Source organism: Rhinopithecus roxellana, chromosome 10, assembly GCF_007565055.1.
Source record: "Rhinopithecus roxellana isolate Shanxi Qingling chromosome 10, ASM756505v1, whole genome shotgun sequence".
NCBI lineage: Eukaryota > Metazoa > Chordata > Mammalia > Primates > Cercopithecidae > Rhinopithecus > Rhinopithecus roxellana.
In genome coordinates this window covers 42,562,035-42,634,123 of record NC_044558.1, presented here as the reverse complement: position 1 = coordinate 42,634,123, position 72,089 = coordinate 42,562,035, and the positions used below count along the sequence as shown (strand labels likewise).

General features: G+C 38.7%; 1 protein-coding gene across 1 annotated transcript; it reads right to left on the bottom strand.

The window, feature by feature from the left end:
• Positions 1–32,000: 32,000 nt before the first annotated feature.
• Positions 32,001–62,955, bottom strand: IL26 (interleukin 26). Its single transcript, XM_030939690.1, has 5 exons — positions 62,733–62,955; positions 62,591–62,647; positions 62,297–62,431; positions 32,685–32,750; positions 32,001–32,598 (listed from the first exon to the last, which is right to left on the bottom strand). Exons 1-5 carry the CDS (start codon positions 62,901–62,903, stop codon positions 32,512–32,514), a joined length of 516 nt encoding a protein of 171 aa, XP_030795550.1. The 5' UTR covers positions 62,904–62,955; the 3' UTR covers positions 32,001–32,511.
• Positions 62,956–72,089: the final 9,134 nt, after the last annotated feature.

Sequence of the window (72,089 nt, the reverse complement as noted above, 5' to 3'; positions counted from 1 at the left end):
GGAGAAGGGGAAGGTAAATTAATGATGGGTATGTGGAAAACTAAGAAAACCAACCAAACAATGCCAATTATTAACTTTGGGAAAAGCAAATATGGTGCATGAAAAAATGTAATATTGTACCACAAATATCATGAACAAGATTTACCTAACCATAGTCATGTCCATTTTACCACCTAAAGTGTAATACAGCTATAATGGGAAGACAGAGGATAAAGGGGCTAAGTGTGTATTTGTATAGGGTAAAGTAAGTCATCGTCATATTACCTGAAATGGGAAAAATTGAATGTAAGAAATATGTAGTTGTGTAAGGTAAGTAGAAGTTGAGCTAAGAAATGAAACTAAAGGAATTAAAAGTGATAGCCTCAGAGAAGTATGTTTCAGAGATGGAACTGCATGAATCAGAGTTACTGGCTTTGTGTTATAACCCTTGTGCAACATCTGGGAGTCCCCAAAGTCACCTTCATTTCTGACACCAACTGAAAGTTTGGAACCAGCCCCAGGCTCAATAATTCACTAGAAGGACTCATAGAACTTAGAAAAACCATTATACTCATGATTATGGTTGATTACAGCAAAAGAATACAGATTAAAATCAGCAGAGGAAAGAGGCCCATAGGGCAGGGCTCAGGAGCACTCCATGCTTAGAGTTTCCAGTCATTCTCTACCAATAGAGAAGTGGACAGTGCTAACTTTTCCCAGCCATGATGTGTGACAGTGTACACAGAGTACTGCAGACTCAGGGAGCTTACCTGAGTCTTGCTGTCCAGAGACTTTATTGAGCTTGGTCACATAAACAAGATTGACACCTGTATGACTGACTTTAGTCTCTAGCCCTTCCAGAGGTCAATTTGATACTGGATGGCCCAATGCTCCCACCATAGATCACATTGTTAGCATAGACTATGCCACAGGGCTTAAGGCCCCTAGGAAACCAAAGGCACTCTTATCAGGCAGAACATTCCAAGGACATGGAGGTTACATGCCCAGTGTTGGAGACAAAGGCCAAAGCTCTCTTTGGATGAAGTTAATCCTGTACTGCATAATATTCCTTTATTTTTTTCCCTTTTAAACTGTTTGTTCTGCTATAACTTTTTTATGATTACCTCATGCTTAGTTGGCAAATAAGAAAATGATGCTGATAAAATGTGGAATTAATTTGGGTTTATACTAGATTTTTCCCAGCATGTTAAGGTTTAAAACAACCAAGGTTCGGCACAGTGGCTCATCCCTGTAATCCCAGCACTTTGGGAGGCCAAAGCGGGTGGATCACCTGAGGTCAGGAGTTTGAGACCAACCTGACCAACATGATGAAACCCCGTCTCTACTGAAAATACAAAATTAGCCAGGCATGGTGGCATATCGCAGCCACTTCAGAGGCTGAGGCAGGAGAATCACTTGAACCCAGGAGGCGGAGGTTGCAGTGAGCTGAGGTTACATCATTGCACTCCAGCCTGGGCAACAAGAGCAAAACTCCATCTCAAAAAAAAAAAAAAAAAAAGACAACCAAGCATATGTCTTCTCACATTTAGGAAAAATCCTTAGCAATATTTGAAGACCTTTTTAAAAAGTCGAAAGTTATAGAAGTGTTTTACTTTAATACCAGTAGTAATTGGTTTAGTGGATTCAAGAATTGCTGAATTTCCACTATCTGGGAAGCAGCAAGTGCAGATGAAGGAACTGCAAAGGCTTTTCCTCCTGTATAAAATAAATGGATTAATGAAAATGGCTGTGCCCCAGATAGAATTTTTAATTGGAACCAAAATGTTCTCTCCCAGAAACACATGTACCCAGGCCCTTTATCTCAAAAGAGGAAGCAGCAGTCCAAATTACCAGGCTGCAAAGGACGAATTCACTGTGGTGATTGGTGGAAATTCCCAAGAGATTTTTAGATGCCTGGTTTTGGTTAGGATTTTTGTTGCTTTTGTTAATGCTTTGATTTTAAAGCTTGAGAAGTATTGAATGGCATGTCCCGACTCTGGTTGTCTCCATAGGCCTTGTTACTTTTAGTCTGAGGTTTTGCAGAACCTATATGTTATAATTTCCCAAATTAGGCGAGGCCAATATTAGTCAAGCAATATGTAAACTAAAGACCCTAACCTTAGTATAAAGACTGCAATAGTCAAAAAAAAAAAAATCTCAATAAATCTGGATTTGGCTCCAGTAAAACAGAGCTTAAGAACAAGTGTTTGTGCAACTAAATATTTCTACCAGTAAAAATAATGGTGCCTCATAGTAACTAACAGCTGCCACAGTGCTTTATATGCACCATCTCATTTAATTATGACAACCATCTAAAGAAGATAAATTTATTTTTGTTTTATTTAGGAGAAAAACGAGGCTCAGAAAATAAGCAACTTATCCAAAGTCACTGGCCTAGTAAGTGACAAAGCTGGGTGTGGCTGAGTTCACTGTTTTTTTTTTTTTTTTTTTTTTTTTGAGACGGAGTCTCGCTCTATTGCCCAGGCTGGAGTGCAGTGGCCGGATCTCAGCTCACTGCAAGCTCCGCCTCCCGGGTTTACGCCATTCTCCTGCCTCAGCCTCCCGAGTAGCTGGGACTACAGGCGCCCGCCACCTCGCCCGGCTACTTTTTTGTATTTTTTAGTAGAGACGGGGTTTCACGGTGTTAGCCAGGATGGTCTCGATCTCCTGACCTCGTGATCCACCCGTCTCGGCCTCCCAAAGTGCTGGGATTACAGGCTTGAGCCACGGCGCCCGGCCGAGTTCACTGTTTATGCTCTTACCACTGGGCTGCAACCAACCTAGCTACTGCTGTCTGATTTGCTCCTGAAAACTTAATGTGCCTGATATTATATCGTTAAAATTCTTTGTGCACATATATGAAAAAACAACTCTGACTAATTTTAGCTGAAAGGTAACATTTAATGAAGGTATACAGAGGAGCTCATGGATGGAAGACACATTTAAGGAACCTCGCTCAGTACAGACAATCTACCAGGCAATCCCAGCAGGTCTCTGCCCCAGAAACTACTCAGCCCTTCTGCAGGGGACCATGCAGGAACAAATTGGTAAATTCCAATGCTTCTGTTCTTGTCTTTGTACCACTCGGCTCCAGAATCAACCCTAGAAAGTGAGTCTAATGAACATGGATGGGTTGCCTGCCTGCTGGCATTAATCCTACAGTGCTGAGTAAAAAAAAACTGGTAGAAGACTTTCTAGGTATCCTTTGGATTTCATGATGGGGTACACAGGCAAACCTATGCCCCAGATTTACCAACCCAACCTGACCAAACATATTGAAGATAATGAGACACCAAAAAAAAAAAAAAAAAAGAGAGAGAGAGAGCAAAACAAAACAAAACAAAAAAAAAAACTAGATTGTGATTAAAATGAGGGCAGATGTTTCGTTGCCAAAAGAAGAAAAAAATGACCTCAACGGGGACTTTCAGAAGCACTCTTGAAATGACAAAACCCTCAGCGAAATTTATGAAATAACTTTCTTTTTAATATTCCATTTCTAGGTCAATCCTTGATCCCGTTAACACTCTAATAAGCAGCAACAAAGAAAGGCATCACTGCACAGACTGTGCAGATACTAAACCAGCTTATGTACATTCTATCTGGGAAGACTTTGGGGACAGTGACTGGCGTGCTGTTCACCAAATTTATTTCTGAGTTCTAGCCCATGGAATGTGAGTGGAAGTGACATGTGCCATCCTCCATGGGCCATCTTCCATATGTCTTCTCTGTTGACCAACTTGATATGCACATACACAGTGACCTCACAGTCCAATTATTGAAGATGGTGAAGATGGTGGAGCCACAGGAAGAAAGGATCCTGGTCCTCCTTAGAGAAGAGAGATCTCCCGTTCTGTTTCATCTATTTTTGACTTTACATGAGCAAAACATAAACTTCTATTAGGTTTAAGCCATTTTACATTTTGGGGGCATTGTATTACTTTAACTAATATAGCTACTGAAACCTCGTATCTTGACTACAACTTTTATGTAAATAAGAAATATGGCCTGTAATCCCAGCTGTTTGGGAAGCTGAGGCAGGAGGATCACTTGAGGCCAGGAGTTAAAGGCTGCAGTGTACTATGGTCAGACCACTGCACTCCAGCTTGGATGACAGAGACCTTGTCTTTAAAAGGAAAAGGAAAATGTGCATTTCATATTTTAGAATAAATTTTTGGCTGGGCACAGTGGCTCATGCCTGTAATCCCAGCAGTCCGGAAGGCTGAGGCAGGAAGATCTCTTGAGGCCAGGAGTTCAAGACCAACCGAGCAACATACTGAGACCTTGTATCAAAAAGCAAAAAAAAAAAAAAATTTTTTTAATTAGCTGGGCATGGTGTGCCATGCCTGTAGTCCCAACTACTCAAGAGACCAAGGTGGGAGGATCACTTGAGCCCAAGAATTCAAGGCTGCATTGAGCTATGATCACGTCATTGCGCTCCAGCCTGGGCAACAGAGTGAGACTCTGTCTCTAAAATATATACGTGTACTACATAGAAAGTAAATTCTTGGCTGGGTGTGGTGGCTCACGCCTGTAATCCCAGCACTTTGGGAGGCAAAGGTGGGGGAATCACAAGGTCAGGAGTCTGAGACCAGCCCGGCCAACATAGTGAAACCCCGTCTCTACTAAAAATACAAAAAATTAGCTGGGCATGGTGGCAGGCACCTGTAATCCCAACTATTCAGGAGGCTGAGGCAAGAGAATCGCTTGAACCTGGGAGGCAGAGGTTGCAGTGAGCCGAGATCGTGGCACCGCACTCCAGCCCAGGTGACAGTGCGAGACGCCCTCTCAAAAAAAAAAAAAAAAAAAGTAGATTCTTAAATTTAGTTTAATGGCTTTAAAGCAAACACTGTCACTGCCTACTCAGACTTATATTGCCCTAAAACCTATTCCTTTCATGTTTATAATACTTCCTTGTTGGAATTGCCTTCTTCAGACTTTTTAAATTTGAAACACCTATAAAGCCACTGTTTATTTGCTATTTTTCAAACTTTAATTTGGGTTTTTGGTTTTGTTTTGTTTTGTTTGCATTCTGATGTTGTTCTTTTTTTCTTTTTTTTTTTTTTTTTAATTTATGTGCCTGCCTGATTATTTTAGCTATAATTTTAGCTATCATTTCCCTAATTCCACAAAGAATTTGTGGTAACTGGCATTTAAAGGTTTTTTTTTTCTAATCTTTTAACTTAGAAAGGCAATGGGTATCATAAAGCTAAGTAAGAAAGCTAAAGTTCTTATCTCTTCTTCAAAGAGGGGAGCTTCTTTTAGATTGCAGCACAGAATTTTTTTTTTTTTTTTTTACTTCAGGCAACTCTAAACATGTGTCGGTTTCTTTGATTAAGATTTGGCATCCCCAACCATTTCATCTGACAAGAACAAGCAAGGGGGAACATAGTCCCTATTTAATAAATGCTGCTGGGAGAATAGGCTAGCCATATGCAGAAAATTGAAACTGGACCCTTTCCTTACACCTTATACAAAAATTAACTCAAGATGGATAAAAGACTTAAATGTGAAACCCAAAACTATAAAAACCCTAGAAGAAAATCTAGGCAATACCATTCAGAAGATAGGCATGGACAAAGATTTTATGACAAAAACACCAAAAGCAATGGCAACATAAGCAAAAATTGACAAATGGGATCTAATTAAAATAAAGAGCTTCTGCACAGCAAAAGAAACTATCATCAGAGTGAACAGACATCCTTTAGAATGGGAGAAAATGTTTGCAATCTAGCCATCTGATAAAGGTCTGATATCCAGAGTCTACAAAGAAGTTAAACAAATTTACAAAAAAAAAAAAAAAAAAACTGGGCAAAGGATATTAACAGACACTTCTCAAAAGAGGACATGCATGCAGTCAACAAACATGAAAAAAAACTCAACATTACTGGTCATTAGAGAAATGCAAATCAAAACAATAATGAGATACCATCTCACACCGGTCAGAATGGTGATTATTAAAAAGTCAAGAAACAATGACGCTGGCGAGGTTGCAGAGAAAAAGGAATGCTTTTAGATGGTTAGGGGGATTATAAATTAGTTCAGCTATTGTGGAAGACCATGTGGCAATTCCTCAAAGATCTAGAAACAGAAATACCATTTGAACCAGCAATTCCATTATTTGGTGTATACCCAAAGGAATATAAATCATTCTGTTATAAAAATACATGCACACATATGTTCACTATAGCACTATTCAAAATAGCGAAGACATGGAATCAATCCACATGCCCATAAATGATTGACTGGATAAAGAAAATGTGGTACAAATATACACCATGGAATACTATGCAGCCATAAAAAAGAATGAGATCATGTCCTTTGGAGGAACATGGATGGAGCTGTAAGCTGTTATCCTCAGCAGACTAACACAGGAACAGAAAACCAAACACCACATGTTCTCACTCACAAGTGGAAGCTGAACAATGAGATCACATGGACACATGGGGGGAACAACACACACTGAGGTCTGTTGGAGAAGTAAGGTGAGGGAGAACATCAGGAAGAATAGCTGATGGATTCTGGGCTTAATATCTAGGTGATGGGTTGATCTGTGCAGCAAATCACCATAGCACACATTTACCTATGTAACAAACCTGTACATCCTGCGCATGTACCCCAGAACTTAAAATAAAAATTGATGGAATAAAAAAGATTTGGCATCCCAAAACTTAATGATATATAACTTGTACTATTTGAAAATTAGAAACATCATTTGCTAATTAGGATCATAGATCATGACTTATATGCTGGTCATATTTATGGTTGCATTTGGAATTCTATTAACCACAAAAAAAAGTATGCCCTGCACTCTGTCTTTTTTTCCTAAAAAGAAAAAATAAAACCAATCACAAGGGGGAAAATCTAAATGATATTTCACCAAGTGCTCAATCTATGCTTCCATTAGGAAAGTGAAAGAACCCAAGAGTGGGAAATATTTCTTGTCACCCCAGGTGAATTTGAAGAAGTATTTTTCTGGTTGGCTTTTTCAGCAAAACTAACAACATACTGTTCTATTGGCCTGTGGTCAGGGGTTTCCCCCAAGGTGCCTTCCATCTCTCGGCAAAGAACAGCAACTTGGTGGGTTATGTTTTCTTCTTAGTCACCTGCTAGGATTTCCCAGGACAAAGGTGTCAAGCCAATTCTGACCTAACTTCCCATGTCCTTCCTGTGGGTCACCCTGAGAAAAAAGGAAATCGCTCTTCTCCCCCACCTGGCGCTGATGTCATTCTTCTCTTCAGCCCAGCGTCTCAATGCACTCAGGGACGCGTCTGCCTCTGCAAAGAGCAAAGGCTTCAAATGATAGCCTTGCATGGTAGCATTCTCTATACAGAGTCAGGAAGCTCTTAGACTTCCTTTTATTTGAAGAACTGCAAGGAAACCACCTGCAGAGCTCCCAGGGCCTCAAGAGTTTGTTTTGCACCTTCGCTCTTCTGAAGTAATCACACCTGCTGCCACAGCTTCAATAGCTGAAGCCAAGGAGTAAAAATTGCACCAACATCTGTAAATCCATATGAAGCTGAGTGCTCTGAATAACCTTACCAGATGTTTTTCTCATAGAAGAAAAAAAGTCCAAGTTACCCTCATATGCTTGTCTTCCTCACTAGGTTTTAAGGTCCTAAAGAGAATACACTGCATCTTAGTCTTCTTCGTCTATCTCAAAGTGCCTGGCTGAGTGCTTTCCATGAAGTATCCAATAATTCTTGACCATCAGGCCTGAGGGGTGGAACCAGCAGGGCCCCTTAGCCAGGGCTGCAAGCCCAAAGAGATCTCTATTCTTTACCTGCAAGTTAGTGCCCAAGCCACACAGGGAGCAGGATGATACCTCATTATACACGCTGATGTTAGTTTTAAACTATGCCTGCCCTCTGTTTTCCTAAGAGCTGTGTTGCTGCCAATCACAAAAGCTGCTGTTCATAGTCATTCACTGTTGGACATTAATGACAAATCACTCTCATGAACTGACATCCATTTAAAGGAATTTTTTAAAAATGTATTTATCTCATAACTGCTCCTGTTTATATAAGGATCCTCTCATCCTTGAGATTATAATGACATCAAATGTTATTCGTTTTCTGCACTATTCGTATAAACAATGTAACTATGCCTAATACTTTCATGATATCATGTCATTACTAATAAATCTCCTTTTTAAAACATCTCTATGATAGTATCATGGTTAACAAACAGCACAGACAAAGGAGCCAGACTGAGTTTGAATCTGGGCTCCATCTTTTACCAGCTGTGTAAACTGTGTAAACTGCGTGAATCTAGGCAAACTCCTTAAAGTCTCTGGACTCTACTTCACAGGGTTCTGTGGGATTCAAATGAGTTAAATGTGCAGCTCTTGAAATAATACTTGGCATATAGCAAGCACAATGTGTGCTCATCATTTTTGTTTCCATTTCATGGGTTTTTTTCCCTTGTAACTTGATTTACAAGAAGTTGTATTTGTACATTTCTTCATTTTTAACGTATTTGTTCAGGTTAAATTGAAATATTTTACATATAGAAACTGAGGTTGGGTTACCTCAGAAACAGAGCTTGAGACAAAGATTTCTTTTTTTTTTTTTTTTTTTTTTTTTTTGGTGGTGATTTTAGGAAGCACCAGTAGGAAAGAGTCAAAGAGATTCAGGGAAGGGAAGGAAGTCAGTTCAGGGTGGTTCCCAAAGGGAGCTACTGTAGTCAACTGGGACTCAGCCCACTATAGACCTCTGGGTGATGGTGTAGCCTATACCCCAAAGTTATCCTGCCCAAGGGATGAAGAAGTTGGGATATCTATCTTGCAACTATCTTTAGCACTGCCTGAGCGCTGCTCCCAGGGCATTGAACCCCTAGCACTTCCAGTCTTCCTCATGTGCAAACAGAAAGAAGCCTTTAGGCCAAGAATAGCGAGCTGTTACAGTCACAGGCAGAGGGTAAGAAGAGAGAGGGAGGCTACTGAGAGGATATTGGCAAGGCAGGTAATATCTGCTATGAGAAGTTATTAATTATTCCCTCATATTTTTTTCGGTTTTTACTACATCCTTTATTTTTCAGCATTAGTGTCAGTATACCAACAAGTTGCATTTGCCAGGACTTTTGTGGTAACAAGTGATGAAAATTCCAGTCACTCTATTTTGATTAAAGAAAGGATCTCACAGACAGGTACTCAAGTGTTGACAGGATTTGTCTCCCTACCTGTCACTTCTGCTTCTCTTGGTTAGACAATGTCAATACTGCCTCCCACAGAGCAGCATTCACCAGCTGGAAGGTATGTTAGCCATTAATATATTTAATTTGAAACACTGCACTAATTCATCAAATACTTGCTGAGCTACATATTTACATCATCAGGGAGATGCAAATCAATACAACAAGATACCCCTACACACCCATTATGAAATGGCAAAAATCTGGAACACTGACAACACCAAATGGTGGCTGAGACATGGAGCAACAGGAACTCTGATTGAAGGTACAGTCACTTTGGAAGACAGTTTTGCGGTTTCTTATAAAACGAACCTTACTCTCACTATACCAGCCACCAATCACAACACTCCTTTGTATTTACCCAAAGGAGTTGAAGTCTTATGTCCACAGAAAAATCTGCACACAAATGTTTATAGTAGTTTTATTCATAGTTACCAAAACTTTGAAGTAACCATGATATCCTTCAGCAGGTGAATGGATTCATAACTGTGGTGTATCCATACAATGGAATGTTTTTCAGCACTAGAAAGAAACGAGCTGTCAAGCAATAAAAAGACATGGAGGAACCTTCAATACATATCGCTAAGTGAAAGAAACCAGTTTGAAGAGACTACACACTGCATGACTCAACCATATGACATTCTGAAAAAGAAAGATCAGTGGTTGCCAGAGGTTGGCAAGAGGAATGAAAAGGTGGCACACAGAGCATTCTTAGGACAATGTGAACACTTTGTGTGGGACTCAGAATGAGAGATACTCGTTCTGCCTTTGTTGAAACCCATAAAAGTTTCAACACTGAGACATGGACTTTGGGTGATGGTGATGCCATTGTAGGTTCATCAGTTATAACAAGTGTGCCTCTCTCATGGGAGATGTTGATTATGGGGAGAGGCTGTATATGTGTAGGGGAGAGGGGGTATATGGAAAATCTCTGCACCCTCCTTTTAGTTTTGCTGTGAACCTAAAAGTGCTCAAAAAAATAAAACCTATTAAAAAAATACTTGTAGATGTGCAAGACATTCTTCTAGGCACTGAAGATACAGCGAGAGTTAACAAAAAAGGGACAAAACTGCTGTCCCCGTGGCCCTTACATTCGAGCAAAAAGATTAACATAAACAAACACATAATTGTGTAATAGAATGTCAGGTTGTGATTATGATTTGAAAAAGGAAAGCAGGAGAATGGAATAGTGCTATTTTAGATGGGGGGTTGGAGAAGGCTTTTCTGAGGAAAGAACATTTGAGCAGAGACCTGACTGAAGGTGGGGAGGGAGTCATGGACACAACTGAGAACCAAGTCCCAGGCAGAGAAGAGCCAAATGGAAAAAGCCAAGACAGGCGCCCCTTCAGTGAGGGCTGAGTCATAGCAGGGGTCGTGTGTCTGGACCTGAGGAGCAGGCAGTGGGGTCGGAAAGATAACCAGGGCCACATCAGGCCCCTGGAAAGCACTTTGGGTTTTATTCTAGAGGAAATGGGGTACTCTCTACTGGGTTTTGAACAAGACAGTGACATGATCTGAGATATGTTTTAATGGGATCACTGTGGCCAGCAAATGGAAATTTGGCTCTAATGGGGCAAGGGTAGAAACTGAGAGGCCAATTAGGAGGCTTCTGTACTCATCCAGGAAAATCCAACTGAGGGGCTCTGACAGCTCATACGAATTCCCACCCAAAAGAGTCAGAAAAAATATGGCAACATGCCTCCTCACAAATCGTGTGTACCATGTAAGCCAGCTTCTATAGGGGAAGGAAAGGTACTGGATGGACAAATAACAGGGCCCATCACATAGTTGTAATTTACAAATTACCTCACAAAAGTGGTTATTTAAAATTTAGACATACTCTGTCAGGATCATATTTCATCATTCATGTATAAATGAAACATGTCATTAGAGCTTTGAAATTTCTATTTTTGAAGGTAGGAATGTAACTTTGTCCTAAAATAAAAACAAAATGAAAATATTTATTTGATGAAAGCTTTATTATCATTTAAATGCACATGCTAAAATTTAATATAACCCAGTATTTAAAAATGTATAGCAATTCTCAGAATCAAACAAACAAAAACTGAGCTTATAATTTTTATTAGTCATACTGAAAAAGAAGCTCAAAATTAGAGTTTTTTCATTGATTACCAACTAGCATGCCAAAACTCAGAGTTGTAAAGCACTCCTGCAGGTAAATACACCTTACTATAGCCTTTATCAAATAAGATGTAATTGTCTCTATATTTATCCATCTTATTCATCCTTCCAACTTCATTTTACACTCCAATTCTATTTGTTTGTGGAACATTAATTGTCTTTTTTTGTTGTTACCAGCCCTAACCTATTGTAAAGATCAATTTGTAACTAATATCCACATTATCATGCAGCTTTCAGTAAAATAAAAATTGTCCAAGTTTTTCAATTCTCACAGTTTTACTACTTCTGTATGCTGATGGCCTCTCCATCTCTACCTCTAGGACAGACCACTCTCCAGAACCTCTGACCCACCCAGCCCACTGCTGTGTAGACAGCTTAGAGCAGACATTATCTTGCTTAAGACTCCTTTGTTTAGAAGAATTACAAACCAACTTAAGCTATCTTAAGAAAAAAAAATTATTTAAGAACACAGGTTTTGCTCAGAGAATCCAGAGCAGGAAGTTCAGCCATGGTTCAAGACCTTTCCCTGTCTCTCTCTGGTTGTGTGCTACGTAGTTGATCATTTCCACTTTCTGTGCACATTTGCCTCATTCTTTCTCTTCCTGCATCTTCCTCTCACAGTTCTGGAGTTTTTACTTGTCCTGTGGTTTCAACGGTCTGAATCATAAATTAGAATTTCCAATAGGAGCTGATTGATTTATCTCGGTTGCCTGTTGTCAGCCTTAAAGAACACACAAGCCATTTTAAGATCTTCCCTATGATGTGTGAAGCCAGAAACTACATTTCCCACAATCTTCTTCCTTGTATATTTCTTGGTTAGAGTTGGGCAATTAAGGCAATTGCAAGAGATTTGGAAGGTGAGATCATTATTCTCTAGAGGCAGGAGCATGAACAGGTGTGAGGTTCAAAGCAGCTTCCTGGCAAACTTTTAAGAATTTCCCACCTCAGTGCTACAGACTGAGAGGGTGCATAGGAGCCTTGCACACAGCTCAGTGCTGTAGGCTGACACTGTTGGTGGCGGTTTGCCTGGCCATAGCACTCTACAATGGTTGAATCAAGCTCTAAATCCCTACATTAAACCTTGCAAGTTAAATAAAATACCTAAAGCAGCTTCTGTTTTCCTGGTCAAACCTTGACTGTTACACCTGAAAAAAAAAACAAGAAAAAAGGCTGCCAGGTGTGAGGTGGCTCTCAAAGCAGCTGTCTTACAGTCACCCTAAACATAATCTAACCACCCTAAGCCTCCTCCTCTTGTGTTTTCTCTCCATGGTGGTGACATCAACTCTATCCAGTCCCCTGAGATGAAACCTCTCCCACATTAGCTCAGTCTCCTCAGTTCTGCCAATTTTATCTCCTAATCTGTCTAATATTTTTAGCTTTCTGTCCATACTTGGAAACAGCCTTATTATCTTTCCTGAACCCTGATAGCTGCCTAACCAGCTCCTGATCTCTGCTTGTAGCTCCCTGAGCATCATTTTTCCAGGGATTCTTTCCCAAAAGAAAACCTGATTAGGGCATGCCTTCCCTCAAATAAGAGTCACTCATCCCTGCAAGTTATTTAACTTGTTGCAGAAGACCATCCCTGGGCTTCTGCCCACCCATCCATCCTCATCTCAGCATTCTCTGATTCCCATTTTAAACTCCAGCATTGCCAGCTGGATTTCAGCACCAAGCTCATGCTGAACCCGCTGTCACCTGATGGACCTGATGATTTCTACTTTTTAAGACTCAGATTGGACATCACTTGTTCCAGGAGGTTTTTTTTTTTTTTTTTAAGATGGAGTCTCTGTTGCCCAGGCTGGAGTGCAGTGGTGTGCAATGGCACAATCTTGGCTCACTGCGACCTCCACCTCTCGAGTTCAAGCAATTCTCCCGCCTCAGCCTCCTGAATAGCTGGGATTACAGTCACGCGCCACCACATAGGGCTAATTTTTGTATTTTTAGTAGAGATGGGCTTTCACCATATTGGCCAGGCTGTTCTTGAACTCCTGACCTCAAGTGATCCACCCGCCTCGGCCTCCCAACATGCTGGGATTCCAGGCGTGAGCCACCACGCCCGGCCTCGAGAAGTTTTGATGATTTACTCAGGTTGAATGCAGTTCTCATCCCCTGTGCTCCCTTAATATATTATATGTAGCTCTGTCACTGTACTGATCATATTTTCTTATAATTTTATTTATGTGTTTGTTTTTTCCACTAAGCTAGGATGTTTTCCAGGACAAGGAATTTTGTTTTACTCATCTTTGTAATTCCAACATTTAGCACAGAGCCTAGCACGTAACAGATGCAATTTATTATAAATGATTAATGAATAAAAATATGAGATTTTTAAGAGGATGAAAACACAAACCACAAACTGAAAGAAAATATCTGCAAAACATATATTCGATGAACAACTGGTCTCCAAAATATACAAAGAACACATAAAGTTCAACAATAAGAAAATAAACAACTTGATTTAAAAACGGACAAAAGATCTGAGCACACACATCACCAAAGAAGATACACAGATCACAAATAAGCATATAAAAAGATGCTAAAAGTCATATATCATTAGGGAATCACAAATTAAAACAACAATGAGATAACCACTAGACACCTATTAGAACGACAAAAATCCAGAACATTGACAACATCAAATGCTGGTCAGGATGTAGAGCAACAGGAATTCTCATTCACTGCTGATGGGAATGCAAAATGGTACAGTCACTTTGGAAGACAGTTTGGTAGTTTCTTACAAAACTAAACATAGTTAGATAACAATGCAGCTATCACACTCGTTGGGATCTAAACAAATATGTTGAAAACATGACCACACAAAAAACTGCACAGGAATGTTTTATTTATAGCAGTTTTATTCATAGTTGCCAAAACTTGGAAGCAACAAAGAAGTCCTTTAATAGGTGAGGGAATAAGTAAATTCTGGTACATCCAGACAATGGAATGTTATGTTGTGATAAAACAGAAATGAGCCATCAAGCCACAAAAAGACATAGAAGAAAATTAAATGCATATTACTAAGTGAAACAAGTCAATCTGGAAGGCTACTCAGGATGGCCTGAGCCCAGGAGGTGGAGACTGCAGTTAGCCATGATCGCGCCCCTGAACTCCAGTCTTGGCAACATAATGAGATGTTGTCTCTATAAGTAATTTATTATGTCAGTAATTGCCATGAAGCCCACGGGAAGGGAGAGAGGGATGAATGGGTGGACCACAGGTGATTTTTAGGACATAAATTCTACTCTGTGTGATACTGTAATAGTGGACACATTTATCAAAACCCATAGAATGTAAACACAAAGAATGAACCCTGATGTAAATGATGAACTTTAGTTAATAACATATCAAAATTGTCTCATCAAGTGTAACAAATGTTACACTGATGGAAGTATAACATCAGTGCTAATTATGCTAATAACAGGGGAAAATAGGTAGGGGGATATGAGAACACTACTCTGCTCAAATTTTCTATAAACCTAAAAGTGCTCAAAAAATAAAAAATAAAGCGCATCTAATATGATTTTACTAGTGCTTCCACAAACCTCTGGCCCTTCCCATTTCTAGTCCCTGCCCTCTCAGGATCCCGCCCACTGGTAAATCTCTAGCCCATTCACTCTTAGCTGTTGCTTCTCCTTACACTTTTCGCCCACCTTTGAAGCACTCCATTTCCTCGTGTTTCTTTTGGCTGAGTTAGTCCACTTCTGGTACATTCCATGCCCTGGATGTTTCCCCATCTGGTGTCTTTCTTTCTCCCAAGGGACACTCTTTTGGGGTGATCAGTAAAAGGATCAAAGCACATGGAACCCAAGCAGCTTATTCATTTTGGGGTGTGGACTTATCACAGATGATAAACCTACATGGTCCAGTCTAGATGAATGGGAATAATACATCTTTATTTTTTACCATCTCACTTGCTTATTCCATAAGTAATTTCCTGAAGGTCTTAATTTTCTGCAAGCCATGCTGGAGGCAGGGGTCATTTAGAAATATGATCTTTATTATATTTGGCTTAAAGCAGAAGGATTTAAAAACATGACCTTTATGTTATTTTTCCAAACTAATAGTGGATGTGGTATCAGGGTAATACATCTATAGGTGAGATTCCAGGGCTGATTTAGTAAATATTAATTTCTAATACTTTGTCATTCCCACTGCATTATTCTCCTATAGCTGTCACAACAAATCAGCACAAACCAGGTAGCTTAAAACGACAGAAATGTGTTCTCTCTCAGTTCTGGAGGCTAGAAGCCTGAAACCAAGGTGTCGGCAACACCATACTCCCATGCTTCCTTCTAGGGAAGAATATTTCCTTACCGATTCTGGCTTCTGCCTATTCTTGGCACTCCTTGACTTGTGGCAGCACAACTCCACTCTCTGCCTCCATCTTCACGTGCCCAACTTCCTTCCATCTATGTGTATTTGTGCCAAATTTCCCCCTTCTTGTAAGGACATCAGTCACTGGATTAGAGTTTACCCTAATGAATTTGGGGAGGACCCTATTCAATCCACTACAACCACCCTTCATGTACACAGAGCTTGTTTCTCTGTCAATTACATATTACAGAGTGAGGATGTTGCCTCTCCTCTAACGAGATATTATAATAACAATTATTGTCAAATTATTTAATGAATGCTTACTATATGACAGTTACATGCACTAACTCATTTAACCCTCTGACAATTCTATGAAATACGTGCTATTTTTATTTCTATTTTGCAGCTGAGCAGCCAGAGAGAGTTTACATAGGGCAAATATCACCATTACCTAGAAAGAACAAAATAAGAGGAATGAGCAGTCCCCTTCTATTTTGGTTACTTAAAAGGGATGGATCTCAAGACAAAGGAAAATGGTTGGGTGCATGAGGGGACAGATGCTGGAACCAGTTCTGAAGAAGTATTCCTGGGGCCAAGAGGATCTGAGAGGTGGCCAGGTGTGAAGACTGAACAAGCTGAGTGTTACGAACAGCAAAGCTGGCCAGGCTGGCCAGGCGTGGGTGGTGCACACCTGTAGTCTCAGCTACCCGGGAGGCTGAAGTGGGAGGAATATGAAGGCCCAGGAGTTCAAATCCAGCCTGGGCAACACAATGAGACCCTGTCTTAAAAAAAAAATCAGCCAGCTGGAAAATAAACTTGGGGCACATTGGGCACCTCCCCATGAGGAAACCAAAATCTCCTGCCTTCGCAAGCTTCAGGAGCCTGTATAAGGACTGAGCCAGCCTCACCCATCACACTGTGTAGGGCCACTCTTCAGCAACAACATCATGTGGCAGTAGAAAACATGGCCATAGAGGATTCCTTTATTGTGCAATTACCTATAAGAAGAAGAAAAGGAAGAAAAGAGGAAGAAGAAGAAGGAGAAGGAGGAGGAGGAGGAAGAGGAAGAGGTCTAAAAAGAAAATGCTTAATTTCTTGCTGAAAGATGAGTGAATTTTGGAGTTCAATGTAACAGCCAATAAATAATATCTCTCTTCTCTTCTTGGTTCTGTGCCCATTGAAAAATAGGACAAAGAGTGAAACAAATGGAAAAGCAAAGTATTGTCCTCTTTCTGATAAAGCAAATAACAGCAAATGTAGCTCAAATTTGTGAGCAAATGAGAGTCTGAAAACTGAACCTCAGAATTTAATACTTACCCAGCTTGTGGTGCTGGACAGCATGGACACCCTCTCCAAGACCCTGGGAGAGCAGGACAGAGCCAGTGCTCCCCACAGTTGGTCACTCCCAGGAGGAAAAGCAGAGAGAAGTGGAAGGGGCTGTTGTACATGTGCCCTGTTTGTCCTCCCAAACACAGAAGGCAGAAGAGTCACTCCACCCGGGGCAGAGTGAACGAGAGGGTGGAGGGAGATCGGGAATGCTGTGCTCATAGATCTCTCCTGACAAGAATGGGGAGAAAAGCTCCACACCAACAAGGAGGTCAAAGCCAGAGAAATAGGGAAGCCATCTCAGGATCTGCACAGTGAGTTTGTAGAGCATAAACTCCACATCAGTTTGTGTGGCTACACATAAAGATAACTCCAAGAAACCACCTTCAGGGAGCCTGCTTGAAGTACTTGGCATGCTGGCTCCTTACATGATTGCACTTAAAATAATATTGTTACCGAAATACATCTACCGATCTTTTTTTTTTTTTTTTTTTTTTTTTTTTTTTTTTTTTGAGTGAATCCTAAGTCATGAGGCAGTAGAGGGTAGCAATTAAAAGCCCAGACAAAAAACTCTGGTTCAAATCCTAGCTCCACCTTCACTAATTGGGTGACAATGGGCAAGTTAATTAGCTTTTCAAGATCTTACTTTTCTCAATTAAAAGTAGGAAAGATAATAGCACCCATTCCATAGAGTTGCTGTAAAGAATAAGTGTTGTTGGGTAGCTCATGCCTGTAATCCTAGCACTTTCGGAGACCAAAGCAGGTGGATCACTTGAGCTCAGGAGTTTGAGACGAGCCTAAGCAATGAAGCAAAACCCTGTCTCTACAAAAAATACAAAAACTAGCCAGATGTGGTGCCTCGCACCTGTAGTCCCAGCTGCTTGTGGGGCTGAAGTGGGAGGATCGCTTGAGCCCAGGAGGTCGAGGCTGCAGTGAGCTGAGATCGCAAGGCTGCACTCCAGTCTGAGTAACAAAGTGAGACCCTGTCTCAAAAAATAAATAAATAAGTAAATAAATAAATAAAGTATTGTTGACGTTTATGAAATACGTAGAACTCCACCAGACATACAGTGAACTAGGATATTGTTGATGATGATAATCATCATTATTGGCACATGCCAGGACTTGATAACTCTAGTTTGTAATGTGAATCCTATTTAAAAGTGTTTCCACTACAACTTAAGAAACTGTCAGTGGGTGCAAAGCTCAGGGTAGACAGTAGAGAGTTGGATTTAGCCATGATTGGAGTTTTTCCAGGAGAATATGATGAAGGAAGACAAGAACAAATGACAGACCAGGGAATTGAGGTGCGATAATGAGGGAAGTTAAGACATAAAATGGAGAGTTATGGTGAAAAGACGCTAAGAATAATGGTTTCTTTCAATTCCATTGGAATTCAATGATAGCTAGAGTGGGTTATAGAAAGAGTAAGCTGAAAAGTCATAGAATAGGAGTCATGTCTTTGAGATAATGTGGGGAATGGGGGCTGTTGCTATTACAATGCAAGTTCTAGGATCCCAATGGGAAGGATTGGCTAAAGGAAGATAAAGGGCAAGATCTGAGTGGAAGGGAGGTCAGGAACGGAGACACCAGCATGCTTGAAGTACCATATGTACACATATTGAAGTGTATGATACCTGGTGGTGTTGGAGAGTATGACAGTGAACAATAGGTAAAATCTTTCTAGAATGAGGAGAAGCACCTGAGGGATCAGTACATGATGACTATGGGAATTAATGGATAATGTAGTCTGATGATAGGATATTTAAAGCAGGAAGACACGAAAAAGTTTTAAAAAGAAGAGAGGGAGAATGGGGTGTGCTTTGATGAAACACAAGAATGGTATTTAAACTACCTCTGCCTACATGCCCAAGGTGCAAGAGAAAAGGGAAAGAAAACAGCTGCATCTAGAGAAATCTGCAAAGGAACCAGGTCTCCAGGGGACAGTCAGGTCAGTTACAGTAAGAAAGCAAAGTGCAGAGAAACTGTTAAAGATACAAGGGATCTTGCTGGTGACTGACAGTGAGTTCAGGGGACACAATGAAAGGGTTTCAGAAGCTGGAGATAGGTGGAAGATGAGGTGAGGGAAAAGGAAGTACAGTGCCATCATGGAAATGAAAGCCTTGGGATGGAGGGGTCACCTGGATGTCCTGGGCTTCTTGGGCCCTCCGTCCTAAATAAGCATAAAGAGCATCATAGGATTATCTTTGGTAGTCTCAAAGCTGAGAGTGATGGGGAGGCTGTGAACATTGAAGATCCCACCAGGGACACAAAGTTACGGGTTCCCTCTTCAATCCTGCCAGTGGTCAACAGGAGATTGAAGGAGCAACGATCTTATTTCCCAGAGGAATAGGAGCTCTGGACTCCTTCAGGAACCACTGGGGAAGAGGATGTCCAAGTCTGTGTGAATACCAACAGATAAGGCCATCGGAAGAAGGGCTCTTAAGAAAGAGAAACTACATACAGAAAGGAAGAAGTGAATATGACCCATGCTCACCCACCAACATGCCTACAGCCAGTAGGAGATATGAGAGCTAGGAGGGAACTTAGGAGCCTCTGAATTGAAAGTATTCATTTCAATGAGGAGAAAACTGAAGTTGAGAGACGTAGAATAAACTTATTGTAAGAAAAACCTATGTAATATATCTCAGAAAGCTCTCCTTCAAAATCATTATCCAAAAAGAAAAGAATGGGCCACTTAAAGTAGTATTGGTTTATTCATTGGGAAATTTGCTTATAGAAAGTAGGCAAAACTTGCTTTGAAATGCTTATCACAATCCACCTAAAATTTCTGTTGGCAGCATCATCATCTGTAGTTGCTTCAGTGGTGACACTAATAAATCCACACTACAGAATAGTAGCAAAGGATTTATTTTTCTTTTACATTTGATATTATGGTCACCAATTGTGAGCTCTGAAGTAAAATATCCTGTTACATGACAAATTTAAAACACTGCATTTTAGAATTTACCTTGACAACACTTTCAGAGAAGATTATTTTAAAAACTACTGAGAAATTAAAAATCGAAGTGAATTACATGCCTGAAAGCTTTCTTTTAAGTGACACTTGAGGAGAAAAATAGGTCATCCAACATTTTTAGACATTGAACTTTACAAGTGTAGAAATGGTCACGGAAAGCCTATATTATTCTGAAATATATTTTGTTTCAGCGATGTTTGTGAAAATTGACCAACTATTTGATAAATCTAGATTTTCTTAAAGGCACTCAACTAAATGCTATTATCTCCTAGGACTTGTCTTGGCCATTTTGATTATCATAACTCTCCAATGTAGGCTTTAGGATTTCCAAATTGATACTTTGAAGCCCAAAATGATTCCCACCATAATTTAGAGTAGCCTTTGAAATAGTTTACAAACAGCATTAATTGATTCCATATCTAGGGGCCTTTTGAGTTGTTTATGACTTATATATATCTACATATGTATTTATAAAATTGTATTTTTAATATAATTTATAACCAGATTTCTCTTACAAAAAAGATTCAAACTATTTTTAAAGTATGATAATCAATTATATCATATAATTTGTGCCACAATTCGTACTGATCTATTGATTCAGAAACCACATTCAAGATAATCCTCTCTACCAAGAATTGGCCCCAGTATAGCAGCAAAGCACCATTAACTATCATTTCCACCGACAGCTGAGGTTGTGGTTTTGCATTCAGCACTTTTTTTCCTTGTGTGGAGTATAGAACAAAAGATGTTACTAATGTAATAATGTGAGTCATCATCCGGATCTGTGGTTACTACTACCATGAAAAGTTTTCTTTCTCAGTAGCAAGGTGTCATTGGTCATTCCCAAGATGTTACACATGAACAGAAAAAAAGTGAATATTGTTGGTGCTTCCATTTTATCTAGGAAATAAAACTGAGTTCCTCATTTGTGGGTAAAGGCAAGTCACTGTGGTGACACGGAGCATTTTTTCAGTAGATGAGGTGAGCAGGAAGCAGCAATCTGAGATGCCTCTTCAGTGCATTTCACATTTAGGACATTCACTTTGTTTCAATAAATACAAATAGCAAACATAAAAATTATTGTCTATATACTTATTAAAATCTTTTCTAATCTCCTGCAAACATACATATCATATCAGCATGTTGCTTCCTTAAATGTTTTTCTTATTCTTTGAAGAGAAATCCAGTAGTTGTTGTTTTTCTTCTTCTTTATTAATGATACACTTTTCTAGCTCTGCTTCATCTCAAGATTATCATTTGTATGAATTGGTGTTTTCCAAACTGTTTTCTAGGTAACAAAGACGCTTGATTTGACTAAGTGTCTACAAGGCCAATGTATTCTTGGAACAAACAATCTTCTAGAAACTCATGTTAAAGAGTTGTTTTAATGTGGAACTTCTCCAACCTGTAACATTCTAAAGGGCATTATAATTCCCCATACAGAAAATATACTTAGCACCATTTTCTTAAATTTGTTAAATAAGAAAATACTTTTGTAAGTTTAAAACAGGAAAACTAATAATATATTGAGGAAATACTATATATTCCGTGCAACAGAGTGAGAAAAGCTGATTTTAGTCACATATTTGTATCTTTCTTAAGGGCGAGTACACCATTACTTTGTGGTTAGTGTTTGCTGTTATGTCCAAGGCATCTATATTTATGATGACCATGGTTTGGTGCCAACTTCAATTATGTGGTCACATTGTCCCTCTGAGCACTTCAGAACTTTTCAGAGTTTGCTGCCCAATTTTTCATTCAGAAAATATATTCACTACATATATGGATAAATAATTTGGTAAATCAAAAGAACATAATCTTCCATAGTTAAGAAGTTGTTTCTGCCATTTGTTAAAAGTAATCAGATAACTAAGAAACTTACCTGAGAGAAAATAAGGCACAACAGGTGACTCAGAGAAGTGTAAAATCTTCTAGATTATGGCTTTGTTTCATGATAATTACGTAAAGGTTACTAAAAATATTTAACATCTCCAAGCCTGTCTCTACATCCACATAAATTACAAAACCAAAATCAATAATCTTTTTACTTTCTACTCCTTCGTCATTATAAGGATCCTTCAGGTCTGTGCAAAAATGTGACCTCATCAGTGAGCTTTTTCTGACCAGCCTTTTTTTTTTTTTGGAAACGGAGTCTTGCTCTGTCATCCAGGCTGTAGTGCAGTGGCATGATCTCTGCTCACTGCAAGCTCTGCCTCCTGGGTTCAAGAGATTCTCCTGTCTCAGCCTCCCGAATAGCTGGGGCTACAGGTGCCCACCACCACTCCCGGCTAATTTTTTTGTATTTTTAGTAGAGACGGGGTTTCACAGTGTTAGCCAGGATGGTCTCGATCTCCTGACCTCGTGATCTGCCTACCTCGGCCTCCCAAAGTACTGGGATTACAGGCGTGAGACACCGCGCCCAGCCCTGACCAGCCCTTTTTTAAGAGCAAACCAGCCCCTGCCCTGAAACCGCCCCCACTCCTGCTTGTTTGTTCTTGTTGTTCTGACATCCTTTATGTTTACTTCTTTATTTGTTTATTTCTGCATCCCCCTATTGAGAATGGTATGTTCACCTGTTTAACATTTAGGACAGAGCCTGACACTTAGTAAGTAAAACAAATAAATCTTCGTTGGCTAAAAGAGTAAAATATGCAGTGTAGTAAAATTTGAAGAAACACTTGGAAAGCTATATCAGAATAAAACAACAGAACCGTAAATCATTTCCACAAAATCAGGTACATAGAGCAAGTTCAGTATGCATTTATAGGCAATCTTTGATCACATTGGGAAATTAACCAAAAGGGACTATTCATTGTGGGCTACAGTGACCATGCAAGACTCAGTAGAGCAGAGGAGATCATGAAGAAAATATATAATTTATCTTGAAATAAAAGAGTAAAGAAGACATAGCAGATGGACAATCTGGCACACAGAAGGACATGAAAGTAGAAATAAGTTTGTCTTGTGTTGGGGGCTTTTTAAAAAATAGACTGATCTTGAAGGAGGCATACATGTCAAAGGGTAATGAGAGATGGATTTTTAAACTTGTTCAGTCATTTATTTGACAAACTCTTGCTGGACACCTACTATATGCTGAATTTTGGGTTAGGACTGATGAGAGTAAAAGGCCAGATAAGGACTCCCTGAATGTCAGGCAAACAAGTTAGAAAATGTTCATGCTTCCTCATGGGATTATTTTAAGGATTAAAAAAACAGTGCACCCAAAATACCCCATGTGCCATTTTGCTCCATGATAATATAATCTGTATCATTACCCAGCTGGTGATTGGTCTGGAAAACAACATGTTAGGCCATGCATTTAACCAAATGGCCACAGTCAATATATTTCTGAGGATCATGCAACATATCAGAATTTAGAAAGCACAGTTGTGGGGAAAGCAGAATAGCAATAAAATAGATTAAGCACCATCAAGAAACAGAGCTATTTTATGTTTTAAGAACAGAAATTTCTAAAAATAAGTTATAAACTCAACCTTTCCAAGAATGGAGCCAGACTCTTAAAAAAAATCTGTTCTGAAACTAATAAAACATACTTCTACTACCTCCTTTAGAGGTTGTTGAGTGGAAAATTACAAGTGGTTAAAAGAAATAAATAGTTATCTATAAGAGTTAACATCTGTTCAGAAATACGGAGAAAAAGCAAACATATGCCATGTTCCTCAAAGCAGTCTTCTGCCACACATTAATAGCAAGAATTGTCCTCAAAACATCTCTTAATATGAGAATTACTACTTTTATCCTCAAATAACTAATTATGCCTCTTTTCATTCTGACAAACTTGACAAAACTTTTGCTGCGTGTAATAAATCATGCTTAATTAATTCATCCACTAGACTCTGTTGAGCCCTATTGTGTTCTAAGCTGTCCTTTAAATGTTGGCATTACAAAGATCAACAAAGTATAAAACCCTGCTCTTAAGGAGCCTTTGATTTGGTGGAAGTGTCAGACAAGGGAGTCAAAGGTTTCAATACAGTGTGACAAGTGGCATTCTGCAAATAGTAACAGGTATCATGGAAGCAAGAAGAATCCAGAGAAGGAATCTCATTTGACTAGGGATGGGAGTGAGAATATGAGAGGTGGCAAAATTGAATAGATGGGTAGGGTCACAGACAATATGCATGAGACCTCTCTTCTCATGAAGCTTACATTTTAGTAGAGTCAAAGAAAGGAAGATAATAAACAAGGAAATCAACAAACGACAATTTCATAGCATGAGGATAATATGAAGGAAATAACCAAGGTGACTTGGAGTTACTAGGAGTAGATGGAGATCCTTCCTCAGCTGGGTGGGGAACATCATGTCAAAGGAAGAGACACTTGAGCTGACACCTAAATGAAAGGAACTGACTGTGGGAAGGCCTTGGGGAGGGTATTCCAGAGGGAGGAGCTAGCAAGTACAAATGCCCAGGGCAGAGCTGAACTTGCACCTTTCAGAAGCAGAAAGGTCAGCTAAGAGACAACGCAGGCCAGGAGACAAGGTCAGAGAGAAAGGCTGGGCAATTAATGTAGGTATTTCTTGGCCAGATAATAAGGTTTATTATCCGTGCAAGAGAAGCCATTAAAAGGCATCAAACAGGAAGGGATATGCTTTGATTTACACTTCTTAAGTTCTTTCTAGAAGCTCAATGAAGCTAGATTTAGGGGCAAGGTATGAGTGGAAACAATGAGACCAGTTAGAAGGAGGACTCTTGCAGTGTCCAGGTGAGACATGGCAGTGACCTGGGCCAGGGTATACCAATGGGGATAGGAGAAGCAGAAGGATTTGATATATATTGGGGAGGTAGAAGCGCAGGAATGTGCTGATGAATTTGGTTCAGGATATGAGGGAAAACAAGAAATCAAAGATGCTCGTAATTGCAAAAATGGCCCTAGCAATTGAGTAGGTGACAACTTATCATCTAATAATAACAACTTATGTGTATAAAGTGTTTATTATATACCAGTCATGGCTCTAACCACTTTACATATATGACCTCATTTAAACCTCACAACAATAGTACCAGATAGGTACTATTCTCATCATCCCTATTGTACAGATAAGGGAAGAGAGGGACGGACAGATTAACCTCACTTGGTTGTTAAGTTACAGTCTCTAAGTGAACCCCCACTTTATCGGCTTCAGAGTCTGTGTGCTTAACCATGATATCTTTACGTCTTATATTAGCAGGCTGTGGAATACTAGAGAATGAACTGATTTTAGAAGGAGAAACAAATTTTCTGGTTTTGACATACTGTTTTTGAGACGTCTTACATGGAAATATCAAGTACATAACTGGATGTGTGAGCATGGAATTCAGGGACTAGGTCAACCCTGGAGACGTTAGCATACTGACAGTATTTAAAGCCATGGGGTTGAATTAGAGTACATGGAGGTTAGAAGAAGCCACGACCTAGTCCTGAGTCCTCCAATCTGTAGTGTTCTGATAGAGAAGAAACTCACTTGCAAGATCAAGAAGCAGTATCTAAGTGAGGTAGAAAGAATCCCAGAGGAGAGTGGATTTTCAGAACTGAATGATTAACATGTTGGCTTGATTCTCAGCCAGTCTCTGCGCTCATGGTGGCAAGATGGCTGCAGTAATTCCAACCAATACTCTTCCAAGCTTATAGTTCATACAAAAGAGAAAGACTCTTTTCCCAGAACTCATTTGCAAATCCTGGAATCCACTCTAATTGGGCCTTGTTGGGTCATAGGCCCATTCCTGAATCTGCACCAATCATTGTGACTAGAGGACCCTAGAGTAGGCTCCCAACCACAACATATGGATGAAAAGCTGGGACTCGACTATCATCTATGCTACCTTGCAGGAAATTATCACCAAATTTTGAAAATGACCAAAAAGTACCAGAGGGACCTAATTTCTTTGAAGAGAATGCTTTCTCAGCAGTTCCAGAAAAAGTCTCAAAAGGTCGTCTTATTTTGCAAAAGTTAATGACACTTGTGGCTGTCCATGTCTAACCCCCAAATATACCTTCTCAGTCTAAGCCACTCTAAGCCTAATCTGAAAGGACTAAATCATAAATGATATGGGTAAATGGAAAATAGAAAACATTAGAGCCTTATTTGAACCAACCTCTTTGAAAATAGTTCTGTTTAAAGTATATATGACCACATGGTTGGGAGCCATTTTACCTACCACTTACAAGAGTCTCTATCCTGTCATAGAGGGTGAGGTTAGGAACCAGCCACGGTTGGAATTTTTAACATCCTTGGCAATGGGGTTCTCTTGGTTCTTTCCCCTTATCTTTGAACACAGATTCCACTCATTTACTCATGCAAGAGAAGTGTATTGAGCACATACTTATGTATGACACTGTTTAGATACTAGACATACAACAGTGAACAAAACATATGAAAATCCCTCCCCTCATGAAATTTAAACTCTAGTAGAAGAAGCCAGGCAATACTAAATGGAAATAATATGTAAGTAGTTTATATAGTATGTTAGAACATGATACATGTTATGGAGAGGGAAAAATGAGATGTGAAATGTCATGGTAAAAGGTTTGCAATTTTAACGAGGATAGCCACATCTCTTAGATACTTTTATCTATCTTTAGGAAGAATTTATTTATACCAACTACCTTTACTTACGAAGCACTTTTTCCTAAAAAGTTAAAAACATAAAACCAGTGGTACACCAAGGTATTTAATGGAGGGGGAAGAGTGGGCTCCAGAAGACACCGGGGCAACATCCCTGGTCCTTAAAGGCCACTGGGAGTTAATGGATTGAAGTTAATTCATGGGAAAGTAGCGCAAGTATTTCTCATCCCAAATCAGTAGGATGATCTGCCCTCTTGTTTTGCAGGAGTGGGAAGCAGAGGGAGTTTGGAGAAGCTTTGAGCAGGTCCTGAATAGGTAAGTGAAGGGCTTGCCTTAACCCTACAGTATTCTCGGTCTCCACGTCTACCTCCCACAACAGGTGCAAATATTTACATTCATGGTGGGTTTCTCCCTCTCCCTTGGATTCCCAAAGCAGCAAGACCTGGTGTGGAGCACTCCCCAGTCTAGGCTGGGGGATGCAAGGAGAAGCCATCCTCACAGCAGTCTCTTCCTGAGAGATGCTAAGGCGGTGGAGAGACTGCACAATGTGCCTTTCCAGGGGGTGTTTCTCTCTATTGATTATTTGAAATGTTAAACTTGATTACATTTTACTTTAATTGTACCATTTGAAATTAGATTCAGGTAAGATTTCAAACTTATTAAATAAATGGCCCATAGGACATTTGGGGGAATATCTCAAAAAAGAAAATGTAAATAGAATCTACATATAAAAGAATGATCACTTTAACAAGCTTTAAGGGGAATGCAAACTAAAACAATGTGATATAATTTGCAGCCGCCAGACTGGCAAAAAATATTCAAATATTGATAATATCTAATTTTAGCAAGAAAGAATGTGGGGAAAAATTAGCAATGAAATAGTTATGAAAGTACTTTGGCAGTATTTGGCATATGTTCTAATCCCACAATCCTGCTCCTAGAAAGCATTTCTGTAAAAATAAGAGCACGGATTAAGACACACATTTACAGCCTGTGCTATATGAACAAAACTGAAATTAGCTGGGACTGAGTAAATAAAATACATTATATATGCAAAATATAGAATTTGTAGATAATATATCATTTTTATTTTTATATAAAAATATATGTTTATATCTGCCCATATGCATATACATGCATGCATACCCAGACCTGTGTATACACACATTTACATACCTGGAAGAATGTTCCTGATGTGTTAAGTGGAAAGAGCTGGTTGAAGGGTAGAATAAATGATATGATAACATGTTTGTTTCTAAAAAAGGGGAAGATACTCCATATGAACATATATTTATACTGTTGTTGGAAAAATGTAAAAAATTATGGAAACATCCCCACAAACTGCCATCATAGGCTCACTTGGGAAAGTAGAGGTGGAAAGGCAGTGAGGTATGATTAGTTTATATAGCTTGGTGTTATTTCAGTTTTACAACAAACATATTACTTTTTGTAATATAGGAAACTATAGGTTTGTAACTAGGAAAATGTATATACATTTCAAGAGGACAGATTTCAGATTAATATGAATAATTTTCTAATAGGCAGGATTATTTGGAGTTAGCGAGGGCTCTTCAAGAGGTCACTAGTCTTTCTTAATTATAAATGGTGAAGCATAAGTTAGATGGGGACAGTGTTAGGAAGGAGATTCTAGTATAAGATGCAAAGTTGGACAATGTAGCCTCATTGGTCTTTTTAAATTATGACATGCCAGGCTTCTATAGAGTCCACATTTCAAGGCATTTCTGTGTTTGGCCAAATGAAATGGTAGACTCTCGTTTCAATGCATTTTTGCATCTTTATTTATTTCAAATTAGTAGGAAATGTTGAAATCTAGAGTCATACTAAACTATCTCTTTAGCTCTGATCCCCCCTCAAGCAGCAAATAAAATTATAATACAATGTGATAAGTGCTATTCTGAAAATGTGCTTTGCAAGGTGCATCTAAGCTATCCTAGGAGTGGAGGGATCAAGGAAGGGTTGCTGGAAGAGGTGACACCTGAGCTGAGTCTTAAAGGATGTTATCTCAAGGCTCACCTCCTCTGCAAAGTACGAACCTCCACCTCACTGCACTTTGTACGTATCTCCACGATCGCTTGCATTGCACTAATTGTCTTCATATGTGTCTTCCTTCCTAGTTTCTAATCGCTGGGGAGAAACTATGAGTTTTATTTATCATTACACCTCAGCCATGACTGCGTGACTAGCAGAACATCCAATAAATTGATTGGTTTTCATTTTAGTTCATAACTCACAGCCATAGTGAAGGACATCCATTCTTATTAATTCTCATGATGAATAGTAATTCACAACACAGTTCTGCATCAGCTTTTGAGTTAGTTGTTGTTGCTGTTGTTGCTGCTGTTGTTTTGAGACAGAGTCTCACTGTCACCCAGGTTTGAGTGCCGTGGCGCGATCTCTGCTCACTGCAACCTCCACCTCCCGGATTCAAGCGAATCTCCTGTCTCAGTCCCAAGTAGCTGGGATTACGGATCCACACCACCAAGCTCGGCTAAGTTTTGTATTTTCAGTAGAGTCAGGGTTTCACTATGTTGGTCAGGCTGGTCTCAAACTCCTGACCTCAGGTGATCGGCCTGCCTCGGCCTCCCAAAGTGCTGGGATTACGGGCATGAACCAATACACCCATCCTATTTTTGAGATTTTCTGCTGCTACTCCAGCTCAACCTGACTGAGCTTTCACTTTTTGTTCCTACCGCTGTGTGTGCATCTGAACAATCCACAAGCCTCACACACTCCTGTAGCTTCCCTGCCTCCCTCGGAGCTGTATGCACCATGACCTCTTGACCGGGGCTGAGGGAGAAGGACAAGGGTCATGCCACTATCCTAGCACCCTCTATCAAGAGCCACAGTCATCAGAACCATGGAGTGACTGACAGGGTGAGTGTGCTTTCATCCCTCCATCTCCGGAAAAAATGACAGGAGCTCTGAAACCATTTTGAAACCTGAACATAGTGGCTTGACTTTTTCTAAACTGGTATCTGTGGGCAGGTTAAAATTATCTGGTTCTAATTTCATATATTTCTAAATTTGAGGCAGAATGAGGCAGTGGAAATTCATTATAATGCAGTGTTTCCCAATGTGTGAGACACGTTCTGCCCAAGGTTTGCAAAGTGATTCTGCGTGTACGCATATAAACGTGTTTTGCTTAGGAATGTATTTGTGTAAGTTATCTATTTTTAGAGTCATATATTTATGCTGTATTTGGGCCAAATAAAATAATGTGTTAATTTAAATTCATTGTTACACAAATAAGAGTATATGCGCATTTGGAGGATTAAAGTCAGGAAACACTGATATATTCCATTCCTCAGGGTTCAGGGCCTGCTCTAGGTGCTGAGGACCCTAGAGAGAATAAAACAGACAAAAGCCCAGCCCTCCAGAGCCAATATTCTGATACAGTAGAGACCATCAAAAAACAAACACAGCATGCCAGCAGGAGAGGAGTGGTTTCGAGAAAAGCGAGGAGGGGTTGGTGGGGGGCTGGGTATCACTGTTCTGTGCAGGTGACCCAGTGATGATGCCACAGAGACCCGAAGGAAATGGGGGCCGGCCTGGTAGTCTCTCAACCCTGCCGAAGGGTTCTTTGCAACACTCCATGCTACTCGCTGGTACTCAAGCTCCTTCTGCTCTACCCTGAGCTAGGCCTGATATAATGGCTGACAGACAAAAGTATCTTTTAAAATTTTTTTTACGTTTTCGTCTTTTCTCTGTGTCCTCACATGGCAGAGAGAAGAAATAAGAGACGGCCAGACAAAACATCTTAATGGGATATTTAGTCTCTTTGTGTCATCCAAGAGGGATCTACCAAAAGGGATCACCTCCTACAAATGTTAAACAGGTTTAGGGTTTGTACAGCAGCTCGTGTGGGTTCAGGGATGTGCAGTCATTTCCCAACGTGTCATCATCCCTGGTTCTGATAAAATCTAGAGTGGGACCTGTAAATCAGAGGGCTTCACCCCTGAGCCCACAGCAACACCACCAAGACACAGGGTCCCCACTGTGCACAAGAATACAGCTTCTCTCTTTTGCTGCCCTTTCAATATACCAGTCCTTACTAAAGCACGCAAAAAGTGTGCTTTTGCCCCAGCATTTGAGAAGTTTGTGAATAGGCACCAGCACTTGGATATTGATTTTTCACCCAGGGGTGACTTTTAAATTCCTCTATTGCTCCTGACTGAGTTTAGCAACCTCTTGACTGTTCTGGAAAACCAAAGAACTTGGGAAACAATCAAACAAACAAATATTAAATTCAATCACCCAGAAACACTGGGGAGGCAAATGCAATTTTACTCCTAAGAATCTAAAGCCCCCATAATAAATACTTCTTTGCTGACTGGCAAATGAATATTTCTCAGCCCTTCTCATGCCTAGAGACACCAAGAAATGGGACAGCTTAAAAATGGTTTGTGACCAAGACTGGGGGCTACTCTGGCCTCTATGGAAGTCCAGCACACTTCAACTCAGCTGCCAGTGGTGCTGAATCCTGGAAAATGCTGAGAACCCTAAAAGTGGATCAAGGAAAGGCTGTCAGTGTATCATCTCCCCCTGTCCTTGGCAAAGCCAGGTAGCAGGTTCCTGATCCCCCAGATTCCAGCTCTTCCAGATGTTTCTCAGGAAAGAAGACTGCCCTGCTGCTGATGGCCCAGGAACCTGCCCGGGAAGCTCAGGGGAAATAGCAAGATGAAGACAGTCCTCCATCTCCCCTCACCAATGCCCTGCAGCTCACCACCCTTTCCTGTCCTGTATACTTGTCCAGGAATGAGATCCCCAGAAGAGATCAGACATGGGACCACAGTGTGCTGATGGGGAAAAGCAGAAAGGGATCACTTTGGAATATGAAATCAATCAAGAGAGGGTAGTTCCTAGTGAACAGCCTAATGACCCCATGACTGAAACGAAGATCTAGGTGCTGGGAAAGCAATGAAGAGAAAAGCTGCCAGAGACACAATCCATGAAGACCTTGGTGAATTCCCACCTATGAATACAAAAGGTGCCAAGTCCCAGAACTGTCAGTGTGCAGGAGGGGCACAGTGAAAGCCTTGTGGAATGAACTGGCTGGTGGCCCAGGATGTGCCATCAGAAACTACTCCTGTTTTCCATGCTATATACCAGTGGCACTGAGCAGAGTCCCTTTAATGCAGAACAATGGTTAGGCCATATTACTCATTTAACTGAAGGGCTAAGTATGTAGGTGGGGTTTTTGGACATTATGAAAAGTTGAGTGTGGTGGAATTTGAGCTGCATTTAGACTTTTATTTGGCTTTTATGAACTTTCCTAACTGTACGGCACCCTGAAGGTGTGTTATCAAGATTCAGCATCATTTGATCTTGGTTCCTTGTGGTGTTAGTGGCTTGAGTTTCCTGCCCAAGGCATTCCTGGTAAATCATTCCAAGCAGTTAGTTACTTTGTATATCTCATTTGCTGTTATCTTGTAGTTATCCCTTGCACTCCATGAAATTCTAGCATGCTGTCATGAAAAGGATACCCAGGAGAAAGAAACACAATTTATTTAATTAGAATCAAAATTTGTTAAGTACTAAGTTCACACTGGGCATAATTAATAATTTTCAAACCCTTAAATAGACATTCATATACATAACATCTATTTAAGTCTCAATAACATTATATTGCATTCCAGAAATCTGTCATTCCCCTTCACCTCCCACATCACCCCCCCCCCCCCCCCCCCGACACACATAAATATTACATGAGTTAATTCAGGTTATATACTTTAAATTAAGTTGACACAATGTACTTGTGAATAACAAAACATGTTCAGAATGGAAACATTATTTGAAAACGCAGAAAATGTGCAAATTAGTGACAACTTATCTCCAAAACTTTATTACACTAAATCCTTCTTGTCTATTCTGAATCACCTAACATGCTGTCAGTATTATGTTAAAAAGGTTTTTAAAGAAACAGACTGTTATAAACATATTTCTAGCAGTTCTCATTGTATTTCAAAATAACTATAAAATCAGTGCACTTGGCTGTGGTTTACTGACTGCTTTCCAAGAATTTTTTAATCCAGGAAAGAAGAATATCCAGTTCACTGATGGCTTTGTAGATTCCTTTGTTTCCAATCTGCAGATAAAGTACAGATATAAGAGAAGAAATTTTTCATATTTTGAAAAACAAAGTGTTTTAATATAAGGATTTGGAATTCTTACCCTATAAAATATTCTTTTCATCCTGGTAATGGATTTCATTTCTCTAGCTGATGAAGCACAGGAAATCTAAGAAATCAACAGTAAGTATAGATAATGTTGTTGAAGAGGCATTAATGATACTCTTTCATTCATTCAACAAATATTCTTGGAGTAGGTATTATATGCTGAGCAATAGATATGCACTGGCAAAATAAATAATGCATGATCTTTTTCCTCACAGAGCTTAAAGTTTCATGGGAAAGCAGATGATAAATCAAACAAAAAATAAAAATTTACAAATTACAATTAAAGCTATGTTAGCAACTCTCGAAGCTCTATGACAGGGATTTATAGGAACCACCTACCTTCGATTGGGTGGTCAAGGAGGGCTCCTTTGAAAAATGACATTTGTATTAGCCCATTTTCACACTGCTATAAATACCTACCTGAGACTGGGTAATTGATAAAGAAAAGAAGTTTAATTGACTCACAGTTCTGCATGGCTAGGGAGGCCTCAGGAAATTTATAATCACGGCAGAAGGTGAAGGGAAACCAAAGTACATCTTACATGGTGGCAGGAGAGCAAGCAAAGGGGGAAGTGCCACACTTTTAAACCATCAGACCTCATGAGAATTCATTTACTGTCATGAGAACAGCACAAGGGAAACTTCCCCCATGATCCAATCGCCTCCCATCAGGTCCCTCCCTCCACATGTGGGGATCACAATTCGAGATGAGATTTGGGTGGGGACGCAGAGCCAAACCATATCAACGTTTAAGTTGAGATATCAGAAATGGGAAGGCACAGGCTATATGAGAAACTGAGGAAAGGAGAGAGGAAGTTGGGGAGGAGACACAAGAGAATAACTCAGGCGGAGGAAAATATGCTCCTCTGAGGCAAGAGAGCTCAGTGCCTTCCAGAAACTGAAAGAAAGCAAGCAAGCATGGCTGGAGCAATTAAGCAAGAGAAATGTGGGAAGCATGAAAGACGTGAGAATGACAAGAAAAAAAATTTACCTTTTAAAAAATCACTCTGCCTGTCACGTACAAAGCACAGAACAATGTTCAGTGTAGACTACAAGGAGAAGGCACCCAGGATATTAATATTAGTTTCTAAATTAGGAGAAGCAGCAGGCTAGTATCTTGAGCAGCTGGCTTGTAGCCTGGCTGGCCAGGGGAAACTACCAGTCCGCTTTGTGCAAGTGAATTCTCAAACCCTGTCTGAACACAGGAATCACCTGGGCATCAAACAGAAGAAAGTTAATATCCTACTCCATTCTCTCACAAATTTCTATAGGACTATTAAAAGAAAAGAAAGGAATCGTGAAAATGCCTAATTTATCTACTTAGTTTTTACTCGTAAAACTTTTAGTACTGGAATAGACCAAGGAGATTGAATAGGCCGATTGTCTGCACTTTGCAGGAAGGGAGGCCAAGGCCCAGGTAGTTAAGTCACTCACCTAACATCCCACAGGAAGTCCTATGCTAGTGACAAAATAGTGTCACTATGTAACAGTTAAAGATAAGAGTTAAAACTCATGAAATGGAAGTGGCTAAATGATAACATTTAGTCTCTAAATGTCCTCCTGACAAAAGAATGTCATATCAATAAAGATAACACTTTGTTCAAATGCTTGAAATGAAAATGGCTAAATAAGAACATCTGTTAAAATGAATGAAACATGGCCGAGGTCAACCAACAGGTCTCTTCAGGGGTGTTAATGTTGACAATGGTTTTATGGCTCTGCCCAAATGGGGATGTTACCTTCAGGTCAGACCCTGGTAGGAGGGAAGAGACTCTTCCCGTGAACGGGGCTTTCATGATTAGGAACAGCAGAGTGCTGTGATCGAGGGGCTGCAGACACAGACACAGACTGCTCAGCTTAAGGCACAGTTTGCAGGATTCACAAACACAGGGTTAGACCTCACTGTGATAGGAGCCCTGACTTCAGAATGTGTATTTACATTCTGAAGTACACTAGGTGTACTAAATACACTAGGTGTATTTCATGTTACATTTGCACTGAACTATACAACATGGGATTCTTTCTCTGGGATGAGTGGAATGTTCTAATCTGTCATTAGTGTGTCTGTGAACACTCAGTAAAACTTCATCCTAATATTTAATGCATAGAATCCTTTTTAAAAGTAGTTCCTCGTGTTTCTAAAATCCTCATGTTTCTAAAATCATGTGTTAGGATTTAAAGATTTAACACTGAAGGTGAGAGACCAAAGAACCAACCACATTCTGGACACTACAGAAGTTAAATAAAACTAAGGCATTCCTGTCAACTGTGTCTTCTGCCCAGAGAACTTGGATGTGCAACGCATCCCACAGCAGGTGGGAACTGCCAGAGAGATTTTGTCCCTCACTCATACCAAAGGCACATGCTACTCTAGGAAGAGTAGTGAGAGTCAAAAAGGAGGAAAACACTATTCAACTAAAAAAGAAAAAAACTAACAGTGCCAGGGTTGCCACTATAACTACACTCTGGTTGAAGGGATACTTCCTGGTGCCTTGAGCACTGTTTACTATGAGTGACCCCTAGTAAAGATCTGACCTACGGAGTTCTCATTTTCTTTACACTGTTGTAAATGTGTCCACAGGTCCAGTAGGATAGCAGATTTTACTGTGGTAATTCAGATTGCTTTGCTTGGAAAGAGGAATTTATTGAAAGAATGATTTCCTTTTCTTTATGTTTTTGAGTCTAGTTGCAGTGACTGAAATTAGAATGTGTGATAAAAGGGTTAGCAGTTTTATCATAAGAATGGCTGAACGATTTGACAAACTCAACAGAAGCTGACATGATCAAGACCAGAGGCAATTTATTGGTAGGGCTAGAATAACTAGAAATCAGCTCAAAGAAAAATGTGAGATAATCATGTCATAGGAAATATTCATTCTTTATTATTAAGTCAACATATATTTACCACATACTTACTATATGCTAAGCATACAGCAATGCCTCTGCCATATAGCACTGATTTACAGTTGACAATGAATGATTTACCGTTGAATAATGCAGGGTAACATTAGGTGCACTGACCACCCCCCCCCCCCCCAGTGAAGTTTAAAACCTGCGTATAACGTTAGACTCCCCTCAAATTAAACTACTAATAGCCTACAGTTGACCGGAAGCCTTAATGATAACATTAATCAATTAACACATATTTTGTGAGAAAGATGATAGATAGATAGATAGATAGATAGATAGATAGATAGATAGATAGATACTTATTTTTATAATGAAATAAGCTGGAGAAAAGACAATGTAACTAAGAAAATCACAAGGAAGAGGAAATATATTTACTATTCACTAAGTGGAAGTGGACCATCATAAATGTCTTCATCCTTGCCATCTTCATGTTGAGCAAACTAAGGAGGAGGAGGAAGAGGAGGGGTTGGTCTTTCTATCGCAGGGATGGCAGAAGTAAAAGAGGTGGAGGAAGTGGAAGGGGAGGCAGGAGAGGCAGGCACACTTGGTGTAACTTTAAAGAAATACATAGTAATTTCTGTCTGACTTTTTTCATTTCTCTAAAAATCTTTCTATACAGTACTAACCCTTCTTCCACCATTTGCTTTAGTTTCAGTCCTTGTGTCATAGAAAGTTCATGCCATAAAAGAGGTTAAAACCACTCTCAAATAATCAGAACCGTTCTGCCAATTGTCTATGCCAGTTTGTTTTCTGTCATTGTTTCTTCTATGTCTTCTTCCTCATCATCTGGCACTGGTTCAGAAACACTCATCTCCATCAAGTCATCTGCTAATTCCTATGGTGCAGTGTCTACTAGCTCTTGAATTTCTCCAAGATCCTTCCTTATCTTGATATCTTCAACCCGCCCCACCCCGCCATCTTTTTGCCATATCCACAATCTATTTTGATGTCTTTGATTGGTTCTGTTGTAAATTCTATGAAGTTATGTACAACATCTGAACACACTTTTCTCCAGCAGGAATTAATTGTTTCAGGCTTGATGAGTTTCATGATTTTTTCTATAGCAATGATAGCATCTTCAGTAGTGTAATCTAAACTTTGATGATGTGCCCTCCATTGGTGTTCTCTTCCATAGTGTTGACAATCCTTTTTGTAGAATACCACATGTAATGAGCCTAAAAGGTCCTTATGACCCCTTGATCTAGAAGCTGAATTAGAGATGTTGTATATGGGGGCAAGTAGATTACTTCAGTGCCTTCTGTGTTGAATTCATGGGGTTCTGGGGTCCAGGAGCATTGCCCAATATATAAAAAAAAAAAAAAAAAACTTTAAAAGGCAGTTGCTTACTGGCAAGGTACTTCCTGACTTCAGGGACAAAGCACCAATGGAACCAATCCATAAAAAAATGTTCTCATTGTCTGGGCCTTCGTGCTGTACAATGGAAAGACTGGCAACTGGTGTTTATCTCTTCCCTTCAAGGCTCAGAGGTTAGCAGCTTTATAAATAAGGGCAGTCCTGATCATAAACCTGACTGCATTTGCACAAAACAGTAAAGTTAGCCTATTCCTTCCTGCCTCAAAATCCTGGTGCTCACTTCTTTACTGATAAATGACTGTAGCATTGTTTTCCAGAATAGGACACTTCCATCTAACATTAAAAAACCTGTTCAGGCAGATATCCTTCCTTCCCAGTGATTATTTTAATGGCATCTGGGAACTTGTCTGCTGCCTCTTGGTTGGTAGAAACTGCTTTTCTTGTTATCTTGATAGTTTTTTAAGCCAAATGTCTTCCTACATTTTTAAACCATCCTTTGCGGGCATTAAATTCTACAGCTGTAGATCCTTCATCTTTCTTTTGCTTTAAACTGTCATATGATGACTTCACTTTTTCTTGAATCGTGTCAGAGTCTATAGTCACGCCTTTCTTTTAGCAGTCCTACACCCACATGAAAGCCGCATTTTCAATAGGAGATTTTTTAAAAGGTGTCTCTGGAAAAGTGCAAGGTTTTCATACCTGCTGGTGAAGCTGTAGTGGCGGATTCAGAAATTTCCTTTTCTTTTTTCACAATAGTCCTTATCCTGGATTTGTCAGGCAACCTCAGCTGCAGACCTCACTCTGTGGTACATATCAAGCAATTCAACTTTTCCTTATAATGTCATGACTTTTCTCTACTTCTTGGGAGCACTTCCAGCATCACCAGTGGCACTTTGTGTGGAATCCATGGTATTATTCAAGATTTATGATATTGCACAAAACACAGTGAAAAATACACAAGAGACCACTTTTTACTGCAATGGGCAATTTACTGTAGTGACAAACTGCTCACATGTGGATAATTAATATCACACAGCATTTTAAGTGGATATTCACAACACTTGAGCTCACTACAATAGCAACAGGAGATGGCTACAGAATTATAGTAGTACAGCGTTACCACAAGTAATTTCGTGCAGCTAATTATCTTCATGTGAGCAGTTTGTCTCTACAGTGCAAATTTACATATAATTTGCACACATTGGTTGGTAGAAGCAGTTTCTACCAACCAAAAGGCAGCAGACAAGTTCCCAGTTGCCAGATGCTTTAATATTGTATCTTTACCTTTGTTTATAAACCAAATGCCTCCATGTATGATCTGTAAGTATTTGTATGTATAGCTTTTGATACATTTTAACTATAATAGATTTGTGGATACTTCATGGTAGCAAATGATAAAATAGACTAGTAACTACACATATTTTATGCATTAATGACATATGTTTTTCTTAATTTTTTCCATATTCTAGGCTAGATGTTTCATCTGCAAGTTTGTCAAATTGTTATAAATCTCCAAAGAACTAATGTATTTATTGAAAAAAATAACCACATGTAAGTTGACCTATGCAGTTCAAACCTATTTATTGAAAACACACACACACACACACACACACACACACATATAAGTTGACCTATGCAGTTCAAACCTATATTTAATGTATAAAATTACCCTGCATGAAAATCACCCCAGGGTACACTTGATGCCTCACAATCAAGAGACAGAGTGATGCACAATGACAATTCTATGCAACAAATAGATGTGATTAAAACAAAAACATGACTGCTCCAGGAGACAGAGGAGAGGCAACCCCTGAAGTCTTCCAGAAGAAAAAAAGTAACTTGTGTCTTGAAAGATGAGTGGAAAAAGCAGTAAGAAGAGATGAGTAGGCAGGGAAGCAAGGTGTTCAAAGGCTGGAGAGTGCAGAGACAATTTAAACACCCTTCAGGTCTCAGCTGAAAACCCCAGACTAAATCCAAGTTATGGCCCCCAACCTCCACCTCTGCTGCAGCACATCCTCCTATGTGCTCTCTTTGCAGGACCAAGCACAACTTGAGACTAGCCAAGATGGGCAGAAAGCATTTTCTTTCTTTCTTTCTTTTTTCTTGAGACGTAGTTTCGCTCTTGTTGCCCATGCTAGAAGTGCTATGGCACAATCTCAGCTCACTGCAACCTTGGATTCAAGCAATACTCCTGCCTCAGCCTCCCAAGTAGCTGGGATTACAGGCACCCACCACCACGCCTGGCTAATTTTGTATTTTAGTAAAGATGGAGTTTCACCATGTTGGCCAGGCTGGTCTTGAACTCCTGACCTCAAGTGATCCACCCGCTTCTGCCTCCCAAAGTGCTGGGATTACAGGTGTGAGCCACCACACTCAGCCAGCATTTTCAATGAGCTCTATGAGGACAGAAATATTGTCTGTCAATTTCTGTTGAGTCCCCTGTATCTGGAATAATGCTCAGCAAATACTAAATAATAAACGTTTGCTGAATAAGTCAATCAACAAATAAAATGCAAGCATCAACTTACTGCCTCAGGGTCCACAAACCCACTTGTTTCTTAAAAATCTGAAGCATGGCCTAGACATTAGTGAGCCTGATAACTCTGTCTAAAACCATCAGATAAACAAGCAATACAATCCTTAGTTTGTTTTTCCAATTTCCTTATGTGTTCAAAAAAATCATACAAATTTGTATTGCACATGATGGCTAAAGCAAAAATGGAAAACCTCCACCGATTGTTGGGGTAATCAGACCTAACTCCAGGTCGTGGGGGCAACGAAGTCCGGCGGAGTCAAAGGAATGAGAAAAGACAGCTTGAGAGAGAAAGTGGGTCCAGGTGACCAACAAGAGTATGGAGCCTGCGAAGGCCCTGAGCTCTGGAATCCCAGACTATTTATTGGTGATCAAACAAAGAAACAGGTGGTGAGAATGTGGGATTGAAAGGGAGCGTTGCATTAAACACATGATTTACAGCTGTGACGGTTTAGCATATGCTCTGCTACTTGAGATAATGGAGAGCAGGTTCTTTTAACTCAAGATACAATTGATCCTGGGAGAGCAAGGAGCAAGGAGCCAGCAAGTCTAGACACATTCCAGAGGCCACGAGGGGTTTTATGCCCTGAGCCCTGGATTCTAGCTAAGCCACAACGGGTTTTATGCCACGGGCTTAGATTATGGTGCCACAGGGTAGCCTTCCACTCTTTTGCACAGAGCTTGGTGTTCCAAAGGCCATGAGGGGTTTTAGGCTGTGGACCCTGGACATGTTCCAAGACTCTTTTACATTATGTCAGACATGCAAGCCCCTGCCTCAGCTTCTCCCAACACTCAGCTTTTCCCCCAACACCAATAATTTGAGGAAAGGAGATGGTGGGTTATGAGTGGACAGCCACATGTGTCACGGTTCCTCAGAGAATTAACTGTCCAGTCTGCATTCTCACAGAGAATGGCCTCAAATCCTCTCTCGACAAAAAGGATTTTATTATATTATACTCTATCATATTATAAATATACAGTCAGAGGGTAAGTGAAAAACCATACGTAAGACCTTCATTTTTATAGACCTCAATATACAACTTCAGACTGGATCATAACCACCCTTCTTGCTGTTTTTTGTTTGTTTTTTAGTTGACCTTAATGGCTAAGATGGTTTCTACTCTGACCACAGCCTTGGTTTCTTGAAAGTTTTTCTTCTCCAAAATACAAATGATAGATAAGAGTGATAGATAAGAGATTAAAGACTAAACTTAATTTTATTGTTTTACTGCAGACTCTTAAGCAAATCTTATTCGCTGACTTTTTGCACAGTTGTTCACATGGGGTCCTACAAATATTATCTGAAGTGCTTTTAAAGCCATACTTGAGAAAATTATGCCAGTGTAGTGTTTTAAAAATAGACTAAATAAACAAACATCAGTTTGACAAAAAAAAAAAAAAAAAAAAAAAAAAAGCACAAGCGCTCGGACACCAACACAAAACTACTGACACCAGAAAGGTTTATAGGAAACTTTCAAAGAAAATAAAAAAATTAGCATAATTTGAAGAAAGCATGATTATATTTACAAGCAAGTTTTCATGAAAGGAGAAAAGAGTGACTGAACTATTAGCCAAGTGTCTCTCTGTGAAACCAAATGCATAATCAGACATTTAATTTTAATAAAAAGACAAACATCCAACAACTCAGTAGATATTGAACAGAAGTTTACAAAATATCATTATCCAATTTCTATATTCTCTGTAACTACAAAGATCATCTGATGTAGATAAACTAGCTTACCTAGAATAATCTTAAACCCGTGTAAGACATTTCTTCATGTTGCAACCATAAAAAATAATTAGTTTTTTAATACTTTAAATACAAATAGATACCATAGTAGAAAAACATTCGTGCAGGCTTTTACATTTTTCAGTGTTATTATCATTCATCAGAATTAGTTCACACAATTTAGCATGTGAATTAAATTCCTAACTCAGCAATAGAGCTGCACCCCAGTAGTTTTTTATTGAGACATAATAGATGTAAATATTTTCAGGGTACATGTGACATTCTGATGCATTCATATAATGTGCTATGATTAAATCAGGGTAACTTCTTCCCACTGTATTTTTGAGCCCATTAATCAAGCTTTCTTCATCTTGCCACACCCCTACCTCTCCCAGGCTCTGCTCACACTCAATCTATTCACTATCTTCATGAGATCCACTTTATTAGCTCCTACAAATGGGTGAGAACAGGAAATAGTTGTCTTTCTATGCCTGGCTTACTACACTTAACCTAAAAACCTCTGTTCCATCCATGTTGCTGCAAATGACGGAATCTCATTTTTTTCATTATACCACTTTTTTTTTATTTTTTCTTTTTTTTTAATTATTATTATACTTTAAGTTCCAGGGTACATGTGCATAACGTGCAGGTTTCTTACATATGTATACTTGTGCCATGTTGGTGTGCTGCACCCATCAACTCGTCAGCACCCATCAACTCGTCATTTACATCAGGTATAACTCCCAGTGCAATCCCTCCCCTCTCCCCGCTCCCCATGATAGGCCCCAGTGTGTGATGTTCCCCTTCCCGAGTCCAAGTGATCTCATTGTTCAGTTCCCACCTATGAGTGAGAACATGCAGTGTTTGGTTTTCTGTTCTTGTGATAGTTTGCTAAGAATGATGGTTTCCAGCTGCACCCATGTCCCTACAAAGGACACAAACTCATCCTTTTTTATGGCTGCATAGTATTCCATGGTGTATATGTGCCACATTTTCTTAATCCAGTCTGTCACTGATGGACATTTGGGTTGATTCCAAGTCTCTGCTATTGTGAATAGTGCCGCAATGAACGTACACGTGTATGTGTCTTTATAGCAGCATGATTTATGATCCTTTGGGTATATACCCAGTAATGGGATGGCTGGGTGATATGGTACATCTAGTTCTAGATCCTTGAGGAATCGCCATACTGTTTTCCATAATGGTTGAACTAGTTTACAATCCCACCAACAGTGTAAAAGTGTTCCTATTTCTCCACATCCTCTCCAGCACTTGTTGTTTCCTGACTTTTTAATGATTGCCATTCTAACTGGTGTGAGATGGTATCTCATTGTGGTTTTGATTTGCATTTCTCTGATGGCCAGTGATGATGAGCATTTTTTCATGTGTCTGTTGGCTGTATGAATGTCTTCTTTTGAGAAATGTCTGTTCATATCCTTTGCCCACTTTTTGATGGGGTTGTTTGTTTTTTTCTTGTATATTTGTTTGAGTTCTTTGTAGATTCTGGATATTAGCCCTTTGTCAGATGAGTAGATTGCAAAAATTTTCTCCCATTCTGTAGGTTGCCTGTTCACTCTGATGGTAGTTTCTTTTGCTGTGCAGAAGCTCTTTAGTTTAATTAGATCCCATTTGTCAATTTTGGCTTTTGCTGCCATTACTTTTGGTGTTTTAGACATGAAGTCCTTGCCCATGCCTATGTCCTGAATGGTACTACCTAGGTTTTCTTCTAGGGTTTTTATGGTATTAGGTCTAACATTTAAGTCTCTAATCCATCTTGAATTAATCTTCGTATAAGGAGTAAGGAAAGGATCCAGTTTCAGCTTTCTACTATGGCTAGCCAATTTTCCCAGCACCATTTATTAAATAGGGAATCCTTTCCCCATTTCTTGTTTCTCTCAGGTTTGTCAAAGATCAGATGGCTGTCGATGTGTGGTATTATTTCTGAGGACTCTGTTCTGGTCCACTGGTCTATATCTCTGTTTTGGTACCAGTACCATGCTGTTTTGGTTACTGTAGCCTTGTAATATAGTTTGAAGTCAGGTAGTGTGATGCCTCCAGCTTTGTCCTTTTGACTTAGGATTGTCTTGGCAATGCGGGCTCTTTTTTGGTTCCATATGAACTTTAAAGCAGTTTTTTCCAATTCTGTGAAGAAACTCATTGGTAGCTTGGTGGGGATGGCATTGAATCTATAAATAACCTTGGGCAGTATGGCCATTTTCACGATATTGATTCTTCCTATCCATGAGCATGGTATGTTCTTCCATTTGTTTGTGTCCTCTTTTATTTCACTGAGCAGTGGTTTGTAGTTCTCCTTGAAGAGGTCCTTTACATCCCTTGTAAGTTGGATTCCTAGGCATTTTATTCTCTTTGAAGCAATTGTGAATGGAAGTTCATTCCTGATTTGGCTCTCTGTTTGTCTGTTACTGGTGTATAAGAATGCTTGGGATTTTTGTACATTAATTTTGTATCCTGAGACTTTGCTGAAGTTGCTTATCAGCTTAAGGAGATTTTGGGCTGAGACAATGGGGTTTTCTAAATATACAATCATGTCATCTGCAAACAGGGACAATTTGACTTCTTCTTTTCCTAACTGAATACCCTTGATTTCTTTCTCTTGCCTGATTGCCCTAGCCAGAACTTCCAACACTATGTTGAATAGGAGTGGTGAGAGAGGGCATCCCTGTCTTGTGCCAGATTTCAAAGGGAATTTTTCCAGTTTTTGCCCATTCAGTATGATATTAGCTGTGGGTTTGTCATAAATAGCTCTTATTATTTTGAGGTATGTTCCATCAATACCGAATTTATTGAGCGTTTTTAGCATGAAAGGCTGTTGAATTTTGTCAAAGGCCTTTTCTGCATCTATTGAGATAATCATGTGGTTCTTGTCTTTGGTTCTGTTTATATGCTGGATTATGTTTATTGATTTGCGAATGTTGAACCAGCCTTGCATCCCAGGGATGAAGCCCACTTGATCGTGGTGGATAAGCTTTTTGATGTGCTGCTGAATCCGGTTTGCCAGTATTTTATTGAGGATTTTTGCATCGATGTTCATCAGGGATATTGGTCTAAAATTCCCTTTTTTTGTTGTGTCTCTGCCAGGCTTTGGTATCAGGATGATGTTGGCCTCATAAAATGAGTTAGGGAGGATTCCCTCTTTTTCTATTGATTGGAATAGTTTCAGAAGGAATGGTACCAGCTCCTCCTTGTACCTCTGGTAGAATTCAGCTGTGAATCCATCTGGTCCTGGACTTTTTTTGGTTGGTAGGCTATTAATTATTGCCTCAATTTCAGAGGCTGCTATTGGTCTGTTCAGGGATTCAACTTCTTCCTGGTTTAGTCTTGGAAGAGTGTAAGTGTCCAGGAAATTATCCATTTCTTCTAGATTTTCTAGTTTACTTGCATAGAGGTGTTTATAGTATTCTCTGATGGTAGTTTGTATTTCTGTGGGGTCGGTGGTGATATCCCCTTTATCATTTTTTATTGCATCTATTTGATTCTTCTCTCTTTTCTTGCTAGCGGTCTGTCAATTTTCCAGAATCTCTGGGACACATTTAAAGCAGTGTGTAGAGGGAAATTTATAGCACTAAATGCCCACAAGAGAAAGCTGGAAAGATCTAAAATTGACGCTCTAACATCACAATTAAAAGAACTAGAGAAGCAAGAGCAAACACATTCAAAAGCTAGCAGAAGGCAAGAAATAACTAAGATCAGAGCAGAACTGAAGGAGATAGAGACACAAAAAACCCTCCAAAAAATCAATGAATCCAGGAGTTGGTTTTTTGAAAAAATAGCACATTTTCTTTATCCATTCATCCACTGATGAGCACTTAGATTGATTCCATATGTTGGCTACTGTGGAGCGTGCTGAATAAATATTTGAGTGCAGGTTATCTCTTCAAGAAATTTCTTTCCTCTCTTTAGGATATATATCCAGTAGTGGGATTGCTGGATCACATGGTGGTTATACTTTCAGTTTTTTGAGGAGCTTCCATTCTGTTTTCCATAGTGGCTGTACTAGTTCACATTCCCACCAACAGTGTGCCAGGGTTCCCCTTTCTCTACCTCCTTCCCAGCATCACTACTGCCTTTTAAGTTAAAGGCATTCTAACTGGGGTGAGATGGTATCTCATTGTGGTTTAGATTTGCATTTCTCTGATTAGTGATATTGAGTATTTTGATATGCCTGTTGGCCATTTGTATGTCTATTCAGATCTTTTTCCCATTTTTAAATCAGATTATTTCCTTTTTGCTATTGAGTTCTCTGAGTTCCTCATATATTCTGATTAGTTCCTTGTCAGATGGATAGTTGCGAATATTTTTTCCCATTCTGTAGGTTGCCTTCTCACTTTGTCAATTGTTTCCTTTGCTGTGCAGAAGATTTTTAGCTTTACATAATCCCATTTGTCTATTTTTTTCTTGGTTGTCTGTGCTTTTGAGGATTTAACTCAAAAAAAATCTCTGCCCGGACCAACATGAAGTGTTTCCCCAAGTTTTCTTCCAATAGTTTCGTAGTGTTAGGTCTTATATTGGGTTCCAATCCATTTTGATTTGATTTTTCTATATTGTGAGAGACAGTTTGATTTTTCTGCATATGGTTATCCAGTTTTCCCAGCATCATTTATTGAAGAGACTGTTCTTTCCCCCAATGTATATTCTTGGCATCTTTGTCAAAATATGAGTTGGCTATAAATGTATGGATTTATTTCTGGGTTCTCTATTCTTTTCTATTGGTCTATGTTTTTTGTTTTTAATGTCAGTACCATGCTCTTCTGCTTACTATAGCTTTATAGTATGTTTTGAAGTCAGGTCGTGGGATGCTTCCAGCTTTGTTCTTTTTGCTCAGTATTTCTTTGGCTTTGGGGGGGGGGGTCTTTTGTGGTTTTGTGGTTCCATGTAAATTTTAGCATGTTTTTCTATTTCTGTGAAGAATGCTAGGAGTATCTTGATAGAAATTGCATTTAATCTGTAGATAGTTTGGGGTAGTATTGATATTTTAACAGTATTTTTCTTTCAATGAAGGAGCATGGAATATCCATGTTTTGTGTGTGTGTCCTCTTCAATTTCATTGTTTTATACACAATTTCATCAGTGTTTTATAGTTTTTCTTATAGAGATCCTTCACTTCTTTGGTTAAATGTATTCCTAACTATCTTATATTTTTGTAGCTAATGTAAATGGGATTGCTTTTTTATTTTTTTATGTTGTTCACTGTTTGCATGCATAAATGCTATTGATTTCTGTAACTTGATTTTGTATGCTGCAACTTTACTGATTTTTTTTATCAGTTCTAACAGTTTTGGTGGAGTCTTTAGGATATTTTGAATATAAGATCACGTCATCTATGAAAAAGGATAATTTAACTTCTTCCTTTTCAAATTGAATGCCTTTTATTTCCTTCTCCTGACTATTTGCTGTGGCTAGGAATTCCAGTATTATGTTGAATAAAAGTGGTGAAAGTGGTCAAACTCATCCTGTTCCAGATCATAGAGGAAACGCTTTCAAGTTTTCTCCATTCAGTATGATGTTAGCTCATCACATATGGCCTTTATTGTTTTGAGGTATGTGCCTTCTATATCTAGTCTGTTAAGGGTTTTTATCATAAAGGGATGTAAATTTTATTGAATGCTTTTTCAATATCTATTGAAATGATCATATGGTTTTGTTCTTGGTTCTGTCCATGTATCACATTTATTGATTTGCACATGTTGAGCCATCCTTGCATTCCTGGGATGCATCCCACCTGACCTGGTTAATGATCTTTTAAATGTGTTGTTGAATTTGGTTTCCTAATATTTTCATGAGGATTTTTGTGTTTGTTTGCATTAGAAACATTGGCCTGTAGTTTTCTCTTTTTTGTTGTGTCCTTGTCTGATTTATATCAAGGTACAACTGGCCTCACAGAATGAATTTGGAAATATGCTCTTCTCTTAAATATTTTAAGGGTTTGAGTAGAATTGGAATTAATTCTTTTTAAAATGTTTGGTAGAACTCAGCACTGAATCCATTCGGCCCTGGGCTTTTCTTTAATATAAGACTTTTGTTACAGCTTCAATCTTGTTACTCATTATTGGTTTGTTCAGGTTTTCTTTCTTCATGGTTTAATCTTGATACGTTGCATGTGTCTGGTAATTTATCCATTTCTTCTAGGTTTTCCAATTTGTTAACATATAATTGCTCCAATATTCTGTAATAGTTATTTGTATTTCTGTGGCATCAGTTGTTACGTCTCTTTTTTCATCTCTGATTTTATTTTGTGTTTTCTTTTCTTAGCTATGTGTCCACTGTTTATCTTTTCAAAAAAAAACAACTTTTTATTTTATTCCACTTCCCTATTGTTTTTGTAGGCTCAATTTCATTTGTTTCAGCTCTGACATTTATTAGTTATTTCCTTCTACTAAATTTGGTTTGTTCTTACTTTCCCAGTTCCTTGAGATACATTATTGGGTTGTTTATTTGAAGTCTTTCTACTTTTTTGAGGTAGGCATTTACTGCTATAAAATTCCCTCTTAGGACTGCTTTTGCTATATCCCACAGATTTTGGTATATTTTGTTTCCACTTTTATTTATTTTAAGACATTTTTAAATTTCCATCTTAATTTATTTACTAACTCATTGATTGTTCAGCAGCATACTAACCCATTGATTGTTTAATTTCCATGTGTTTTTGTAGTTTCCAAGATTCCTCCTGTTGTTTATTTCTAGTTTTATTCCACTGTGGTCAGAAAATATGCTTGATATAATTATGACTTTTTTAATGTGCTGACACTTGTTTGATAGCCTCAAATATGGTCTTTCTGGATAATGTTTCATGTGCTGATGAAAAGAATGTGTATTCTGTAGCAGTTGGGTGAATTATTCTGTGAATGTCACATAGGCCCATTTGCTCTAATGTGTAGTTTAACTTCAATGTTTCTTAATTTATTTTCTGCCTAAATGATCTGTCCATTACTAAGAGTGGAGTGTTGAAGTCCTCTGCTATTATTGTATTGCAGTCTAGCTCTCCTTTTAGATCTATTAATGCTTGCTTTATATACTTGGGTGTTCTTATGTTGCATGCATAGATATTTATAATTGTTATATCCTCTAGCTGAATTGACCTCTTTATCACTATATAGTGACTTTCTTTGCCTCTTTTTAGAGACTTTGGCTTGTAGTCTATCTGCTAAAAGGATAGCTAGTCCTGCTCTTTTTTGGTTTCTATTTGCTTGGAATATCTTTTATCCACTCCTTAATTTTCAGTCTATGTGAGCCTGTATAGGTGAAGCAAGTTTCCTGTAGGCGGTATATTGTTTGGTCTTGTTTCTTGATCCATTCAGCCACTCTGTCATTTGACTAGAAAATTTAGTCCACTTACATTCAATGTTATCAATGATAGGTAAAAACTTACTACTGACATTTTGTTACTTGTTTTCTGGTTGTTGTTGTTTTGTTTTGTTTTTAACTCCTCTTTTCTGTCTTCTTCTGTGATTATTTTCTTTGGCAGTATGTTGTATTTCATTGCTTTTAATTTTTAGAGCATTTATTATAGTTTTGGCTTTGTGGTTACCAGGAGGCTTACAAAAACCTTCTTATAAATACAACAAGTTATTTCAAACAGATGACAACTTATCTTTGATCAAAATAAAAAGGGACTAGAAACAAACAAAGGAAAAACTTTTAAAAGCTACACTTTAACTACATCCCCAACACACACACATTTTGGCTTTGTGTTGAGGCAGGTGTAGATATTCTACCAAGGAACTCAGGATGGTGGGGAAGCTGACTGTCCACCTCAGTCCCAGGTTTTCCAATGTAGTAACAGTGAGTTGGGAGAAAATTTTCCCTATGCTTGGTGCCTGGCAAATGGGGGGAAGGGCATTGTGGATGTAAAATTCCAATTCTGTTACTATCTGCCCAAAATGTTTTCACTTCTCTGAGGCCTCAGGAACTGTCTTATCCTCATATATTACCGTTCTGGGATATTGCTGATGATAATCACAGTGCTGTGTATTTGGTTTTGGTTTTCAGGAGACAGAAGAAGGGACAGTGAAGCCAGCTTGCTTTTCCTCTGTCATTTTTCATGCCTCACAATTTTGACCGAGAAATTATATATCATTAACCAAAATATGAGTTTGTCAGCAAAACAATTCAGTAACATAATTAGAAAATACCTTTACCAAAATTAAAACCAATTACTCAAAATTTATCTTTATTTATTTATTTATTTATTTTTTTGAGAGAATCTCTCTCTGTTGCTGAGGCTGGAGAGCAGTGGTGCAATCTTGACGCACTGCAATCTCAGCCTCCTGGGTTCAAGCAATTCATATGCCTCAGTCTCCTGAGTAGCTGGGATTATAGGCATATACCACCACATCTAGGTAATTTTTTTTTTTTTTTTTTTTTGTAGAGACAGGGTTTCACTATGTTGGCCAAGCTGGTCTCAAACTTCTGGCCTCAAGTGATCTGCCCACCTCGGCCTCCCAAAGCTCTGGGATTACAGGCATTAGCCACCATGCCCAGACTATTCATCTTTAAATTAAACTACTACTGACCAGGCGTGGTGGCTCACGTCTGTAATCCCAGCACTTTGGGAGGCCAAGGTGGACAGATCACAAGGTCAGAAGATTGAGACCATCCTGGCCAACATGGTGAAACTCCATCTCTACTAAAATACAAAAAATTAGCCAGGCATGGTGACCTACACCTGCAGTCCCAGCTGCACAGGAGGCTGAGGCAGAATCGCTTGTACCCAGGAGATGGAGGTTGCAGTGAGCCAAGATCGCGCCACTGCTCTCCAGCCCTGATAACAGAGCAAGACTCTGTCTCAGAAAATAAATAAATAAGCTAGTACTATAAATTATACAAATTATACAATATAATACTAATATGAAGCACTAAAATGTATTTGATTACTTAAGAGAACCACTCCTTTGTAAATTGTTGAGAAAATGTAATTGGACAAAAATTAATGTTCTGTGCATGAAAAGCAATGAGGGAAGCACTAACAATTTTGCAGAACTACTACATGCTAGGTACTTAATTCTCCCAACAACCTTAAGATGAGGCTACTGTTATTGAAGACATAGGTTTTAGACTTTGCAGTTGATGAAAGAATAAGACAGGATTGGTCTCACTCTTGTTTTATCAGTTCAACCAACTGCAATTTTTACAATTTTAAATTGTAAAATGTAAAATTGAATGAATGATGAATAATTGGTAATATTTTATACATTGATAAGCTAGTTGCAATTGATGATACAAGTTACTCATTAAACAGCCTACAAAAAATAGAAACACAATATTCTGTTTGCCAATTCTTGCCAGACTTTAAAATTAATTACATGTAACCAACATCAAGAAATGTGTCTCTCTAAATACCAATTACTGTTCAGGCTCTCAAAATGTTAATTAAAGTAGATGATGAAATCTTAAAAACTAACAGAAATTATTTTCATTTCCATTTTGATCACTAGCAATTAGGTAAATTATTTTATGAATCCAACGAGGTGACTGCTAAATTCTCTTTCAAGTCTGAGAGAATTTGAGTTTTATAAGAATAGCTAAAATGTCTTCTTACATATACAATTTTCCAAATATTATGACTAGAAAAGAGTATAAACTTACATTACACACAACTTATTTTTTAAACAATTATGCCATCTGAATTACCCAAATCAAACTAACTGGAAAATATATTTTATTAGGTGCTGCAAAATGCTTAGAATGTTACCAGAAACAATGCGAGGATATCCAAATACAGTGGTACTGGGAATTCCAGTCCTTGGAGTCTATCATGATAATTTGCCATGGTGTTTTATCTTAAGAGTAGCTCAAGAAAACAGACTTGCAAGGAAGCCCAAAAGGCAGGCACCTTAGAGAAATCAGATTAAGTTTCACAAAAATAAGAAATAATTTCAGTTCATGAGTTAATAATGAAACAGAGAAAATGACAACAAAATTAATAATTCATTAGTCATTATGGAAGAAAATCAGAAAACCAACCCCTTAGATTGAAAGCTAGTAAATAAAGATAATTAAGTATTTACCCTGGCTTTCTTATGTGGCAAGTTCCTCCGAACATCCAAATAGGAGTAGATTCTATTTATTGAATTATCCCAGCTTATGAGTAAAGAAGATAAAATAGAATTTAAAATTACTATTTTGTAGTGTCTTATGAATTGACGGATCTAGACAATAATTGTTGGTGGCTGTTATTATCATAAAAATAAAGATAGTATATTATGTGCCCCAATGAAAGTAGAAAATGCTACCTATAAAGTGTTCTAGCTAAAACATCAAGCTAAATCTGATCAAGTCTCTCTGTATAATTGTTAATTTATGGTAAGTAAAGAGGAGAATATATTAAACGACACTATGAAAATGCAGTCAGAAAATACAGACTATGAGAAACTCTGTAAGACAAACAGCCAAATGTCCTGAACAAATAAATTTCAACAAGGAGGAAGAGGAGAAGGAAAAGAAAAAAAAGAAAGCAAAATCATAGGAAATACAGTAGAGTTTACAGGAGTGTGTTGCTTCAATGAGGGGCAAAATTAGCACTAGACTAAGCAGTACTTTGGTCCTGTCTAACAAAGTTTAAAAAACAAGATCTGAAAAGATAAAACTGTTTGCACATAATTTAGCTGTGTCCCAGAAGAAAACTCAAGAATATGTACAGGAATATAAAAATGTCTAGGATCCAACAGGGTAAAATTCATAATATTTGACATTTTATCAAAATTACCAGCCATGCGAAGATGCTGTAAAATATGACCCATAATGGAGGAAAAATTAGTCAATTGAAACCAACCCAGAGTGGACACAAATGTTACAATTAATCGATAAGGATATTTTAAAAGTTGCTATAACTCTATTCTATATGTTCTAGAAGTTAGAGAAAGACTGATCATGTTAAATAGAGCAATGTAAAATACTAAAAAAACTCAATTCAGACTTCTAGAGATAAAAACTACAAAGTATGAGGTGAAAAATATTCTGAATGAGACTAACAGATGGGCACTACAAAAGAAATGATTAGTATCTTGAAGATGTAGCAATAGAAACTATTCACAATGAAGCACAGAAAAACACTGGGATAAAACAACCCACAGAATCAGTGAGCTGTGGCACGACTACAAATGGGCTAATATATGTGTAATTGCATTCCAAGAGGAGAAGAGACAGAAGGAGACACAGAAAAAAATAATTTTTGAATAAATAATAGCTGAACAATTTCAAATTTGATGAAAGCAATATACTCACAAACACAAGATTCCCAATCAACTCCAAGCACAAGAAACATGAAGAAAACTGCACCAATTTACATCATAAGCAAATTGCTTAAAACAAGTAATAATGAGAAAAATAAAAAGCATGCATATGTTATGAGTAAAAGGATGGAAAAAGACATAGCACACTAACATTAATCAAAAGAAAACTGGAGTCATTCTATCAGCATCAAAAAAGAAGTGGGTTTCGGGACAAAGAATATTATTAGGGACAATAAGGGTAATTTTATAATGATAAATGTGTCATTTCATCAAGAGAATATAACAATCATAAACATTTGTGTACCTAATAACAGAACTTGAAAATACAAGAAGTAAAATCTGATAGAACTTCAAGAAGAAACAGAAGTTCACGATTAATGCTGGAGATACCAATAATTGATAAAATAAGTAGAAAAAAGTTAATAAAGAGAGGGAAAAAGTAAAAAGCTGTCACAACTAAATCTAATTGAAATGTATAAAATACTCAGCCCAACAACGGCAGAATACATATTCTTTTCAAATATACATAGATTATTTACCAAAATAGACCAAATTCTGGGTTATGAAACATGGATCAGCAAATATAAAGGGATTCAAGTCATACAAAGTATGGTCTCTGGCCAAAATGATATCAAATTAGAAATCAAAATTAGAAAAGTATCTAGAAAAATTCCCCCATACAGAAACTAAGTAACACTCTTTGAAGTAACCCATATATAAAAGAAAAAATCAAACGGGAAATTAGCAAGTAATTTAAAGCACATAAACATGAAAGCACAACATAGCAAGGATTGTGAAATGTAACTAAAGAAATACTTAGAGGGAAATTTATAGGTCTGAACTCCTATAATAAAAAGTTAGAAAACCACAAATTAATAATCTCAGCTTCCACCTAAAGAAAAAAAAAAATTCAAGTTAATGACCCAAGTTTCCATCTTAAGAAACTAGAAGGAGCAGACTAAATATAAATTTAATAGAAGAAAATGAATAATAATGTTCAGAATAAAAATCACGGAAATAAAAAACAGAAAAGTAATAAAGAAAAATCAATGAAACTAAAAACTGGTTCTTTGAGAAATCAATAAAATTGATGAATTTTTTTGCCAGACCCATGAGAAAGAAAAAATAAAGACAAAAAATACCAATATCAGGAATAAGGGAAGTGACATCATCCTATACTATGCAGATATTAAAAGCATATTAAGGAAATATCATGAAAAATTATCTGGTTATAAATTTTGCAAATTTGATGAGATGAACAAAATCATTGAAAGACAGAAACTACCAAGGTTCATTCAAGAAGAAATAGATAATCTGAATAAATAACCTTGCATCTACTAAAAAATAGAATATGTAGTTTAAAATCTTCCCACAAAGAAAACGCTAAGAAAAAATGGCTTCACTGGTAAATCTTGCCAAACATTTAAGAAAAAAAAATAAGTCTATACTGACACTTTCCGAAAATTGAAAAGGTGAACACTTTTCCACTTTATGAGGCCAGGGTTATGCTAGTATCAAAGTGACATAGATATTACAAGAAAACTGTAGACTAACATCTCACATACATAGATGCAAAATTTTTAAACAAAGTTTTAGCAAATTAAATCTAGTGATATATGAAAGAAATAATACATTATTGGCAAGTAGAGTGCATCCCAGAAAGGCAAGTAATCATAGTTTTGAAAATCAATGTAATTTGAAAATCAATGTAATTCATAGTTTCAATTATCCAAAAAACACAATCCTGTCAATAGATGTGTTAAAAAGGCAGTGACCTAAATGTGATATTTAAAATTAGGAAACTTCCGAATACAAACAAGTAAAATTTCTTCATGACCTTTGTGTTAAATAAAGATTTCTTCAATATGACACCAAAACATGGTCCATTAAAGAAAAAACTATTATATTGTACTTCATAAAATGTAAAATCTCTTAAAAGACACTAAGATAATGAGAAGGTGTCGCAGATATCTGATAAAATATTTATCAATTATATCTCTGATAAAGGACTTGTATCAAGAATATATTGTAAAACACACTCACATACTCAAAACTCAGTAATAAGAAATGAATCAATCCAATTTTAAAAAGGAGGGCACACTATTTGAACAGGCATTTTATCAAAGAAGCTATTGTGTGGTAAATAATCACAAGATGCTCAACATCATTAATTATTGTGGAAATGCAGATTGAAAACACAGTGCCATAACACTACTCTTCAACTAGACTGGCTAACATTTTAAATACTGATCTTACCAAGTGAGAGCAAAAAAAAAAAAAAAAAAAAAAAAAAAAAAAAAATGAGCACTTTGAACTCTCATACGTTATTGCTAGAAACGTAGAATGATAAAAACCACTGTGGGAAACAGTTTGGCAGTTTCTTACAAAGTTAAACATATACCTAATCTATGATCAGAACTTTCCACTCCTAGGTATTTATCCAAGAGAAATGAAAATATTTCTCCAGAGACTTATGCATGACTATTCATAGCAGCTGGGAGAGGAGGAAGCAAATGGCCATCAATAGGTGAATAAAGAAATTGTGGCGTATCATTACAATGGGAGGCTACTTGACAACTAAACAGAAATACATTATGGATACTTGCAAAAATACCAATGAATCTCAAAATAATTATGGGTGACTGGCTAGGTGAAAGAAGCCAGATCAAAGAAAAAAAAGAGTATACACATATAATAATACTATTTACCTTAAAGTGATGGACATGTTTATTATCTTAGTTGTGGTGTTGGTTTCACAAGTGTATACATATGTTAAAGCCTTCAAATTTTACACTTTAAATACGCTCAGTTAATTGTACATCAATTAGAAGACTGGACATAGTGGCTCACACCTGTAATCCCAGCACTTTGAGAGATGTGATTTGAGAGAGATCAAATGATACAAGGCAGATGTACCATTTGAGGTCAGGAGTTCGAGACCAACCTCGCCAACACAGTAAAACCCCATCTCTACTAAAAATACAAAAATTAACCAGGTGTGGTGGTACCCGCCTGTAGTCCCAGCTACTCGGAAGGCTGAGGCACAAGAACCATTTGAACCCGGGAGGTGGAGGTCACAGTGAGCCAAGGTGGTGCCACTGCACTCCAGCCTGGGTGACTGAGTAAGACTCTGTCTCAAAAAAAAAAATATATATATATATATATATACATATATATATATATATATATGTATATATATGTCAATTATACCCTAATATATCTATAAATAGATACATCAATACATTTTAAACATACACAAAATATATACAATGAGCTACATGCTACTGTTGTAATTACACTTTTGCATGGGACTCCTCAAACTTTTAGCAGGTCTATTAACCCTCCTGCGAGCTTTCCACTGTGTTCTCAGTGAATGGCACCAGCACGCACACAGCCAGCCCCCAGGTAGAAATCTTGGACTCATCTTGGGCTCTCCTCTCTCCCTCAGGCTCTCCTCACTCTTGCCTATGACATTGGTGTGCCACCACTTCGGCACATTATTGCAAGTCTCATCTCACGGTTTCCTCTGTCTTGAGCCTCACCTCTACCTACATCCCTATACAGTCACCAGAGAGTTCTTTCTAAAACATTGTGTATTTGATCATGCCATGCCTTTCAAGGGCTTTCCATTATCCTCAGGATAAAATCCAAACTCCTTAGCCAGTCTCACCAGACCCTCCTTTACCTGACCCTACTAATATCCCCTGGCTAAAATCTGACCAACCTACCTTCTCTTAATGGTCCGCAAGCCCCTTTACATCCATACTGAATTACTTACAGCTTCCTGAATATGGCATGTTGTCTTATACCACCAAACCTTTAATCAGGCTTCTTCCTATGCCATTCCCCTGGAAATTAAGCTCCTTTAATAACACTCTTTCGAGTTTCACCCCACATGAACCCCTATCCCTGCAGCAGATAGAATTAACTACTTCTTCCTTTGGGCTTCCACAGTGACTTCTTCAGACAGAAAACTGTAAGCGCTCATACATTCCGCATTTTATGATTCACTGAATTTTTTGTTTACTTCTCCCATCCAAAAAGAGTTTGGAGAGCCTGGACCAAATCACACTTGCCTTTTTGACCCCAGCACCTAGTACAGTGGCCATTCAAATATAGAATTAGGCCAAACTGCTGTAAAACAGTTTGCCAAAAGTCAATTCACTACCTGTGATGGTTAATATTGAGTGTCAACTTGATTGGATTGAAATGATGCAAAGTATTGTTTCTGAGTATGTCTGTGAGGGTATTGCCAAAGGAGATTAACATTTGAGTCAGTGGACTGGGAAAGGCAGACTCACTCTTAATCTGGGTGGGCACCAACTAATCAGCTGCCAGCACGGCCAGAATAAAAGCAGGCAGAAGGATGTGAAAAGACTAGACTGGGTTAGCCTTCCAGCCTACATCTTTCTCACATGCTGGATGCTTTCTGCCCTCGAACATCAGAGTCCAGGTTCTTCAGCTTTGGGACTTTGGCTTCCTTGCTCCTCAGCTTGCAGATGGCCAATTATGAGACCTCACCTTGTGATCGTGTGAGTCAATACTCCTTAATAAACTCCCCTTTATATATACATCTACCCCATTAGTTCTGTCCTTCTAGAGAACCCTGACTAATACACTACCCAACCAGTTTACAAAATGCACTTGTTTCTTTTAACCCATTAGTTTTAGTTATTTCCATTTTTATTTTGTCTTTATAATACCATTATAGGGTAAGTTCAGTTTTCCTTTGCCTGAATTCCCTTCTTATTCATGAGAAGAATATATTTATAAGAAGAAATCATTCATTGACAAGTTATAAGCAGGGTCATCCTGTACCATTGCGCAAGGCATGCCTTGCACATGAATACCCCGCTTAAGAGTGCTGTATTCACTGTACCTTGCTCCTGCAAGGCTATATCCTTTTTTCTCCTTTGTGCAAAGGTACTCTATAAGCTGAGAGTGGCCCTGGTCATAAATAATATATTATTAAAGAATTCTTAAATATTTATGGCAGGACTGCTAGCTGTAGGCCAAAATTTATTTTCTCTTCTCCCGAACCATATGCTAAACTACATTTCCCATGATTCCTTGCAGTTACTTGTGGCCATGTGATGAGTTCTTGCAATGGAATGTGAGCAGAGTGAATGTGTGATTTGGGGAACAAGACCTCTAAGAAGCTGACACGTCTTCTTACTAGTCTCATCCCTCTTCCACTGACCGAATGCAGAAGGCTTAGGAGATGACAGAGCTGCAATGTGGAACGAGTCTGGACCCTTGATTCATAATGTGGAGAAATGTGTCACCATCTAAAAAATCCAGACTTTTAAGTAGGTGAGAAATAAAGTTTTAAAATATAAAGCCACAAAAATTGCGGGAGTACTTCTTACAGTTAGCAGTTAGCCTCCCTCTAACACCAAAATTGGTACATATATTCAAATGTGTTCTGGACTATGGAGAATTTTGTTTGCTTGTTTGTTTTTTGAGACAGAGTCTTGCTCCGTCATCCAGGTTGGAGTGCAGTGGTGCAATCTTGGCTCACTGCAATCTCCATCTCCTGGGTTCAAGAGACTCTCCCGTCTCAGCCTCCCGAGTAGCTGGGACTGCAGGCATGCGCCACTGCGCCCGGGTAATTTTTGTATTTTTTGTTGAGATGGGGTTTTGCCATGTTGGTCAGGTTGGTCTCGAACTCCTGACCTCAGGTGATGCACCCATCTCGGCCTCCCAAAGTGCTGGGATTATAGGCGTAAGCTACCATACCCGGCCAAATTCTTATATATTCTCCCCTGTATTACAAATATATTAATGTTAAATATAGTCATAAGAATTCTGCATGCTCAAAAACATTCCGATCTTATGATTTTTATGTCCTCAAGTCTCCCCTCTCCCTGCTACTTGATCTTTATTTCCAAAAGTAGGAATTAGGAACAGAGACAAACACAACAGTCCTTAGCACGAAAGCTTCTTTCTCATGAAGACAAAACAAAGCCAGTCAACTAAAACTAAATAAATAGAAGAAAAAAACTAATTCAACAACTTGGTCATTGACAAATTCATCGTTTGGCAATTGTTCTGGAGCAGGCACATGGACTGTTTTTAAAGTATATTAAAGGAAAGGAGGAATGAGGTGGGAGGAAAAAGAAAGGAATGAAGGAAGGAAAAGGAAGGAAAGCACGTTGTCTCAGCCATTTGATGAATATCCATCAAGTGCAAATCCATACCCTCAAAATGCGGCAATTACTTATTTCATTACCTTTATCAAATGGTAATGAGTGACACAATGTTGCCTATGAACAGGAATAAAAAAGAATAAATGGAAAGCAGGTGGATAGGACCAGTTGCTCACCATGAGCATTTCCTTTTTATATCTGAATTTTGAACTATCTAAAACCTAGAAATGTTCAATAGTGGGCTGGCGATATGAATGTCAAAAGAGTCATACTGTTATCCATAGCTAGTAATCATAAAGTTCCATGTAAATGAACTGCAAGTGAAATAGACATTGATCATCTCTAGCTGACATGTGATCCGGTATCTAGTTCCAGGTTATACTAGAGTTCATCTTTAAGTTTTTCTTTCTGGTGATACAAAACAACACCCGCCAAGGATAACTCAAATATAATTCAGGTTATATTCCAAGGTAATGAGATTTGGTAATATAGTACATAAGTATTCCATCATTGGAATTGCAATATTTCCCCAACCCAAATACTCCTATTAACCCTACCAGGCAAGGCTACTGTAATTTTTAAAGGAATAATTTAGTACTTTGCTCTTGATATGTGAAAATTTTCACCTAATTCAGCATGTAATCGACAAATCCAACAAGAGTCATATCCTATTTGGTAAAATATCATTATCTGAAAAAAAGTTACCATCACAAATTAAAATGTCCTTGCAATTTTAGCAGAGTGTGCATCTTTTAATAACTCTGGTATCCATTAAAAATTGTCAACAGAAATACAACATGTACACGGATAAGAGCGTTTAAAAATCACATGCACAAGCTAACAATTTATAAAGAGCTGTAGTAATCCTTACTATTAACTTTAATGTATGAAGATACAAAATACATAATTATTGGATTCTTCAAAGGATTTAAAGCAATTGATATCATATGTTTTGCTTTTTTAATATTATTTCCAAGGTTTGGTGGGTAGGGGGAACTTTCAGAAGAACACAAACCAATGTTTTATCGTTGGCATGATTTCAAATATTAAGTGCACACATTAAGCAAGTAGGCTGTGTGCTAAAATTCTGTGTAAGTCATCTGTTCGGAACACAGACAGCATTTAACTCTGGAGCAGCACTACCAATGCATCTTTCACTGCTCAATCAACCCCTCAAAATCCTATTTAGCCTGTAGCATCATAGGAACCTAAGCATGATCCCAGAGTACCACGTGCAGGAAACAGAATGGGCCATTTCCTCTTGTCTCCTGATCATGAAGGAAGCCTTGGATCAGTTTTAAAACATGTCGAGGTTCTGCAGAAAGCTTTCTAAAGCTCGGAGCCTGCAAAACCGAAGGCCCCCTCTCACAGGCCCCCCCATTCAAGAAGGGACTTGACCACTTGTGACTTGACCACTACTGCTCTGAATCCCCTGAGCTTTGTTTTACTTATTTTCCCCACAACAACTTCACTAGTACGGACGGCAGGGGAAATACAGCAAGTATAATTAGTTTCAATAGGTTGACCATTTATACACTGATTACATTTAGTGTCCATTTTTATTAAGAAAATATCATATTTAAATTAATGTTGTTTATGTTTTATAACTTCTGTCTGCTAAACCCTCTCCCAACCACTAATTCAGAACTTCATCCAGTAGATACTCAGTTAATTTGTATTACACAGACAGATACCAGCTTCTGTTGCCAGAAATATCAAATTATGTTTGGCTGAAAGATGAGACTCCAGGCCAGTTACCTTTTTCCCTAAATCAATGTCTGCAGAGTCTTTCTAACGTTCAGGCCAATCCTGCTGCTTTATGTTTCACAGGGGAGCTTGCTTTACCCGAGGGCATAAACTTCACAGCTTGTAAGACGAATTAACTGATGCTGACACTGATGGTCTTGAGATGTGAGGGGGGAAGAAAGCAAGCGCGGAGTTACGTGTAGCCTAGCGAGATTGATGAGATGATGTGTTCGTATTTGGCCACAGGAGGGAGCCAGACCCTTTGGTAAGCAGCAACACCCAACCAGAGCGACGCCACACTGTCCCACCCACTTTAGGAAAAACTTCCCCAGAAACAAACCAAGAAAAACCAGAGCTCCTGGACGTGTCTAGGTTTCCTAAGCTTTTCATCTGCAGTATTGTTCTTTTTAGGTTATAACTGTCGCTATGTGTTCTCTAGCTATTTGGGCCAACAAAACCAACTTAGTAGTGAAAACCTGACGTGGATTTAGGGGCTCTGGGGAACCAGACACTCTGTACTGTATCAGGCAAGGATTTGACAATGCAACTTAAATTTAAGAGACTATGTATAGTTACATATGTACTTTCTTCATAAGGTAATCTTACAGGTTAAGCACAGAACAAAATTTCAGGCAAGGGAACTGGTCCAGAGAATTCTTCCTGTGTTTTGCAAAGAGGTATCAGTTTGTAATTTTTTATCATTGCTGTAATTTTAATAAAATATGAGAGTTTATGAAAAACCATGCAATCCAAACCTGAGTAAGGATATAACAAACACAAACTAGCCAAAGAAATAGAGAACTTAAATTTATTGGTTTTCGTTTGTTTGCTTGTTTTTTAACCTAACTCATCAACTCACATTCATAAAATGCCTCATGTACTCTGGGCTAAAATTTGGGTTACTGAGCACTTTAGTTGACCACAAGAAAAAGACATCTTAACTCTTAAAAAATAAACACCCCCCTCTAATGGCCCAGTGTTTAAGTCTCAGTGACCATGATGCCCAGGACAGAGAGCTCCTTGCAATAAGGCTCCCCACCCCACTTTTGTACCATCTGCAAGCTACAACTGCAAGAGACTGTTGTACTACACTTGGACCCCAACTAAGGGCACAGAAAAGCTTCAATATTCCCCACAGAGGCAACTCAACTAACATTACACAGATTCTGGCTCAGTGTTTTTGTTTTGTTTTGTTTTCTGCACTGGTCTTTATTACTGTGGAAGTTTTCATAGAAATGTGATCACTTTGACCTTCTTATTTAATTCTCCACTGCTTGCTATGACAGTGACCATACTGAGGCATCGAATAATTTAGGTACCAAAGAAGGAGTGTCTATCCCTTTTTAAGTTTTTACTGAGATTATACCTTAAAAGGGGCACAACTATTTTTTAAAGAAGATAATAAAAAGGGCATCAGAAAGTTCTCTTTATTATGGGAAAGAAGCAAGGAGAGAGAGAGAAAGAAAAGGAAGGAAAGACGGAAGGAAGGAAACAGAGAGGGAGGGAGGGAGGGGGGAGGAAGACAAAGGGGAGGGGAAGGGAGGGAGAGAAGAAGGAAGAAAGGAAGGAAAGAGGGAAGGAGGGAAGGAAGGGAGAGAGGGAGGAAAAGAGAGACTTAGAATAGTGTTTGGCACAAAGTTGGTACTCAAGAAATATTAAATGGATGAATGAATTACTTGGAAATCACATAATGAGAGAATGATTTTAAAGTATTTATTTGAAAACCATTTCATGTTACTTTAGCTCTCTTCAGTGTGTTTTATCAGCCATTCTTTAAGAAATAAGAAATAGCAACATACTGAGTAATCTACAGTTATTTGATACTATTTCCCTGGTGATGACCTCTCCATTTGGACTACAAGCCAACAATTACAAAGCTCGTTCTACTCATCCTTTGGTGTGTAGACAGATTCTTACATGCTGACTTCTAAATAGGTTTCTAGGATCAAATGCACAGTATTTATTGTGTATACTTACACAGTGGCTCAGTTTCTGCCTAAGGCTATGAAAGTCCTCCACAAAGCGTATTTTCTTGCAACCTTGGAATTGCAATTGACCAAAAACATCTTCCATGAAGAAGGACAGAAGCTGTTCTTGAAATCGGCAGTTTTTCTAAAAATAAGATACAAGAAATTGCGTATGGTAAATTATGAATCTTTTTTTAATGTCCCCCTGATCATTACTTAATTACTCTCCAAAAAAAAAAAATTTAAATGCAGGGGGAAATAAACATCAAATAAGTGGAAATGTAAAAAAGACTTTCTGACTTACCATAAATTGCTTTTTTGTTTTCTTTTTTAATAGTCGTATATTTTTTATGCGGTCTTCCTACAATAAAACGAAGAGAAATAAGTTGTATCCAAGATTGTAAATGTCCTTGAGGTCATCATTTTAAGCAGAGCCTAATACTTACTGGAATCGTTGCTTTGAGCCATGCTGCTTTGATATAGAGAGCGTCAACAGCTTGGGACAGTGTTCCCCTTGGGTAACAAGTTTTGGTGAAGGAAGGTTGCCTGTGCTTGGCAATGGCAAGAGACAGAGTGACTAACAGCAACCAACAACTCAAAATGCAATTCGCCAGCATTTCCCTTCACCCCACTCGGCGTGTGTCACTCACAGCAGCCCAAGAGATACTAGTGCTGGTTAGATGAGAGGATAACCTACTTAATGTAGCCCTCAAAGCCACCAGTCCAATGAGGTGCTGTGAAAGATAATTTACAGTTTATATAGAGGAAGATCACTTTGGTTGTTCTAATTTTTTTTTTAAGAGGTTGCTTCATAATCAAAAAACGCTGATCACACCATCAACTGACATTTTTTAAAAGCTCAGCCTTACTGGTAAGCCTGGGTTCTCATTTCCAAAAAACTTGAGAACTTCAGTTGCCTATCACAGCAGCTTGCATTATTTTAAAAGGCATGCCAATAAAAATAAAAAGAAATTAAAAAAATTATTTCCAGGGGGCTGTGTCATAATTTTTTAAACCCCATGTGAAAAATCTTCTTTTCTAACCAGAATCCCAGAAAAATTTAACAAGGGGGTGGAAATGGGCAGCCCCAGGAAATCTGCTCATGATTCAAATGGGTTTTATGTTTATCCTTTGCCACATCCTTCACCCAGCTTCCTCCAGAAGCCATTATTCCACAGCTAGCAGCGAAAACGTTTCCAGTGCAGAAACAGTAACTCTCCTTAACAAATTCAAGGTTGTTTGGAACTGGACCTGGGACTAAGGTCCACAATGTAGTAAGTTCTCTGTCATCTCTGTCCAGATTTACCACTCAGACTTTCCTTATAACTCTCAACTTCCAGGAGAGTGCAAATTCCTTGAAGAGACCATATAGTTTCACCTTTGAATCCAGCATCTACCGTGGCATCTCATCTAAAGAAGAAGTGCATCCATTATTAATTGAGTAAATACTTTTGTCACATCATGAGATGCTGCCATAACTGCTTTATTTTTTAAATTTCTTCCATTCACACATTTTTATTAAAGACCTACCTATACAAAAACCAGTGTTAGGTACGAGGGAGCCACCAAGGTGGATTCTCCATAAACTCCTATCCTCAATTCTGTCCCAGTTCTTCCTAGGCGGTAAGTATGGCTCATTCTAGGTAGCAGCCCCAACATCAGAAGTGGGCAGCCCAGAGTCATATTCTGAGAAGCAGAGATAGGTTACCAAAGCCTAGAATGAATAGAGTTCATGTGGTACCAGGAATAAGTCAACACTAGAAATCTGGTTGTGAGTTAAGAGACTCATCAAAACTAGTCAGTCAATAACAAGCATCAGAACCTAAGACTAAATTCCAAATGAAAGCAAGCAGGGCTGTCAAAAAAACAAAAGCAAAAAGAAAAAGGGAAAATAAGAAAAATGCTTGGACTGATTTCTGCTGTTTCAAAACGTGAGTGGATCTCTTGGAAGAATTCAAGCCTCATTTCCCCAGAAGCAAGATCACTGGTAAAGACACACCCTATCAACTGAGATGAGAACTATTCACAAAAAACTACAGCAGAAGTCGGCTGACTGGGAGTGCCAAGTGAAGTTCACTGAAATTTTATGAAATTCAAAAAAAGAAAGAAGTCTTTTCAGTTGGGAGTGGCTGAAACGGTGTTTGAATTAGGACATGAAATACACAAAGGGATTTATTTATTTATTTACTTGAGCAGAGAAATGTCTAGTATTCTAAGTTCCTTTGTAAAGAAACAGTGTGAACATGGAGGGATCAAAAGCTCAAATGCCCTTACAGGGCGAGGATTAATACAAACACACTGGGTGGGTAGATACCGGACAATTGTGGCTAATATGCTTATATTGTCACCAATCTTAAAGTCTGCCTAATCACATAACCTGCTAACACACTGTGTGGGTGCAATAAAAGGATGACACGAAATACCTCCCAGAGCCAGGTACTACCTTGAGCAGCCAATTTCAGATCCCTGGTGTGTACCAACAAAACTTGTGGATAATATCGATAATTCAAGTGGCTAATATTGATAAATTAAGTTGATATGGGTTCTGGCTATTTTTTAACTTCTGGTAGTTGCATTTCCATAAATACTTTACATCTCTCAAATCATCATCACACAAGGAAAATTTCTAGAGTGCCTCTGCTTTGGTTTACAGCCAACTCAAGAAAACTGTGGCCATTTCTTTATGAATCACCGTATCACCCACTGGATCACAGTCATCCTCCATCTTAGTCAGCAAACCTGCCTTATTAGGGTCCTTTGATAAGCAGGAAAATCTGACCTTAAAGGGTAAATTGTGCCCACTAAAAAGGATGTTCAAAACATGGATCCTGAACACAGTTCCAAAGAAGAGTCCCCAAAGTGTCCAAAATAACAAAAGAGCTGTTAGAATAAATGCATAATATTCTAGGAGCACCAATTGAAAAGATAATTCTCTGCTTCACTGAATGTATATCACTTTCATGAGTATCTTTTTTTTGAGACGGAGTCTCACTCTGTCACCAGGCTGGAGTGCAGTGGCACCATCTTGGCTCATTGCAATCTCTGCCTCCCAGGTTCAAGTGATTCCCCTGCCTCAGCCTCCAGAGTAGCTGGGACTACAGCTATGTACTCCTATGCCCGGCTAATTTTTTGCATTTTAATAGAGACGGGGTTTCACCATGTTAGCCAGGATGGTCTTGATCTCCTGACCTCGTGATCCACCTGCCTTGGCCTCCCAAAGTGCTGGGATTACAGGCGTGAGCCACCGGGCCCAGCCACTTTCGTAAGTATCTTACACAGAAAGTATAAAAGTTGCTATTACTTACAAAGAGATTGAGTTTTGAAGCTGATTCACTCTGATTCTGTATGGCCTTGGGGAAGTTATTAGTCCTCTCTAGGCTTCTGTTTTCATCATGATTAAAATGCAACAATAATCTTACCTAACTACAGAAGGTTATCGTGAGCAAAATACAGCAATCTAAAGAGAATGTCTAGCACAATGACAGCTGTAGAGGCACTCTGGAAGTGGTAGCTACTGATTTATTATTTATGAAATAATAAATAATAAACGAATGTGTAATACTCTGAATAATGTTAAAGTTTATCATAAGCCTTCAGGAGCTTTCAGAAATGGTTAAAGAAAGTGAGAAAAGTGAAGGAAATGCAATAATTTTATAATATGTCCAAAAAACACATAGGCATGAGGAATTTAATTAATCCCACACACATCCAGATGGCAAACTTGGACCATTAAGTGGATATTTTAGGGAGACCACTCTTGTGTAATGTACCAGAGAATATTCAAACAATTGATCTGCCCAAAAACATAATTGACTGCCCCAATTTCCAAATGTCAGCATGGCGGTCATTTTCCTTAAAGTTTAAGTCCTCTCCCACCCTAAAGACCGCTAGCTGCCCTCTCTGATGTCCCAGCATAGTCCATGAGCAAACTCAGCTTATCAACTCCTGTGCAGAATCTTAGCTCGCTTCGAGTCTTCAGTGACGCTGCTTTTATCTGCTTTCCTCCTATGGGGAAAAAACAACAACTAATTGTTGTTAGTAACCTATTTGGTTGACACTGAAACACACATTTTTTTTTTTTTTTTTACATTTTAATGTCTCTTAAATGATAGTGTGCATTGTAATCCACAGTTATCCCTGCCTGTGCAGTCCTGAACTTGGTCACAACCACTAATGATGACATCACTTCCCTTGAACTGTGTGCATGGTTGTTACTACAGGTGTTTAGTTGCTACTTAAAAGGTCTTCAGAAAGATTATGATTCTGCATTAAAACAAATGTTAATATGTTCATAGAAAGACACAGAACAGCAGGGGGGCACAACGTTGATATTAGAAAAGTAAATATTTATTTTTGGAGAAATGACCAAAATTACTTATTTACTTGAAAAGCAAAAATCAAGTGCTAAATCTTAAGAAAGAATTCCATCAGTTTAATCAGTAGCACTTTTTCCTTTATTAGTGGTGAACAAAGTAGTGGTGCAATTTCCAGCATACAACATCTTACATTGGTTGAAATATGTTATTTAATGATCTCAGTGATTGGCATAATTCCTTAGGATCCTAAATCCTAAAATCAATGCAGCTGTGCATAAGAAGTACGTGGATCTATTTTTATATAATCATACTATAAAAACTGAAATTCAATATATTTTTTCCAGAATAGAGCCAGAGGATGTAGATAAGAAACAGTGATAGACAGATTAACATGTTTGATGCAATGATACTGTGGTTTTTGTCTCTCCAGAAAAGATAGGCCCCACTACATTGGAAAACGGTAAGCCTCGTAACCAATGGGATGGTAAACCTGTCTACCATCATGGTGAAAAGAGGTTAGAGAAGGAATGAGGAGTGTTGTAAGTGGACTGGAGAGGAAGGAAAGGAGACGTGGAAGCTGGATAAGCGGAAGGGTATGCAGGGGAGAAGCACATGAACATTCTCTGAGAGCCTCTGCCTGTGTGTCCTGGCCCTCAGTTAGCTGACTTGTACTCCACAGGTTTGCACATGTCATCATTAACATAGCCATTCATCAAATACTTATTCGAGTATTCATTATGAGTATATGAGTATTTGTTACCTTCCAGGCTGTACTAGGGCCACAGATGCACTAATAAACAAAATACACAAAATTCTTAATTTCATAAAATGTTCTAGTGGGTTGGGGGAACAGGCAGACAATAAATAAACATAGTGGATATAAGTGATATGCCTTAAGTACGTTATAGACAGTTGGAAAATAATAGATGTTTTGAAAAAATAGACTAGAGTAAGAGAGGTGGAGGTGCTGAGATAGGAGATGATTGTAAATAGATGGTCATACAAGGCCTCAATGCAAAGGGAACATTTAAGTAACATCATGAATGAAGTAAGGAAGCGAGCAATGGAGTTACCTGTTTCAGCCAAAAGCAACTGTCACTGCAATAGGCTAAGGCAAACAGCATGCTTAGCAGGTTCGCTGCAGCTAGAAAGGTTGTGTGGGTTGTTCTAGAGCAAGGGAAGAGGATGGGGAGGATATCAGGCCAGGAAAGAAACGGATGGAGATCATGCAGAGCCTTTTAGGCTGTTGGTAGGACTTTAGCTTCTACTCGTGTTATGTGGGAATTTTGAGTAGAGGAGCTCTATTATTTGACTTATATTCTTTAAAGAAGAAAATAGGACTCAAACATCCATTAATGAATGAATGGACAAACCAGTTGTGGTATATATATATGTTTATATATATGAAGATTTTTCAACCATTTTTTAAATGAAGTACTGATACAGGCTATAACATGGATAAATCCTGAAAACAGTACACTAAGTGAAGAACACTAGCCTCAACAGGTCACATCTGTGATTCCACTTGTATGAAATATTCAGAATAAATGAGTATACAGAGACAGATAACAGGAAGATGGTTGCCCAGGGCTGGGAGGAGTGCAGAATGGGGAGTAACTGCTTAATGGTATGGGATTTTCTTTGAGGGTAATGAAAATATTTTGGAACTAGATAAAGGTGGTGGTTGCACAACATTATGAACGTACTAAATACCAATGAATTGTTCACTTTTAAATGGTTAATTTTATGTTATGTGAATTTCACCTCAACTGTTAAAAAAGGAAGAGGAGAGGAGGAAGGGAAGGAGGGAGGGAAGAAGGAAGGAAAGAGAGAGCAAGCAAGCAAGCAAGCAAGAAAGAAAACAAAAGAAAAGAAGAGCCCCGCCACAGATGCAGCAGTAGAGAAAGAAGCCACATCTGAGTCAGATCTCTACCAAGTCTTATCTGGTACTTCCCTTCTTCTATAATCCAGAAGAATACTTTTTCAACTATGTTGTCAATGTAAGCTTTTTAGTAGCTCTAGAAAAACATGCTTAAGAAGCAGAGACTCATATCGCATCCAGCTTTTAAAACATATTTAGATCCATTTAAATGCTTTTTGAAAAGGTGAAATCATGACCTAGTCACTTGTTTGTTGAACCAGAAATTAGTGGAATTAAGAGACATCTTGAATGTCATGAGTGACAACTTAATATTCCACAGGCAGTTGGGGGGAGACAGTTTTTGTTTACTAAAATACAGGCATAACCAAAGATTTCCTATTGCATCTGAGAATGTTGTTAGTTCTCAAAGCAGCTGGCGTTGCTCCATTTTAGAGGAAAAATCTGAGCTGCAGGGAAGTCTCATCACACGCCCAGTGGCACACAGCTCAAAAGTGGCAGAGGATTCCAATTCATGTTCATGGAACTCCAAAGCCCATGTATTTCCCACTGTCTGTGCAGCCTCCCACCACACTAGAGCAGTTCCCAAGGAATATCTGAGGCTGTGGTAGACACTACAGAAAATAAGAGATGGGACAGTAACCTAAGAAAAAAGGAAGAAATTGAAATAGGAAATACCTAAGGAATGGTAAAATGTAAATGTTTATGATATTTTAAAGCTCTTGCGTATACATTGTAACAATATTTAATTTTATATAGTACTTCCCAAAGCCACCTCTTTACTTGGTCTTCCCAATACTGCTATAAGAAGTAGAGAGGATCTTGTTTTCTCCAGTTTATAGGTGGGAAACCTGATACTGACATAGGTTATGTGACCTGCCTGAAGGCACAAAGCCAGGAAGTAGCAAGCCTGGGCCTTGACCCTTGTCTTTGAACAACAAACCCAGTGGCATTCCCATACCATAGTACCATCTTGCCTCTGGATTAATAAATAAACATTATATATGTATCATTCCAAAATATCCTTATAGGCAGTGTGAGAATAAACCTACCTTTGAGGAATATTTTGTATGCCCTAATAGCTGTTACTGCAATATATCAATACTCTTCATAGCCCTATAAGTTTGGGGTTATTTCAAAAATAAGTCAGAAGCAGATTGCCCATCATCGCCCCCACCAAAGGTGATGGAAAATAGATTCTCTGCTGTTTTCATCTTCACTCTTAGCCCAGCAAAAGTAAAAGGAGAAAAGAATGCACAGTGCACAAATGCTCTCAAGTTTTATCAAAGCACAGGCGACATCAAAATAACCTTTCCGTTTCATTTTCTAAGTACATCAACAAGAAGGTTCACAGTAATAACATCAAGAATTGAGGTGATGTTTAGAAGTCACAATTGTGAGAGCTCTAGAAACAGATGTATCTTTTCTGTCAAAACATATTAATTATTTCTTCAGCTCTTTGACCTGTGTCCCTGAGGCAGTCAACATGAGCATGTGATAGACTCTGCTTGAGCTGAGCAATGAATTTGAGCCTGAACTTTGAGGGCACCAGGAATGCTATTTCTCCCTTAAGCATCCCCCTCCAACCCAGAGTGAAAGCCAATGTCCCTTCTGCGGCCTGAGGACCTATCCTATCTTGCCTATGCTCCTTACCCCTAACCCTCCCCGCTCCCTAACCTCTATTCCTGTTCCTCCCCCTGGCTCGCCTAGTCCAGCACAATAGGCTCCCCACTGTTTCTCAAACCCACGGAGCAGGCCTGTGTCTCAGAGCCTTTGCGCTTGCTGTTGCCTCTGCGTGAAATGCTTTTCTGTATAGATAGCTAGCTCTTTCAACTCTTTCAAGTCCTTGCTGAAATATCACCTTCCCAGCAAGGTTTTTCCTGGATGCCTGTTATAGGCCAAAGGAGGAATGGGGGGCATGTGTTGTCCTCCATGCCCTCAAATTCTTATGTTGAGGTCCTAAGCCTCAGCATCTCAGAATGTGACTGTGACTAGATTTGAAGATAGGATCTTTAAAGAGGTGATAAAGTTAAAAATAAGGTCACTAGGGTGTGCCCTAATGCAGTATGATGGGAGTCCTTATAAGAAGAGGAGATGAGGGCACAGGTAGAGAGGGAAGACCAGCTGAAGACACAAGGAGGGGCCATCTACAAGCCAAGTAGAGAGGACTCAGAAGGAACCAACCCTGCCAACACTGTGATGTCAGACTTCTAGCCTCCAGAACTGTGAGAGGATAGCTTCTGTTATTTTAACCACCCAGTGCATGGGGCTTTGTGCGGCAGCCCTAGCAAACTAATACAATGCCCTAATTAGGATTCACCCCACTCCCACTCCCTCTATCTCTTTTTTCTGTTTTATTTTTTCCAAAGCCCTTATCATTATCTAACATATGATATATTTCATTTGTGCATTTTGTTTGCTATTTAACTCCCTTTGCTAAAATCTAAGCTCTATCAGAGCAAGGATTTTTGTCTGCTTGTTCGTTGCTATTACCTCAGTTCCAAACAGTGACTGGTCCATGGTATGTGCCCAGTAAATACCGTCAGGTTACTGGAGACACCTCCCTTCCAACACCACAGAATGCCCTGTGGGACAAAACAGACTATATGGCTGTTGGGGCTATAAGGAGGAGGAAGAAGAAATATGGGAACATTTGGCATAAAATGATAAGCTCTGCTTTGGAAGGGCTTCTCTGGAAGCTTCTTCTTGATCCACTTCTGAGATTGGGTAGCCACAAGCAGCTCTTTATCTCCTAATTTTGCCTTAGACATCTACAGCGCCCACAATGGGCATCCCCTCCCTTACCTTCATCATTGTTTCCTGTCTCTCCTCTGCATTTCAAACCAAAGCAGAGGGTAGGAGGGCAGATGAGCTGAGCGTCTGGGCTAGATAGGAGCCTCTAGTGCAGCCCTGCATTGGCTGACTTTTTTTTTTTCTCTCTTTCTCTGTATCTTTTCTCTCATAACTTCCTACACACCATCTGTTCTCTTAACTGCAGTTAGATATGTCTGCGTTTCTTTGTATTACAGACCTAGGTGCTCTCTGATGGTGGGAATCCACTAATAAGAGGTGTCCAGTTCTTCTAGCAAACTTCTAGCTCGTGTCTTCCATGGGTTGTGGCCTGAATCAATGCATTTATTAATTCTTTCAAAATGCAAAATGAAAATTATGTGTTGAGCCTCTACTAGGTGCCAAAAGATATCTTGTCTATGCCCCTTACCCCCATCCCTCGCCACCCCCCCCACAAATTCTTACCCTCATGGAGCTTAGATTCATGTAGGAAATTGGCTCAGCCCAGGTTCCCCAGAAAATAGAGCGTAAGGATAAGTTTGTGTGCTGAAACTCTATTAGGGAAGAGTGAGAGTGAACGAAAAGAGAAATGAGGTCAACCAGGATGGGAAGCAAGTTCATGGCAATGCATGAGTTATCTAACCAGTGCTTTATGAAGAGAGACAGCCAGCCTCTTGGCCATGTAGGACGTCTCCATGAAGGCTATGTAGAAGCTTGCCTTGGGTCAGACCAGGGAAAGGAGAGAGGGGAATGAAAGTTAGATGCCAACTTCCTCGCCTGCTCCAGGAGGTGTTAACTTCTTCAACCTCTGGATGGTA

Coding starts and splice junctions, on each gene's coding strand:
- IL26 (XM_030939690.1), bottom strand. CDS start 62,903: ATGCTGGCGAATTGCATTTTGAGTTGTTGGTTGCTGTTAGTCACTCTG. Junction 62,432..62,590: donor AAACAAAAAAGCAATTTATG/GTAAGTCAGAAA, acceptor TCTTATTTTTAG/AAAAACTGCCGATTTCAAGA. Junction 32,751..62,296: donor GGCAGAAACTGAGCCACTGT/GTAAGTATACAC, acceptor TTGATTTCTTAG/ATTTCCTGTGCTTCATCAGC.